The sequence below is a fragment of the Neophocaena asiaeorientalis genome, unplaced genomic scaffold (assembly GCF_003031525.2).
Source record: "Neophocaena asiaeorientalis asiaeorientalis breed wild unplaced genomic scaffold, Neophocaena_asiaeorientalis_V1.1 scaffold129, whole genome shotgun sequence".
Lineage (NCBI taxonomy): Eukaryota > Metazoa > Chordata > Mammalia > Artiodactyla > Phocoenidae > Neophocaena > Neophocaena asiaeorientalis.
In genome coordinates, this window is record NW_020172446.1 from 3,170,149 (window position 1) to 3,241,932 (window position 71,784).

General features: G+C 46.1%; 1 protein-coding gene and 1 long non-coding RNA gene across 4 annotated transcripts; one reads left to right on the forward strand and one right to left on the reverse strand.

The window, feature by feature from the left end:
- Nucleotides 1-2,136: 2,136 nt before the first annotated feature.
- Nucleotides 2,137-19,926, reverse strand: LYRM9 (LYR motif containing 9). 3 transcript variants are annotated; one of them, XR_003001705.1, is made up of 5 exons: nucleotides 19,883-19,926; nucleotides 9,137-9,279; nucleotides 7,399-7,491; nucleotides 6,430-6,580; nucleotides 2,137-2,650 (listed from the first exon to the last, which is right to left on the reverse strand). XR_003001705.1 is itself a non-coding variant. In XM_024734232.1 (4 exons), the coding sequence occupies exons 2-4, from the start codon at nucleotides 9,260-9,262 to the stop codon at nucleotides 6,563-6,565; spliced, it is 237 nt and encodes a 78-aa protein (XP_024590000.1). In that variant the 5' UTR covers nucleotides 9,263-9,279; nucleotides 19,883-19,926; the 3' UTR covers nucleotides 5,370-6,562. The 3 variants fall into 3 exon arrangements, 2 of the variants coding, with proteins under 2 accessions (XP_024590000.1, XP_024590008.1); XM_024734232.1 differs by lacking the exon at nucleotides 2,137-2,650 and having other exon boundaries at nucleotides 5,370-6,580; XM_024734240.1 differs by lacking the exons at nucleotides 2,137-2,650; nucleotides 19,883-19,926 and adding an exon at nucleotides 12,635-12,732 and having other exon boundaries at nucleotides 5,370-6,580.
- A 46,134-nt stretch (nucleotides 19,927-66,060) lies between these two features.
- Nucleotides 66,061-67,910, forward strand: LOC112394512 (uncharacterized). Its single transcript, XR_003002155.1, has 3 exons — nucleotides 66,061-66,203; nucleotides 67,378-67,608; nucleotides 67,839-67,910. It is a non-coding gene; the product is annotated as an uncharacterized LOC112394512 (long non-coding RNA).
- The last annotated feature ends 3,874 nt before the right edge of the window (nucleotides 67,911-71,784 follow it).

Below are 71,784 nucleotides of genomic sequence, written 5' to 3' on the forward strand. Positions count from 1 at the left end.
TTTAAGGTGTACGACATGTTGATTTGATGCACTTATATGTTGCAAAGTGATTACCACCATAGCATTAGCTAAGACCTCTATCACCTCATAAAATTACCATTTCTTTTTTTGTGTTGAGAACATTTAAGATATATTCTCTTAGCAACTTTCAAGTTTATAATACAGTATTAGTAGCTATAATCACCATGCTGTACATTAGACCCCACAGAACACATTCATCTTACAATTGGAAGTCTGTCCAGCATACCTCCTTTTACCCCACACTCCAGCCCCTGGTAACCACCACTCTACTCTCTGTCTATGAATTCAGTGTTTTAGATTCCTCAGATAAGTGGTATCATATAGTATTTGTCCTTCTCTGTCTGACTTAACTTCACTTAGCATAATGCCCTCAAGGTCCACCCATGCTGTTGCAAATGGCAGGACTTCCTTCTTTCTCGTGACTGAATAATATTCCATTGTATATTTACATATATCACATCTTCTTTATCCATTCATCCATTGACAGATACTTAGGTCATTTCCATATCTTGGCTATTGGGAATAATGCTGCAGTGAACATGGGAGTACAGGTATGTCTTCTAGATCCTGATTTCAATTCCTTTGGCCATACACCCAGAAGTGGGATTGCTGGATCATATGATAACTCTATTTTTAGACCCCATGCAATTAACAAGCATAGGAGCTACATTTATTTAGTGCTAGCTGTGTACCAGGCTCCAGCTAAGTATGTTAGGTGCGGCATCTCACTGAATCCTCAGAACTACACTGGGAGACAGCTATTATTTATATCTCCATTGTACAAATGAGAAAAGTGAGGCTTAGTAAGATTAAGTAGCTTTCCCTAAGTCACATAGCTATTAGCCCATCTTTTAACAAGATCAGATGTCTTTTTCTGGGTTGTGGTAGCCATATACACATCAGAGAGACACCTCAGTTCAGTGCTTTCAGCCACAGAAAATGCCAAGGAGAAGACCCCAGAGCTTTCCAACCCTTTTCATTCCCTGACACACATAAAAAGTGACAATGTAAGTAGGGCACACTGGGATAATGGGTTAAGGTTGCTTCAGGTAGAGGTGACAAGCCTAGGGCACTCCAGTTGGGAAACTCAAAATTTTTGTAATCCAAAGTCACTTCATTTCCCCAAGTCCTTTGTACCTCTTAGACTTCTAAGAGGGGATGAGGATAAAAAACTTTCTTTAAATATAACTTAAAGTAGATAGGTTATCATCTCAGAGCCTTTGGAAGAGCAGCCTTCAACCTCTAGAAAGGGCCCAACCTGGGAGATGTGTGTTTTCTTTTTTTTTTTTTTTTAATAAATTTATTTTGGGCTGCATTGGGTCTTCGTTGCTGCACACGGGCTTTCTCTAGTTGCGGCAAGCAGGGCTACTCTTTGTTGCTGTGCGCGGGCTTCTCACTGTGGTGGCTTCTCTTGTTGCGGAGCATGGGCTCTAGATGCACGGGCTTCAGCAGTTGCAGCACACAGGCTCAGTAGTTGTGGCTTGCGGGCTCTAGAGCACAGGCTCAGTAGCTGTGGCACACAGGTTTAGTTGCTCCGCGGCATGTGGGATCTGCCCAGACCAGGGATCAAACCCGTGTCCCCTGCACTGGCAGGCAGATTCTCAACCACCGTGCCACCAGGGAAGCCCAAGATGTGTGTTCTTGAGATGTGACCTTGGACAAATGTCTTAGCCTCTCTCGGCTTGTTTCTCTCTGAAGAAAAGTGAGAACTGCCCCAAAGGATTACAAAGTGAGCACAGTGGGTAAAGAAGGCATGAGGATTGGCCCTCATTCCCAGTAGAAAAATTCAGCCTTGGACACCACTGGAGAGAGAAGACAATTGTTCCCTTCAAAAGAAACTAATCAAGAAGGAGAGAATTTTCTAGAAATTAATGATAGTATGGGTATTACCTTCCAGATGCTTTCAGATTTATTCAGTTTTCTCCTGGCATTTTGTTTTATTTTTAGGAGTTTTATTGATGTAACTCACATACCACACAATTCACCCATTTAAAGTATACAATTCAGTGGTTTTTAACATATTCACAGAGATGTACAACCTTCACCATAATCTAATTTTAAAATATTTTCATCACTCCATAAGGAAACCCCACTCTTCCCAACACCTACCCCTCCCAGCCCCTAGGCTAATCTACTTTATGTCTCCATAGATCTGCCTATTATGGATATTTCACATAAATGGAATCATACAATATATCTTTGTATTTTACGACTGGCTTCTTTCACTTAACATAGTGTTTGCAAGGTTCATCCGCGTTGCAGGGTGTATCGGTACTTCATTCCTTTTTATTACTGAATTACATACTATTGTATAACTACGCTGCATCTATTTATCTATTCATCAGTTGATGGATATTTGGGTTATCTGGGTTTTTTTTTTTTTGCTATTATGAATAAAGCCATGAACGTTTGTGTACAAGTGTTCTGTGTGGATGTGTGTCATTTCCCTTGGGTATATACATAGGAGTAGAATCGCTGAGTCATATGGTAACTCCATGTTTAACATTTTGGGAAACTTCCAAAATGTTTTCCAAAGCGGCTGCCCCACTTTACACTCCCACCAGCAGCGTGTGAGGGTTCCAAGCTCCTCAAGCAGCAGTTTCTGACACAGCCAATTATGCACAGGGGCCTAGACCAGAGAGAACATGAAATCGACACTGCAGCTAAGATGAGAAAGAGAATGTTCATTTACCTACATGCCTAGAGGCCGGAGGTTGAGGCTAGACTGACAGGTTGGAGGCTTGGGCAATTCTCCTTATCACTCCAATTCAAGAATTTTAAAGATTTACGGTAATAGTAAGGTGAAAATGTCAGAAAAAACATGTTTTCAAAGTCATTCACCATTTCTCAGCCAGACTTGTCAGCAGCAAATGTTATGTGTGTGTGTGTGTGTGTAAATGTGGGCTAATGTCTATAAATAGAAAGCTTTCAGGAAAAAAAAATATTTTTTTTAGTTTGACTAAAAAACTAGATTCCTATGGATAATCATGGGTGCCCAAAATGAAATCTCTCCGTACATCTCCAGAAACCACACAGATCAATCAGCAGAGCAATTAAACCACCCATAACACAACCTTAATGAAACTACAGATGGAATTTTTGATACACAAGAGGTGCTCAATGTTCACTGAATTAATGAATCAACGGCAAAACAGCAGAGGAAATGAAGACATGAAGTGTGATTAACATGCTAGATCCACATTCTACTAATTCTGACACGCTGGCCTTATGAGCCAAAATCAATAGGAAAATGTAATTGGGATCCAGGTTAAGGCCTTAAATTTAGGTACCCTACCAACACCTGGCATGGTGCCTTGCACACAGTAGGAGCTTCACATACATTTGCTGAATGGGTTGAAGTCATGATCCTTGCCACTGGAACTCACTATCTTGTGGAACAGAGAGACCTTTAATTCCATAAATACCATCCTGTCTGAGAAGTACAGGGGTCTATATGGGTAGCAGTGGGTCCCAAAGGAGGGGCATGCCCTTGAGTGGGCACTTGGATAGCTTCATTCAGGATCAGGTTTCTCCAAACCATCAGAATATCTCTATCTCTACCTCCTGTTAATCAGCTGCTGTCAATACCATGGAGACACAGCATCTCTGAAGAGAATGAATCCCTTTCCATTGACATCTGGGGAGGCAGCCGTTCCCTTTCAGCTTTGAGTAATGAATGCACAAGAGGAGCTTCATTAGAACTCTGAAACTGACTAGGGCTCATAACCTTGAGGTTGGCTGAGCCCAAGAGCCCCTATGCCTGTTAATTTCAGCCACTGGCCCAAAGCAGGCCTCTCTAATGGCCAATCTCACCTACTCCTATTCCCAACCTGATGTGGGTTTTCCTACCCCCACTGCTGACCTCTCTCTTGCCGTGTCCATGATGTTCTCTGGCACCCTTGTACCTTACAAATAAATTCCTCACTCTCCCAGCACCCCAAGCTGTTCATGCCATACATATTTGCCCATGCTTCTCCTCCCATCTGGAATGCGCTACTTGCCTTACTTATTCACCTGAAAAAACATTCTTTTCTCTATGAAGACTGAGCTTAAGCATTACTTCTATGAAGGTGTTCTTTGCTTCCCCTAGCATCGTGTCTTCTAAGATTTTTTTCACGTTAACTGCCGAATACAAACCAATCAGATGACACTGGTTCTTTAAAAAATGAATACAATCTTAGGCCAAATTAACAAAGGCATGGCATCAAGAAGGGAGGTAAAAATCTACTTTGTATTCTGCTTTACTCAGTGTACATATAGAGACAGTGATTTTCAAGTATGGTCCATGGACTCCTGGGAATCCCCGAAATCCTTTCAGGGGATTCTCAAAGTCAAAACTACTTTCATAATAATAGTAAGACTTTATTTGAGCATCAGTGATAAGAACACACACACACACACACACACACACACACACACACACACACCAGTGCTTGGCCAAGAAATAATCACCACCTCACAGCCTCCCCCATTATTAAAAAGCAATAAACACTCTAACAAAAGAGAGACATCAGGTTGCCTGGTATTATCATTCTCCCATTCAACAAATGCTTACAGCTCACCACCTGGGCAGCAGGCACACAGAGCTGGCCCAGAAGATTTTGCACTTACCAGCACATGGTCCCTGCCCTCCAGGGGTTCACTCTCAGGTGGGAGACAATTACATAAAGAGATGACTGTAGAACTGTCTCTTCCGTCCACAGGGTCTCAACCACACTGAACAGCGTGGGAGTTCCGGAGCAAGTGGTGCTATTTGGAGCCTTTGCTTAAACTGTCCCTCTGCCTGGCATGCCCCTCCACTCCCGCCCCACCCCCAAGTTAGCAACAGCCGCCCACCCGTGCCCCCTTCTCTGACAGCGGGTTTCCCACTGCAGCAGATCCCAACTGGAAGAGGGGAGATACCACCACCTTAATTCAAGTTCTGAAATTTTATTTTTACCTAGGATTGGACATTTCAATTAATGAATTAGGACTCTGAAGAACGATCCCTCCCAGGCAGCTTTCTGTTCGCCTATCTCTAATCCTCAGCATCTAGTATGACAGCACACAGTAGGGAACAACATACACCAGAGCTTTCACAAATTGATGTATTTACTTCCTCATCTGCTGATCAGCTGAGTGCACGTGAGGGTATCTCAGTCACTTTAAGTCACATGACTGCAAGGACACAGATGTGCGCTAGCTCATCCTTGGGTTGAGAGTCCTTGGGGGACACTCGCATCCTGGTGTGGCTTCTCTCTGCATCTTCTGGCTGCTCTGCCCACTCCGGCCAGTTACCCCGACATTCCCTGCTGCTCTCCCTCCCTCCTCCCTCCCTCCCTCTCACCCTTCCTTCCCTCTTTCCCAGCTGCTCTCCTTTCCCTCCTAAATCTATAGTGTTTGGTACATTCACAGACCTGGCTTAGCAGTTTTGTGACCTTGAAAAGGGGCTCAACCTCTCTGAGCTCCCTTCTCCCTCGCTCCCCAGGCCGGGTTCTGGGTGAAGCACTTGGTGTACGTTAGGGCTCGTGACTCCTCACCGTGGCCCCCTGTGGTAGGTATGGTCATTACTCCGCTGGACAGGCGGGGAAACAGAAGCTGGAGGAGAGGAGGTAAGTGACCCAAGAGTAACTTGTGTGGAGTTGGGATGTGGCCCAGGTCTGCACTCTCCACCGATTTCAGGCTCACGATAACCTCATGACTGCTGGCTTGCTCCCGCCTGCTTTCCTGCTAAGGTGGAGTAAAGCAGGCAAGGGCCGCTCAAAACAGATCCCAGGTTCACACAGCCTGAGCGCGCCGCCATCTGCTGCAGCTGCTCTGGCGCTCTTTGTTTCGCCACTCTGGCAAGGACCAGGGTTTCTGCCTCTCTGGGTTGGTGTCAGGAAGAGCAGCTGCTGGGCGGACCGCTGGGCACAGTGCAACTGCAGGGGATCAGAGGCCTGGGGTGATAGGCAGGGACGGGACCAGCCCACAAGGAACTAAGACCTGATGTGGAGAGAGCTAGAGAGATGTGTGAGCACTGCGGGAGCAGCAGAGGACGGCTTCCTCACAGGGATGTTTAGTGGCCCCACCGCATACCATGTCCTACGTCAGGCTCTTTGATTTCATCTTATCTAATCCTAATGAAGGAGGAAACTGGACTTGAAGCCAAAACCCTTGAAAAAACGCTGAGCTGAGATTCAAATCCAGATCTGTCTGGTTTTTAAACCCATGCCCTGCCCTCTGTACAGGAAGCTATATGAGGGCACGCCAGCTCTGGGTCTCAAAGAATGATGCCCAGAGTAAATGAATCACTTTCAGTGCAAAGTGAGAAAACACATTCTCCCCAAATCTCACATCATAACCAGCTGGAAAAGCAAACGTAAGGGAGACACTGGAGACACAAACATGGCAAGAAGATCTGTCTGAGCAAGTATCCGCTTCTCCTACCCCTGACTTCCTGCTCCCAGCCAACGAGGCTAGTGGATGTTCCAAAACTGCCGCTGCTGCTTAGGGCCAGGCGAAGCGAGGGCTCTCAATATCAGTGTCTCCAAGGCAGCTGCACTCACTACATCCTGGAGTCTCAGTTTTCTTTCTTATACTGTAAGACAGAGAGATCATTACGAGCGGGTGAGGGAAGCCAGCGGGGGGAGGGAGGACCCGGGAAGTCCTGAGAACTGTGGTCACTAGGCCTCAGCCGCCTCCTGCAAGGGCCTCTTGGAGGCAGTGGAACCCGGTCAGCAGGCATCAGACAGTCATGTCTCTAGCTGGTTCCAACAGAAAAAGAAGTTGATGGGGTTGGGGACAGAGGATGAGAAAGACACTGGGAACATTGGAATTGAAAATTGTGGTGTGTCCAGTCTTCCCATCAAGCTGAGTCTCGTTCAGAAGAAACAAAAAAATCTCCGGTTATAGAAGACAACATTCAGAAAGCTGGGGTGTGCTCCAGCTCTCAAGGCTGTTCTAATACCAAGTGTAAGGACCAGCAAGCCTGTCTGTATTCCTGACTCCCTTCCTGCCTCTACCAAAACAGACACTCGAATGTTTCCTCAGCAACCCTGCCTCACCCAGCTTTCCTCTCTGAGCCGTCGCAAGGCTGCTGCCAGCTCTGGCACTATTGCTACCAGCAAGACTGTTCTCTTCCTTCTTCCTGTGGCCCCATCTCGGCTTATTCAGTACTGTGAGGCAGAAGTTTGCCTTTAGGGATTAAGGATGCGCACCCCCTTGCAGAAAACGCAACCAGAAGGGCATCTGCCATCACCTTTGGGCTTCTGGGGAGGGGAGCGGCTGGTAAGGGGAGGGGGGGGCCTCCACAGCGCTGATCGGTCTCAACTGTGGGGCAGGGGCGACCCCTGGTGGTCACGGAGATTACAGCCCTCAACCCCAACTCGCAGGTGGAAGTCGGAGCCGAGCACTTACCTTGTTCAGGATCCAGTCAGCATCTTCAATGGCTCTTTTAATAATCTGCTGGATCCTCTCAGGGCTGTCTTCATCCGAATGAACTCGGAAACTCTGGAGGTTTAAGCATATGGAAAGATGACTAGGCAAAAATCACAGGACTGGCAGCTTCAGAGCAGCAGTTGTGGGCCAGGCACACTGTGGGCACTATACACTCAGCATCACTCTTACCCCTCCACAGACAGTTATGATGATCACACCCTGAGATGAGGAAACAGGCTCAGAAACTCTACCTTGCCGTTAAGCAATGGCACCAGCATTTGAATCCTGGACTATCCAACTACACAGCCTGTACTCCTACCAGCAGGGCAGCCGTGAAAAGGAAGACTGGCCCCAAGCTAAAAGGTTATCGGGTAGCAGAGGCCTAAGGGAAACTTCCATCTCTCTGCTTCGTTTGCTCTTCCCAGGAAGCTGCTTTCACCAGGCTGAGCTCTCTGCATGGCTTCACCACAGAGAAGAGCAGAGTTTCTCCAGACCCATGCTGGAAAGCCATGCAGGGAAGGGAGGGGCAGTGGAGAGGGTGGCTTTGGAAAATCCAGCCAGGCCCAAAGCAGAGCAATGCAGGGCTGCTGTTTGCTTTGACCAGATGTTCGCCTTTGAAAAGCAACATGAGATTCAGGTTCACTGGTGTGGCTCTCATGGCCCTTCAAAAGAACTGGTTACTTCCTCTGATATGTCACTCTCAACCCCATACGTCCTCCTACTTATCTTTAGGAGCACCTCAAATGCTCACCTCCAGGAAGTCCTCTCAGACTCCCTCAGACAGCTAACTACTCCTTCTCTATGTTTCCACAACCCTCTGTTACTACCTCTATTTTTTTACTTTCCATACTGTATTTATATAAATTTCAGCTTTTAACTTTTTATTTGGAAATAATTTTTAATCAACAGAAAAGCTGCAAGAATATTACGAAAGAATTCCCTACCAGAATCACCAACTGTTACTATTTTGCCACATTTACTTTATCATTCTCTATATGGGTTTGTATAAAAATTTTTGGAAGCATTTAAAGTTTCAGGTATCATGACCTTAACCCCTGAATACTTTGGGTATGTAAGCAAGGGCATTATCTTACATAACCACAGTAATCAACTTCAGAAAATTGAACACTGATATAATACTGTTATCTAATCTACAGTCCATATTCCAGCTTCATGAATTTCCCCAATAATGTCCTTTACAATCATTGCTTTTTCTGGTCCAGGATCCAATCTGGGATCACTCCTTACACTTAGTTGTCACATCTCTTTAGTCCCCTTTAAACCAGAGCAGTCGTCTGCCTTTGTGTTTCAGGACGTTGACACATTTGATGAGCACAGGCTGGTTATGGGTAGACGGTTGCTCAGTTTGGGTTTACCTGATGTTTTCTCATGATTAAATTCAGGTTGTGCATTATTGGCAGGTATGCCTGTCAAAATGATGTTATGTCTCACACTCTATTTTAATTATCTGTTTAGCTGCCTTATTCAAGCCCTGGCACAGAGCTGCTGTGCTGGGTGCATCCTGTTTCCGGAACAGAAACCAGAGAGAGGAGCTGGGCTGACCAGCACTGCTTTCCGGTGGCTCTTATGGAACTGCCACCCCCAACCCCACCACCGGAAAAACCATCCCTGCCCACTGCCCCTGGCCCCCAACCCTGTGATAGGCCCCCTATTACAGGAAGCCCCCCACCCCAAGCCCAGTGGACCCTACTCCCACCTGCCTGACAGCATGCTTATAATGCTCCTGGATGCCCTTGGTTGGCAGCTGCCGGCAACAGCGCAGCAGGTATCGGTAGAGCTGCAGCGGCCTCTGGACCAGCTCTGCCCCCGGTAGCGGGGCCATCTGCAAGGCCTCTGTCCCTGGAAAACACAGAGCATTACTTCTAGGCATCAAGCCAATACTCAGCCCTGGCCCCCAGCTTCCAGCGCTCTGGGAAGCAGACGTATTTGATACAGTACGGAGCCAGGTCCCCAGGGAACCCAGACCCCAAGCTCAGGCTGGGCATTCGGTCCTGCAGAAGTCTCAGCTCAGAGCAGGCCTGCAAGGACCAAAGGTGAGAGGCACAGCCTCATCCTGTCATCTTCCTTCTGGAGACCAGCTTCAGGTGGTGGATGAGGAGGTGTCATGCCAGGAGGAATAAGGGAGATGAGCAGGAAGATCCTGCGTCACAGTCACTGAGAAACCAGCTGACTTCAGGCAACAGACGGAAGAATGCCCAGAGGTCTGAGCCTCGCTACTCGAAGTGTGGTCCTGGACCAGTAGCATCGACATCACCCATGAGCTAATTAGAAACGCAATGTCACCCCAGACCTACTGGACAGAACCTGCAATTTAACAAGATGCTCCAGAGGATCCTGCCTGAACCTCTACTACAGCACCTTGCCTGGTGCCCCTGCCTGAAGCCTGTCACTCCCCCAGTCGCCCCCACAGTGACGCCAGAATGAGTTTGGGAACCAGTTTCTCGGCTCACCCCAGAGTCAGACACAAGGAACTTCTCCCAGACCCTTTCAGCCGGCAAGTAGGTCACCTCTTGTGACTTTGCACACACAGCCCCCTCAGCGTGGAGCTCCCTTCCCCGTCTCCTCCATGTGAGGAACTTGTGTTCATCCTTCCAGGGCCAGGTCAGTGTCTCTTCCTCTGGGAAGCCCTTCGTGACTGTCCCTCCCTGGGGAGGTGCAGTGCCACGTTCCTGGAACTGTAACAGCGCTTCCCACACTGCTGGGGATTCATCAGCTGCCAGACCTACTGAGCCTGGCCCGGGCCCCAATGCTTCGTGCCCTGTTTGTTGAACTGGACTGAATGGAATCTGTTATCTCCTCTGCACAGATTTCCCCTCTCCGAGAGAGAGAAGCTCACTGTGTTCCAAATGGAGAAGCTAACAGACCAAGATTAAGTGAGGGGCCTTAGTTTTAAAGTAACATAAAAAGAAGACAATCCCCACCCACTCAAAAAAAAAAAGAACCCGAATACTAAATCTAAATACTAATCTATCTCAAATTAGGAAAGGACACTTGCTAAGGAGCTAGTTTCAGAGGCTCCTTCATTCCATTTCCAGCATATGATCCTCCTGGCAACAATAAATGTCTGTCTCCACAGTTTAAATTTGCCCATTGCTCCTGGTACTATGGCCTTTCACTCTGACACTGGGGTGGGCAGGTGGCCGCCTGCCCCTCCCCAATCCTCCCACCTGGTAACATCCTGGGATGAGCCACTGGGAATCCACCCCTTCAGGTCTCAGCCCACAAGGTCTGGGTGGGGCTCCACTCCAGGCCTGACCAATCAGAGCCTTTTATCCACATGGTCACAAGGACTGGTTCACAGATGGGCACATGACAAACTGGTCCAATCAGAGCAAATCTCAACACCTCTGCAGGAGTGAGTGGAAAGGCTTCATTCTTTCCCTCTAGACTTGATGCTGAGAGGACTTCACCCTCAGGGAAGCCATCTTGCCTCCTCTTGAAACCTGAGATTGAAGCCACACAGCAGACGGCAGAGCTGAGACCCTGATTGAAAGCAAGTCTAAAGAAGTCACCTGAGTCCCAAAACTGTGCACCTGAAGGCAGTCCCAGATTTGCCTAGGGTCCCAACAAACCGCAGGTTTGGGTTTGTTGTTTTGTCACTTGCAACCAAGAGTCCTAACTGATGGACAGATCTAGCCCTCCCAAATTCTGCTTCACCAGTGAGCTCTGATGGTTCCAGCTCTAAGGAAGAGTGCAAACCGGGCAGGGCTCTTCAAGGTTCTCTTGCCACGTATATCAACCTGCCAGTCCGATTAGTCACACTTCAGCACAACAAACAGAGGGGAGCCACATATCATGGGGACAGAGACCTTCAAGGGCTACCACAGAGGACATACCACCGAAGACTAATGGGCAGACTCCACTGGCAGGCTTTCCCAAACTATATAAAGTGCTAATCAAATATTGTAAAATGCTAGTCGTGTAACAGATGGTTACCATCTGCAGTCTTTAAAATTAACACTTGGAAAGAACACAACTTTGTTACACTACTTAAAAACCCAAGCAATACTTAGAAACCAACCCAGCAAGTATGGGCGGGAGATTATTTTCAGCTCAATTATAATACTTAGTCATTCTCAGTAATAACTAGAAGAGAATGCCTGTGTGGGTCCACTCAGACGAGTTAAACTAAAAATGTTTTAATTTAATTTAAAGCATGGGTTTGCTATTAAGGCACAATGAACCTCAAAGCATCATTGCTAAATCTGTAGTCAAACCCTGTAGCCCTGGGAACCCTTGGTTCGCATATCCTGCTCTTTGGATTTGACCTTAGCCTCCCCACCTGAGCTCCCTGCCTCTGTAAAGACACCTCTGTCTACCCAGGCAACCAAACCAAAGCCATCACAGAGACAATCTGCCTTCTCCTCAATCCCCACGTCACTGGTCTCTAAGTCCTATCAAATTCTACCTCTGGACGCCCCTCAAATCTGTCCCCTCCTCTCTACTTCCACTGCACATCCTCGGTTCAGACTCTTATCACAATTCAGGTAGACACCTGCAAGAGTTCCCAGCAATCTATTGTCTGACAATCTATTCTTCACTCAACAGCCAGAGTGAATCTTTCCAAAACATAAATCTCAGCATGTCATGTTCCTGCCTAAAACCCCTGATGTCCATCCCATCCCTATCACTCATGACAACTTTTCCCAAAATATGGGACAAAGATGAAAATATTTTAAGCAGTATATGGAACATCCTTTTATTGTCATGCTTTTATATTTATTTTCATGTGTAATGAGAAAAAAAATTCCATAATCTCATAGGTATTATGGCTTACAACAGTTTAAAAAATGAACGGGCAGAAAGGTGATTTTTAAAAATGTATCAAGCAAGTAAGAATGCAGTTGAAATCTGGATATGCCAAGAATCATGAAAGTAGTACTGAACTTTGGAAAAGCACTGGTCTACAGTATAAAATCCATACTGCTTTCTATGGCCTCCAAGACCCCCTCTTGCTCTGGCCCCTGCCCAACACCCCGCATCACATCACCCAACACTGGCTACTGAGTCCAGGCAAACTGAACTCTGATGGCACACGACAGCCTGTGTCATGTTTGCCTGCTATAGTCTCAGCACCGTGACAGAATGCTTGGCATATAACAGATGTATTAAGGTTCTCCAGAGAGGTAGAACCAATCAGGTACATATACAGAGAGAGAGAGAGAAAGAAAGAAATTATAAGACATTGGCTCACATGACTATTGAGGCTGGAAAGTTCAAAATCCACAGAGCTGATATATCCCAGTTTGAGTCAGAAGGCCGGAAGCTGCTGCAGAACCAGGAAGAGCCAGTGTCCCAGCACGAAGGCTGCGTCAGGCAGGAGAATTCTCTCTCAGTAGGGAAAGGTCTATTGAGGCTTTCCAGTGCTTAGATGAGGTCCACGCACGTGAGGGAGGGCAATTTACTTTATTCAGTCCCCTGATTTAAATGTTAATCTTACCCAAAAACACCTTCACAGACACACCCAGAATAATGTTGGGCCAAATATCTGGGCACCCCATGACCCAGTCAAGCTGACCCATAAACTTAACCATCACACATGGCTTTCCATCACCTAGTGAATAAAGTCTTAAGCTCTTTAGGCTGATGCCAATTCCGAAAGCATCCTTATCTGCCCAGATTCATCCCTCCTCACTCTTCTACCTGCCAGGCACGTTGACAAAAACCACCTATAGTTCTTTGAATGATAGTAACCATCACCATCGTCGTCGTCATCGTTTACAGTTATTATTACAACTGCCTTGCTGAATACTTACCACGTGCTAGGCACTATTCTAAAAATGCACAAGAATTAACCAATTTTAATCTTCTCAGTAACTCTACAAGAGGTACCATTATGCTCTCCTTTTACATATAAAGAAATGGAGGCAAAAAGAAGGGAGGAAATTTGTCCAAGGTCACACAGCTGTGAGAGCAAAAGCCAGGCTTTCCATATGGGAAGTCTGGCTCCAGAGCCCGCGATGAGTGCTGCCTGGAACACTAGCCCCTGCCCCAAAAGGACTTTTATTCACCCTGTAATACATTTCTGTGGTTCTTCCTAACAGCTTCCTTCACCCCCAATTTTCTTTTTAAGGGATGACTCCTTCCCAATGAGTGTGGCCTGCTGAGACTGCCGCCAGTGGCTGCATCTCTCCCGGCCACAAGGAGAGCATCAGACCCAAACTAGGCCACTTGAGTATATGCCACCTCTGGAAATAGGGTCCTGAACATGGTTACAAAGAGCCGGCAAATGAGTTCATGTACCCCTGAGAAGTGTGTCCTGATCAGCTCCTTCCTGCTCTGAACTGTCCTTGAAGGTCCTGCTGCCTGGCCTTCCAGAAATGTCTAGATTCCTGCACAGTTCTCTAGGCTTCTCCCTTGATTCTGTGAGCTCCTAACACTCTTCCAATGATTTCTTTTTGGTTAGTTCCTCCTATCCCTCTTACCCCCACACAGAACTAGACTCTCTTCTTTATTTGCGTGTCCACAGGCTGTTGTACGTGCAGGAATCACCCTGTGTTCGCCTGTCCATCTCTCCCACCAGCCCACGAGGGCAAGGACTGTGTCAGATCCCCCACCTCAGTGCCTCAATGCCTAGCACAGTCCAGAGCACACAGTGGACTCCTCCATCAATGCTTGCTGACTGAATAACCTCAAAATCCAGCCAATCCCCAAGCTTGAGCAAACAATAGCTCAGCCTTCTCCCTGCCTTCAGGCCCTGGAGGTCCAAATGTGGCCGAGACAGCCTGTGCTCCTATAACGTGAGGACTGCTGCTCTCTGCAGGGTCCTCCATGCCTCGGTACTCCTGGCCATCACCTCTGGCAGAAACACCCTCCCTTTCCCACCCAAATACTCCAGGCCTCTTCCAGTCTCCTCAGCCTCCCTCCAGCTCACCAGCAGGAACTCCCACAGGCCACTGACGCCTCCTACCTCACTCGGTCTGGAGAGGCCATCAGACGAGAATATCCTTGGCTCCCCACCACCATGAAATTCAGCCTCGCCTGAGAGCCGACTGATGTGTTAGGCATGGTGCAGTTTTACAACTACCCTCTGACAAAAAGCATTGTAATCCCCACTTTGCAGATGTGGAAACTGAGGCTGAAAAGTGGGCTGACATGCCCACGGATACACAACCAGGGAGTGGTGGAGCTGGGATGTGGTCTCTGGCTCCAGCTCCAGTGCTCCAACCTCCCTCAATTCTTGAAGGAAAGGGGGCCCCTCCTTTTCCAAGGACCAGTTGGGCTCTCAGAGACTCTCTCCAGGATTAATCCAACACCCTTCTGAAACGCCGACTCTTCAATCCCTCCCTATGCTCAGCCAGAATGAGCCTCTAAAAACAAAAATCTCATCTGTGAGCCCCTTGCTTGATATCCTTTAATGGCACCCACAGAACAAACGCTAGGGTCATTAGTATGTGTGCATGGTGATGGAGGGGTAGGGTGTTGAAGACTTTCCCCAATCAACCACCAACCTCTATCCCATCTGTAACCAAATCCCCACGTACTCTACCTTCTTCCCCACTCAGTCTCCTCTGTCACTTTGTCACTCCCACAGTGCCTGGCACACAGTGGCCACTAAACAGGGGTGTCAGACTGAATCCTCCCTCTCCCCAACAACTTTCAGGCCACTTTTCTGTCCCTGAGTACTGACTGAGTGGAAGAGTGAAGCATGTGGGCCCCAAACCATGGCAAGGCTGATGTGAGGATTAAATAAGAGACATAGATGCCTGGTTCTTGGCAGCAGCTCACTGAATATGAGGTTCCTCTCCCAGGCCCTTCTCTGCCCCTGGAAGAGCAGCAAAAGGGAAAACAATACATTATGATGCCCTTTTAATGCTTCTACCCAAAATAGGAATGGTCTGCTAAAGAAAGCCTCTGGTGCAGACTGAGGTCAGAAGAGGTTTGTGCATTTCATCGACTCAGTTAGCTCTCTATACATCAGAGAGAAAAAGAAATACATCTTTTTTTTTACATTTAAATCAAACTACAGATCACGTGAAACTTTTTTAGCTTTTTCCCAAATCAGAACTGAGTTCTGGTTACTCATCCTGCGGCCACCGAAGTAGCAGGCTCTCAGGAAAAGGTGTTAACTTGAATGAATAGAAACAGGGCAAAGTAGGCCACCTTTCAAAAGCAGGATGCCAAAGAGCTGAAAGTGACCGTCTCCCACTTGGTGTCAAAGAATCTCTTCTCATGGCAGGGAGTCACCCACCTTTTCTCCCTCAAGGCAGGGCGCTGAAACTCCTTTCGCTTCTGAGCTAAGATCTGCCCTGTAAAATTCTACTCGCCGTTCTGAGCTCTGCCCTTTGGGGCTAAAGTCTCCCTAACCTACCACCAAGTCCAGTCTGTCATTATTCAAAGTCAATCACCCCAGCCCCCGAGTCATATCTTTTCCGAGATAAGCATCCTGAAGGTGCCGTAACCCCCAATGCTTCTCCATCTCACCGCCCTCCTCTTTCTGGACACACACACATCCCTTCATTATCCATCTCACTCTTCAACATATTGTCCAGAGAGAAAAACCATGGTTTGCTTGTGTTCTGACTGGCTCCGTGGGCACTGGCGCTCACATGGCAATGCCACCTCCTTTACTTGGGAATCCAAGGAATGCGGCCCAGACTGCATTCTCTGCTCTGGCCCTCACATGGCCCTGGCATTCGGCTCAAAGGAACCTTTTCTCCACGAACTATCCTTAGGTCTGTTTCCCCATCCTGTATTTTATTAGTTCAGTCCAGAGTCACAATCTGCCACAATCTCTGGGACACGTGATCCTGTCTGTTATCCAACTCAATTCAGCACAACAAAAGCACAGAAACAATCACATACGAGGTACAAAGCGGGTACAAAGAGAGACAGTAAGCCCAGCAAGCTGTGTCAGTCACCCATGCAAGGCCATTCTGAGCATCTATCCCACGTGTGACTCTGGACTCAGCCCTAGGACCACAGAGATGAACGGCCTGACGTGTTACATGGCTCTCCTACCCCTGGCCTCTGCAGAGCTGACGGCATGTCTTACTACCTACCATTCAGGGAGGGATTAGCATATGTCAGGGAGGTGTTGACAGCTTTGCATGTGTTATCTCAAGTATCCTCACAACAGTCTTATGGAGTGGGTATCATTAGCCCCATTTTACAGATGAGGAAACTGAAACTCTTGAGAGGTTAAGTAACTTGCCAGAGGCCACACAGCTAGTACATGGTCAGGTAAGGAATCAAACCTAGGCCTATTTTATTCCAAAGCCCATGCCCTCACCTGCTTCTCACACTACCTATGTCTATATCTGAGCCACTCGCAAATGCTGCCCAGATCAGGGCTAAGGACCCCACTGAGAACTCTCCCCAGGGCTCCTTCAGGACCAGGTCCAAGCATTCATGAAAGCACCTGACTATACTATATCCAGTTCTTGGTTTTCAACCTTCTCCATAAACCCTTGTTCCATGCTTTTCAGAAACCCAAGGACCTCATCTATGGCTTCCCCCTGCATACAGATGAAAAAACAAGTCCCAAGACTAATGTCAATGACACAAAGAAAAGGGGCAGCTAGAGAAATACTAAAAAAAAAAAAGCTCTTAGGAAACCCAAGGAGAATGTGACAGAATAAAGGAAAAGAGTGAAAATAAAGTCACAAAGGGGATTTCCTGGGAGCCAAATGGTATCACCATTACAGATGCTGAGAAACAGGCCTTCAGCCCCATTTAATCCCACTGTCTTTCCCTAACCTGTGCCCTGACATAGGGCACATAAAAATAAATGGGGAAAAAAAGTCATACATTAAAAAAGAAAGAAAAGACTGGAACTACAGAAAATAACCAGAAATGATGCCTCACTGAGCACTGATAAAGCTAATTTAAGCCTGCACAGGACATTGTTTAAATATGCAATTATTCTTCTGGATGGGTAAAGTCGCAATATAGGAACAGAACGGTTCTGCTCCCCGTAACTCCGGGGCTCCAGCTTGAACACATGTTCTCCCAAGCTAGAAACGGGGAACAATCCTCGCTCCTCCAGTCTCTCTCCCACATGGTCAAGGCTCTCAAGATCCAGCCCCATGGACACTATCTCGGTTCCCAGCTTTGTAACAATGCCTCCTTATCCAGCCTCTCTCCTTCCAGTCCAGCCCTCACAGTGCCACCCAAGGACACTTCCTACAAAACACACCCTCCTCCAAAAGCTCTGTGGAATGTTCTTTATCCAAGGCCCTCTGAAGTCTGGTTCCAACTTCTCTCATTAAATTCACCTTCTCTGGCCTTTGGCTTCCTCCTCTGTAAACTGGACAACAGAATATGTACCTCATGGGGGGTTTGCAAAGATCACTCAGAGAGACTATGTTAGTCACCCCTCCATAGTCAACAGTGCCCGGTACATAACAGAAGCTCAAAATATGTGTGCTGATGGATTCCCACTTACCAAAGAGGAACTAAAGCCAGGAAGAAGGGGACTGTCCTGAAGTCACAAAGCCAGCAGGTGGCAGAGGCAGGTCTCAAACTCAGATCCTTTGGCTCTGAATCCTCAGCTCTTTCTACCACAGCTGCTGTCTCAAAGGATCCTGAACCTCACATTTGTCAGCTCAAACCACCCTGGGCCTTTACAGTTTGAAGTGAACCTGGTGAGCTTTTCCAGCCAAAGCAAACCAGAAACATCATCCAAAAGCAAACATGCTCGTTGCAGAGCAGAGCAACCAGCAACCTCAACTGAATCTGGTGATATGAGACTGCTTTGCGCCAATGGCCTTGCCCACACAGGCCACAACACACTCTACTCGAGGGCCAAAGACGGGAACTGATGTATTATACAGCTACCAGGTGTCAGATACTGGGCTGGGTACTTCAAAGGGCCTACTGAAGCTCCAATCCTGTTACTCCCACTTTACAGAGGAAGAAAACTGAGGCTCAAGGTCACACAGAAGAACCAGCTAAGAGCCACAGCTGGGCTTCTCCCTTCCTAACTCAAGCTCTTTCTACACACACCCAGGGCTTGTCTCCAAGGACCCTTGAGCTGAGAGCGCCTGGTTTACCCTTTTTCTCTCGTGCTCCTCCTCCCTCTGGCCTCCTTGCTTGTCCTCACATACCCAACCACTCTTCCAGGCACCCACGTGGCTCAGACGCCCATGTATCCAAGTCTCATTTAAGAGACCTTCTCTGGGGCTTCCCTGGTGGCGCAGTGGTTGAGAGTCCGCCTGCCGATGCAGGTGGACGCGGGTTCGTGCCCCGGTCCGGGAAGATCCCACATGCCGTGGAGCGGCTGGGCCCGTGAGCCGTGGCCGCTGAGCCTGCGCGTCCGGAGCCTGTGCTCCGCAACGGGAGAGGCCACAACAGTGAGAGGCCCGCGTACCGCAAAAAAAAAAAAAAAAGAGAGAGACCTTCTCTGACCACACTATAGTCCTTTCTTCTTTCCTTCACAGCATTTCTTTTTTCTTCACGGCATTTTTCACCACGATATATATTTACTTATTTGTTTGTATTCATTCCCCCACTGGAACGTAAGCTCCACGAGAGCAGGAAGTTTATTTTGTTCATGGTTGTATCCCTAGTACAGTACAGAGTCTGACACACAGAAGGCACGTGTGTGCCGAAATAGGCATTGGGCACCAATAAGGTGCTAGCTGCTGGAGTTACGGAAACAATCAAGGCAAGTTCTGACCCCACAGAACTTACACAGTAACAGAGGATAATAAAAACCAAGTATTCAATTATAACTAAATACTACAAAGTGGAATTCAGGTCCCTGAGAGACTGGCTCATGGGGTCCCTCACCCAGTCAAGGGTCAGAGAAGGTTTCTTGAGAAAGGAACATTAAATCTGAGGTCTGAAGGACGAGTAGAGTGTGGCTGGGTGGACGTGGACGCAGAGAGCGCAGCCTGCGTTCTGCGACCAAACTAAAAGACACTGAATTGTGCACTGGAAGTGGGTGAACTGTGTGGTGTGTAAAAACAAACAAAAGGAAAGATTAGTCCTAAGGGCTCAGGGGTTTCGGCCACGGAGTGACTTGATCAGTTAGGCAGAAGCGTAAATCAAAAGGTGAAGGTGACTCGAGGTAAGCGCCCTCACGGGGTGCTGCGGCAGTCGGCCCGTGCAGGGGCCACGACTGCTTTTGAAAATGGGCAAACTGAGGCCGACGGCGGAGACGTGTGCCCGTCAGGAACATTCCACAAGCGGGCCCGGCGCCCGCAGACCCCTGGGCTCCCCGTGGCGCACCCAACCCCCCGGCGTGCTGGGCCTCCTCCGCCCGAGCCGCCCCCGCGAGGCCTGAGGCGCATCCAGGAACCGCGCTCCGGGGCACACGGCTCTCCGGAGGCAAGACGGTCGGGGAAGGAAAGGCAGCGGCACTGAGTCTTCCACTAGCCGCGCCAGGGCGAGGACGCCCCAGACCTCACATCCCCAGCCAGTCCCCGCCACCACGGGTGGCTCAGGCCCCCGTGCGCCCACCCGCGCTCCCACCCTCCGCCGGCGCCTAGCGGCTCACCGGCCTCCACAGGAAAACGTCAGCTTCGGACGCGGCGGACGCGGCGGACGCGGCTACCACCAACCATTTTGCGCCCCCGGATCGCCGAAGCACCGCCCCCGGATCGCCGAAGCACCGCCCCTGCAGGGCGACTTGAGCCGAGCGCCCTCTATCGGCCGCGCGCGGGACTTGGGGTCTGTTAATGAGGAAACCCTACTGGGTGCCCTTTCCCTGATCCGAGTACACCCGGTTGAAAAAGAAAGCTGTCCCACTCACAACCTTCCTTACCTTAAACACCCACCCTTCCTTTTGGCTTTTGTTACCTCGGATATAAGCCCTGAAGACAGGCTCTCCCCATTTTCCTGAGTATGGATTGCTGCTAAAATATGAGGGGCGTTCAAGACCTGTGAAAAGGCTTGCAGAAGGACTTTTCCTAAACCACTCTTGTTGATGACGGGAATTATATTTGGATGGGAATCTGCGTTTTGAGTCATTTCATCAAATTACAGTCCCATAACACCTGTCAAAAGAATAAATATGAGAGTAATAGGCATGCTTCCTTTCAGACCCATCTATAATTATAATTGAGGAAAAGAATACAGAATTTAAACTCACAGCGACTGCCAGTATCATTCTTTGAAAATGAAATAATGCTGTTTTATTAAATAGGCTCTCCCCGCTTTCTAATGTTTAGAGCTAAAGTGCTTCTCTGAATTGATTTAAATACAAGTTTTATATCCTGAAAGAGATAAAGATGAGTCTTTATCTTAAGACAAACCCCCTGTTCAATGATGCCGCTGATCTTCTCTCAGCTGATGCCTAAAAGGGAGTTAGGTTGTTAGTGGATAATATTGCTTCTGTTCACGTCTCTCTTCTCTAGGGCTTTTAAAACCTATTTGTAATGAAAAGGCCGATTTCCTTACACAGACAGACTCCATGTGTAGCTGATTTAACAAGATAACTTTTTATTTTTCCCTTTTTTTTTCTTTTTCTTTCTTCTTCTTCTTCTTCTTTTTTTTTTTTTTTTTAAGGAAAACATTGCTCCCTGGTGGCACCTGGGGATCTCTTTTCCTCCTTTAAGGTAAGAAAAGCAGGAGATATTTCTTAACAGAAGTGTTTTTTAAAGTTTTTCTCTTTTTTTCCTAACCTCCTTTAGAGTCTCCTTCCCCACTTCCTCCCTCCCTTCCTTCCTTCCTTCCTTCCTTCTTCCTTCCCTCCCTCCCTCCTTCCTTCCTTTCTTTTCTTTCCTTCTTTTTTATCCTTCTTCACCTAACATACTTGCCTTCCTCCAAATCATTTGGGGGTTCCTCCCCTGAAATATTCAGATAATGACCTCAATCCTTCAATTTAGTTTCAATATGTAGACTTGGACCAAATATATCTGAAGCATACGATTGTACCCTCATAAATCAGCCCCCTTATTTACACATGCATAGTCAGAGGTGCATCGTTAGTGTTGATCCAATCGATAAATCATTAAGCTTTTAGAGCCCTTTTAAGGAACAATCTGTAGTCACCATCCATTCCTGTTTTCAGCCTTAGGATCACTTAATATTTTGAAGAAATATTACAGTCTGTTCTTTGGCCCTATCTCTCTTTTGTGCCTTGATCGCTATGTTCCCCCATCAGAAACATTGTTCTGATACCTAGATCTTATAAAATATTCAAGATGCAAGCTGTTCACGTTACCTCAGAAAGACTCCACCTTCAGGACCATGGGTGCCTGTTCTGTCTTTACAAACACACGAGATTTTACCTTTCACAAACATTCCTTATAAGCGTCCAAGAAAAAAATAATAATAACCCAAAGTAGAGTAGGCTTGGATACCAATTTCCAATTGTTTTCCAAATCATAATGGAAGCCTAGATTGTGAACTAATTGGATTGTAATACTTTTAACGTGACAGCAACCTTAGGTTCTTACAGCTTGAGTAGCAAAACTGAAGAATTCTTACCAGTCCGAACCTTCACAAAAATGACACCAGCCCCACAATCTAATGAAAACCAACCATTCTTACCATGTCATTTTCCTTTTTCCACTGACATTTTAGCAGATGAGCACCCTCACGTCAGACTGTGCACGATATTTCGAGATGAACAGAATTGAAAGACTTTTTACTTGAGAACTTTGTCAACCAAGAGTTGGCTGTCCAGGGGACATTTTCTCCCAGGGGCGTTTTTCGACTTCCTAAGAAATACATCATTCTGTTCTCTTGATTTCTGACAATATGTCATTTAACCTGACAACTGCAGGTTTGTAACCATATCTGTGGGGAAAGTTACAAGTCCTGAAGTTTCTTCTAGTTTAAACCTGTTTTTAGATTTCAAAGAGACAAGATACATTTGCATCCTCTGATTAAATCAGGTTATTGTCTCAAAGGCTGACCATGTAAATAATTCAAATTCATTCATCACTGTACAATAGATTTAATAAGCATAATAAACACTTTGAAGAAAACACTTAGGACGCTTGGTCTGCCCTTGTTCTCATTCCCCATTATCTCAGATTTCCTTGTGAACAGATTGAGCGGTACTACGGGGTTCTCTTCTATTCAAAATATGCAAAGTTGCTATCGACCAGTTTGCAATTTGCATGTCTCAAATCCTGCCAGAACACAGGGTGAGGGGCATGAGGTGACTGGTGAATGTGCCAAAAGGGGACATCAGGGTGAAAATGGAAACCCCAGTGAACAGATCTTCTCCACCCTGGGGTATTGCAAAACATAACCCTCGCTGACTACTGAAGGTTTCTTTTTTTAAGACAACGAAGATATTGGGTATGAAAGGTTACGTGAAATCTCAGACAACTGGTGTCTTTTTTCTTTAATTGCTGGGTTGAAGAACGGGATGAGCAAGGATTTAAAGATATTTATAAAAAGAGTAAAGAGGGAGAAGGGTACAAATGAGACTGTTCACAACACACACTTGGAGAGTAATTTACCGCCTGGGTTTTAGCCTTCCTGGACCTCTCTCTGTCTTGTGTTACTTTCTGCAGCTCCATAAATCTAAACTTGCTGACTGGTATATATCATTCTATATTCTTAGTGTGTTCTGTGGTCACATATTTACAGTGGCCACACGTGAGACCACACTGATAATCAGATGTATGTTATCTCTGAATACTGAGTCTCTACTTTTTCATCTCTTGAAAATATGCTCAATGTCTCCTGATTTCAGATTATAAATAACATGCACACGGACGTGAAATTTTTTGTATACATCAGCTTTGGAATGGAATTTTCCCATAAAAAGTATATGTGCCTGCTGGGTGTGTATATGGAGATATTAACAAAGGAGTGAATGTGCTTGGGAATATTTTTCTGTTTTGCATTTTGATGGCGTTTGACTAAAGATCCACTTTAAAATTACCGTGTTCACGAAGTGTAATTCTGTTTCCACTGACTACATCTGCAGAGCCTTAAGATGGCCACGGACAAGAATTAAATGCCACAGTTCATAGAAATGGAGACTGTTTGAAATGATCAACTTTATTAAATAGGATTATTTGGAGGAAGATGAGAGACAAAGCATAGAGGGCGAGGTGGGAGAGAGAAGAGCAGGACAAAAAAAGGGAGGAGTGGAGAATGAGAAAAAGTAAAAGGAAGTTATCTTTTTGATCCTTCCCCAAAGAGAAAGGCCTGATAAAGTTAAGTGAAGCAGCCCTGAACAAAAGAGCATTATTAATTAAGAGAAACCATTATACATTTTGGCCAGGAAGTAAGGTGTTTTGGTCAATCAAATAGGTAGTTAATAGTTACCTTCCACTTCAGCGAACATTTGTTGAGACTCCTCCACGTGCAAAACTCGGTGCAAAGCCCGGAGTCTTAGCAGAAGGCTCTGGGCTCCATCTCTCCCAGTCCGGCTCTCCTGTCCTTCTCCACTTTTTGTGAGAAGCACATCTGATCTTGACACTGTCCTCCTTTAGCCCCTGTAATGGCTTCTCAATGTTCTCTGAATAGATATTCCAGACTCCTTGCCACATCCAGCAAGACCCTGCAGGGTCTGCTCTCTTAGGCTTCACTTGGCGTTCCCAGTCCCCTGCTGGGGCCACAGTGGGCTTTCAGACCCTCAAATACCCCATGTTCCTTCCATCCTGCTCCTCCTTTAGATCAACTTCCCTGATGTCCCTACTCCCACTAGACACTGGGGCAGATAACCCTCTCCTCCCAAACAGTAGCCTGTACTTCTCTCTGAGGCATACATCACAGTTTATAATTATATAACCTTAGTTTGGGTTCCCCCAGAAGAAGATGACTTTGAAGTGAGGGTTCGAGAGCAAGTAATTTATTTGGAAGGTGAGCCTAGAAAATATCCATTAAGGGCAGTGAGACAGGGAAGGGAAGGCAGCCCATAAAGAGAATCTTGACCAGCAAGTTACCACCAAGGGCAACAAGCTTCATCCTGCTGGGGAACCAACGTGGAACACACACCTCAGTTATCCCACCGGAGGGTCGTGGGACCCCGGGTACTTATACATCAGTCCCTGTTAGTTACTGGTTGAATGACGCTCTCAGCGGCACTGACCCCCTGATACTTCTGGCTTGCAATGCTCTCAGGCAGAGGCGCAGATGCTGGCAGCTGCAAGTCAGCCAGGTAATGCACAATGTAAGTCTCAAGGAATTATGGGTGAGGCACTGACATTTCTGCTAGTTACATACACACGTGCATTCACATTTAATACATACGGATATACGTATGTTGTCTTCCCCACTAGAGCCCCATGAGAGCAAAGACTGAGTAGCAGTGTTGCAGTGTCCCCGTACCTGTGCCCCACTTCCTGTGGTCCACCATTAAAATCACGCCCCCTTACCAAACCCCTCAATTCCCTGGTTCCTCTTGCCCTCTGTCACACATGCTCTGGATGACCCTGTCATCCTCCTTCTCCAACCTGCACCCAAGTGGATTAATGTTGGCACATAGAGCTGATAAGTTTCACTTTATTTTTTTTTAATATTTATTTATTCATTTATTTATTTTGGCTGCGCCGGGTCTTAGTTGCGGCATGCGGACTTCTTAGTTGTGGCATGAGGACTCTTAGTTGCGGCCTGCGGACTCTTAGTTGAGGCACGCACGCGGGATCTAGTTCCCCGACCAGGGATGGAATCCAGGCCCCCTGCATTAGGAGCGCAGAGTCTTACGCACTGGACCACCAGGGAAGTCCCATGTTTCACTTTAAATTTATGATCCAAACTCAAAGGCATACTGGATGCTGCTTGGAAAGAAAATGACAATTTCTCAGAACTCCCACAGCCCACCTCCACCCTCCCTCTCTGCTCATTGAAAAGTTAGACACCCTCAGTCAAGAACTTCCTCCCCTTCGCACCCCTTCTCCTTTTCTCCTGTTACAAGGAGGAAAGTGTCCTTTTGCCTTTGAAAAAACCAAACCCCCTGCTGGTCCTCTGGATTCTGTCCCCTCTGCCTTCCCGCAGTTTACCCCTCTCTCCCACATCATTAACCTCCTCTTGTCCACCTGTTCATTTTAAGCAACGTACCACCGTGGTCCATAGGCCTTGCTACTCAAAATGGGATTCACGGACCAGCAGCATGGGCCTCACTTGGGAGCTTGTTAGAAATGTAGAATCTCCCACCCCACACCTACACAATTAGAATCTGCATTTTAACAAGATCCCCAGGCACGTTAACGTTTGAGAAGCGCTGGGCTATTTATGTAGTCTATTTCTCCACCCCCCGCCACAGCCAAATTTTATCCATTCATTCGACATATGTTTAATACCTACAGGTACCAAGCAATCTTCTAGGTTCTGGGGATACAGAGAAATAAAACATGACAAGATCACTGTGCATGTGTGGCGTCCTGGTGGCAGAGAACAGCAAAGAAAGAAAGGATACACGATCAGATCATAAATAAGTGTTTTGCAGAGAAATAGCATATAGTCATGCGATAGTCACCAGAGGGCTACTTCAGATCACTCCAAAGAAGTGACGTTTAAATAGAGATCTAGGGACTTCCCAGGTGACACAGTGGATATGCATCCGCCTGCCAATACAGGAGACACAGTTCGATCCCTGGCCCGGGAAGATCCCACGTGTCGTGGAGTGACTCAGGCTGTGCGCCACAACTACTGAAGCCCACACACCTAGAGCCCGTGCTCTGAACAAGAGAAACCACCACAATGAGAAGCCCGCGCACTGCAACGAAGACCCAAGGCAGCCAACAATAAATTAAATTTAAAAAATAAAAAAATAAACTGATATCTAAGTGAAGGAGTCATCATGAGCTGTCTACACACGCTGCCTCATTTCTTCACTCATTCACCTGTTCACACTTTGGGGGATACAGTAGGCTTCCACCTTCATGCCACTGAAGCTGCTCTTTTCCGGACGCGCAGGCTCAGCGGCCATGGCTCACGGGCCCAGCTGCTTCACGGCATGTGGGATCTTCCCGGACCGGGGCAGGAACCCGTGTCCCCTGCATCGGCAGGCGGACTCTCAACCACTGCGCCACCAGGGAAGCTCAACTGAAGCTGCTCTTAACAAGGTTTTCAGTGGCTTCCACGTTGTCATAAGCCATGGCTCATTCTCTGTCCTTAGCTTTCTCTACTTTCCAGCAGCCTTTGCATCAGCTGAAAACACCGTCCTTCTTGAAACATCGTCACATTAGGTTAGTTATGTAATTAACATTTTCTTCACCATATAGTGTTCAACATTAGCTCTTGCTAGAAAAAAAAGACTTTTGTGAGTAAGAGAAGAGAGGGCAGAGAAGATAAAGGGGAAGGAGATAAATGAGATATATTTTATTCAAGCATAAACATGTAATTCCAAATCAGACAAAAAAATACATTTTATGTGTTTAAAAAATCCTATGTCATGTCCAGTGTATCTGGAAGTGAGAGACATAACTGCTTTGATCCAGGTCACAAAGGAAAATGTTGATTCAGTGTTCCTTCCAGACCAGCCTCTCTGAGCCCTACATTAGTTCTCAGGGGACCTGGACAGGAAGGAGAGCTGGAGGGGGCTAGGAGGCTTCCTGCAGGACCACGAGTCTAAATCCCCCTCCCAGTCCTGGAGGGCGGGTTGGTGAGAGACAGGGAGACTTCAGAGGGGGAAGATTATTTGCTGGAAACTACAGAATCTTACCCAGGAGATGGATGGAAGGTATTATTAGCCTGCTGATGTATGGAAAGACCTAATTCAGCACCGGGAAGTTGGTTTAGGGATGTCAGTGTGTAGTGTACCAAAATGCGGGTTCATAAAAGTAGAGGACAGTCTGTGTATCACATTTACCACACATGGATTGTTAAGGTATTTCTTTTTAATTACCAAATACTGTTAAGCCCATCGGGAGCGCTGCCCTAGTACTTGCATGCTGAAGCTTGGTCCCGGTCCACCGGGCGATAGACCCACAGCCACGGATGCATGCATACGCCATCATGGTTGCTTGACACCCTGACTTTGTGGTTCTCTGCCGCCCTGGATCCAAGCTCATCAGCACTTGGCTCTCTGTGGTTATGGGGATATGTTCAAAAGTAAAATAAAAACTCAGAGGTTAGGAGATGGTTACAGTTTCATGCCCCTGCCTACCACAACAGCAGAGGACAGTAGTAAGATCAAAAGAAGAATATATTGTGACATGTGAAAATTATATGAAATTCCCATTTCGGTGTCCATAAGTAAAGTTTTATTGGAACACAGTGATGCCCGTTCATGTACATGTTGTCTCTGACTGCTTTTGTGCTCTGATGGCAGAGCTGAGCAGTTGTGACAGAGACCACGGGTCCCTCGAAGCCCAAAATACTCTCTGGACCTTTAGAAAAAAAAAATTGGCCAGTCCAATTTGCAGAGTGGTCTGCAAAAAGCGGTGCAGGTGTTTCAGCCTTGGATGCTAGGTTCTGTGCGACGGAGCCCTGACCTACCTTTGCAGCATTCCCTCTAGTGCTTTCCTTCATGTCCCTCCTGTAAAGGCCATGGTAAACATCTTGCTCCTCATTTAGATTTCATGCTGTTCCACCTCTGTGCTTTCTTCTTGCTGTTCCCCTCTTCTAGAAACCACACCCTACACTCTCAGTTTGCTTTTATGCCAATTTACTCCAACCTTCAAGCAGGCCTTCCTAACTCCCTCAACTATAATTTATTCCTCCACCCTCTTTTTTAGCCATAATTCTTTCTGTACTGTCTCACGACACACCAGTTCTCTACTTTGCATTATAATTATTTATGCACATGTTTTATTTCCCCGCTAGACTATAAACTCCTTGAAGAATGCATTGGCTCATTACAAAATTAGCATTCTGAGAACCCTGATTTGCATCACACATAAGATCTCTTGTCTTCAGCAAAAAGGAGTATACTTATGACACATATAATTGGCACTTATCACACAAATCAATGATAATGGGGAACAAGGGCAAGATGGTTAATTAAAACCCCCAGCAAATTCCTCCAAAATTCATTTGCCTTCCCTACCATTTTACCAATATGATATGCACTGGTTTGTATTAAACCCCCTTTCTGCACACTTTGTAGATGTGTAACTGCACTGCTCACTATAAAGTGAGTAGCAGCAAAAAGACCAGAAGTGAATAATCCACCAGCTGAAATCATCAAGCCTCCAGTAATGGGAAGCTTTGGGGGCATTCTTTCCAGCGAGGGTTATGAGCCTCTGAACTTTCCACCCCCGGGGCTGCATAAAGATTTGAATTTGTTTGTATGTCATTTGGAACTTAGATATGGAATAATAATCTTTTGGTACGGCCCTGATACTCAAAAGAATAGGCAAATTTAAAGTTAAAAAGTAAATCAAACAATCAAGTTCCCTGCACATATGTTTGATAACGAAGGCCAAATATTCTACTGCAAACATTAATTCAACAAGAGATGATAAAGAAATAAAATAAAGATGAAGAGGAACCCTGCTTGCCAAAGTACCATATGCGTCTGAGATGATTCTCGGCACCCATGACTAGTGTACACAAATATTGTGTTAAACCTCTCCTCCTAATAGCCTCATTTCTCACATGCTCTTCAGAGGGAAAAATGTGATGCTAATTTAAGATGACTTATCCTGCTAAGCACATAAATAAAAAATAGTTCAGAATCCAGAACATGACAGAACTCCCCTTTCACATCTAATTAAGTACTTTTAATTGGCAATTCAATTGGCAGACTGTATATTTCAGGCTGGAGAGAGGAATGCAGAACAGACCCCTAGTAAGATCCAAAGGAGGAGTTGTGGGGCATAGACAATTGCTTTATCGTATGAGATGCCGAAATGGGATGTCAGGCGACTATCTGTACATCTGGGAAGGAATTAGCAGTGAACAGGGCAAAAGCTAGAGGGTCTGATCATGATTATAAAATGTCATTTAGAAAGATATTTACATTGTTAATTAAGCAATGAAGCTGATAACTGCTAGGCTGTAAATTGTGCTAATTACCCCGGTGCCTTGGAAGGTTTTCTAATCAGCCAGATCAATAGGCTCCTGGTTTATGCTAATAATGCAGTGTCATCCTCTCAAGTGCTTTGCTTACAGCACTCTGAACCCAGTACAGCTCCCGCCCACTGTCCTGTGCTACAGGCAGCCAGCATTCAGCTGTCTGCCCACATCACAGCGGTGAGGCTGATGCCCGCTCACCCCCATGGCCCACAGCGAGGAAACAAGAATCCCACCATGCACCGCGCCTCCACCGATTGTTCAGGAGAGAGGGCTGAGCCTTTGTGCTCTGTGAGATTTTTATGTGGCCACAGCCCTGTCTTCTTCCGACCATTAGAAATATCACATGGTCCTGAGAGATAAGGGCCACAAAGGAAGACCTAGATGCAAGTCTCTGCTCTGCCATTGTCTTCGATGAGATGACCTTCTTTGATGAGATGGTCAAAGAGGGTCAAAGAGGAGACCTTTTTCCAGTCTCCTTTGTAGCCATCTCCAGCCATGTGACTAGGTCCTGAAAATGGGATGTGAAGAGATGGGAGACGTGCTGCTTCCACCTTTAAAAAGGTCATCTCATCAAAGAAGCAGGACACACCAGTTGTTTCCACGAGGCTGAGTGTAGACCAGGTGAGCGGGTCAATTCAGTTCAACTACTGGGTGGACTTCTAGGGGTTTTTGTTTGTTTAATCACTGAATTAAGTGATTGTTAGTATGAACAGACTGGTCTTTTGAGCCAGAAGAACCAAACCGCTTCCAACACAGCATCAGTCTCTCTGGAGCCCCGGCATGACAATAAGGGATCTGAAATATGTGACAAATGACAGAAACAGTCCAATGCCACGTGCTCTCATGTGTTCACCTGGCTCTTATTCATCCACAGGAAGGCGGAGAATGTGCATGAAGGAGACCCAGAAATAATTCCTTTACCTCATCACAATCTATAGTTTTTATCTTTTTCCCCCATTAAAACGCAAACCAAAAGTCAGCAGCTGGTAGCCAAGTGGCCTGGTTTGAAGATGAATTTTCTGTTTCTCTCTCCTTCCTTGGTAGGTGTCCTAGTGAACAGTCAAGATCCCACGTGGAGGGTAAACAGGGCAAAAACGAGAATTAGCAAAGGGCTTGGGTAACTCACGGGTTGATAATCTGTCTCCCAATTACCGAGAGTCAACTACACATGAATTTTAAGCCACAGCCCAGGGAGAGCTCGGAGGGGGAAAGCCAGGGTGAGAGAGATGCAGAGGCACGACAAGGGTGGGAAACAGCTGGTATCCATCTCTCCTCTTGAGAAACAGAGCTCCTTCTGGGTGCCTCCGCATGGGGCTCCCCAGCTTTCATTGCCAGCTCCGGGGCCCCCATGGGCAGAGCCTCCGAGTTCAAGGCCAGCTCCTGTGCTGGGCTTTGGGATGGGGCCCAATTTGTTGAGTTGTTTCAGTGCTTTGATGTGTAAACTAATCATCCGTCATTGTGCTCTAATTAAACTTAAGTGGTGCAATGGATTTGCTGTCATAGAGGCCAGGGCCCTTCCTGGACTGGGGGAGGGAGGGGCGGTGTCTGTTGGCCGAAAGCAGCCCTGCCCCAGGAGTGCAGAGAGCGAGGAAATGTCAGACAGGAATCTGGAAGGAGCTGGAAATGCTGTTTTGGGTCCGGGAGGCTGGAGGAAAATGTGACAAATCAGAAACTAGGGCAGGTCTATGAGTCTCTGATTTCCTGGGTGATGTCGCCCTCAGCATGAGTGTCTAGACATAACAAGCTCAGGTCAAGTGGGTAATCACAAGGTGACCTTACTGTTTGCCATGGTAACAGACCTCTCAGGGGCCAGCTGGCCCTGGTATCACCAAAATGTAACCCAGTTGCATAAGGTGGATGAGCTATTTCCACCTCCATGAGCCAAACCCGCTGATCAAAATGTACAGGGAAGGTAGTATCAGGACTCTTTAGAAACTGTAGATCCTCATGACTATTTACTCACCCCTGCCTCCCTTGGTATTTAAAACACTTCTTATAAAAGAAGTGTTTCTAGAATTACGAAGGGGAGAGTGGGTCCTCCTTCTGAAGGAGAGCCAGAGGAAAGTGGGAGAAGATGGTGGTGGTACAGTTGACATCGTGACATGTGTCCTGGGAGTAAAGTCACTGGTCCTAGTTCTGACTCTTCCCTGGCTCAAGTGATCACCAAAGGGCAGGGAAGAGGATGTTTATGGCCCTTACTGCTTCCACATTTTGTGAGAACTCCACATGGATAATACTGGTTTATTTGTACTGTTGACTCAATGTAACTGATAAATCCCATTCCATAGAGACAAGGTAATGGCATAATGACAAAACTCTTCTCTTTTTCACCCATGTATTCATTCAGCAACTATTGATTGAGTATCTAGGTACAAGGCACGCTATACGATCAAGGCTGTGCAAGATACAGATGAAAGAATTCATGCTCTCAGAGGACAGACAAGATGACCATACATGATTCAACAGTTGCAAGTAATTCAATAGAAAATGTAACTTGGCAAGAAAAAAATAGGTCAAGCATATCATATGGAACTATCTGGACATCTACAATAAGACAGTATAAGAAAAGAGAGTATAACCAACAAGGTCCTACTCTATAGCACAGGGAACTATATTCAATATCCTGTAATAAACCACAATGGAAAAGAATATGAAAAACAATATGTATATACAGGTATAACTGAATCACTTTGCTGTACACAAGAAACAAACACGACATTGTAAATCGACTTTACTTCAACAAAATAAATGTGTAAAAAAAGAAAAGGAAGTGTGGCAGACACTGTTACTTCTGCCCTCCCCACACCCCCATATCTGTTCTTTCCTTCTCTGGCAATAGAATTTTAATCTTAGATGTTTGACCAGATGAAAACTACCTTTTTCCAGTCTCCTTTGTAGCCATCTCGAGCCATGTGACTAGGTTCTGAAAATGGGATGTGAAGAAATGGGAGATGTGCTGCTTCCACCTTTAAAAAGAATGTGGCCTGTCTTCCCTCTTTGCCTCTTCCTGCTGCCTAGAAGGCAGATGTGGCAGTGAGCCGCCTTCACCCGTGCAAATAAATGGCGAGTACTACAGGTGACAGAGCTACTGGCCAGCAGGATCCTAGGTATCCCACACCATGAAGGCACCTTATCACTGTAAACTGCTTCTACTCTTACTCGTACATGGAAGCAATACACTATCTTGTTTAAATCACTGATGTATCCCAACCAATACGGAGTGGAGCAAACCAATTAACAGAATGGTGCAGAGGAGAGGAAACTCATCATGAAAAATATTCAATTCTTCCCAAAATTGTTTTTCTTATCAAGAGCTTATTATGTGCCAGGCATTGTTTTGTCTCTGGGGATTCAAAAATATATGAAGTCCCTGACCTCAAGAAGGGAGCACAAAACATAATCTTTTTCTTTTTAATTTTTAAAAAAATTTTATTGGAGTATAGCTGATTTACAATGTTGTGTTAGTTTCAGGTGTACAGCAAAGTAAATCAGTAAAAGTTATACGTATAAATATATCCACTCTTTTGTAGATTCTTTGCTCACAGAGGCCATTACAGAGTACTGAGTTCCCTGTTCTATACAGTAGGTCCTTATTAGTTATCTCTTTTATATATAGTAGAAAACACAATCATTTAATATGGAAATAGCAGCGACAGAAATAATCACAGGGTGTCATGAGTGAATGGGAAATGGACAGCTATTTCGGCCTAAAGGCATCAGGCATTCAACCTGGGCCCAGAAAATCCAGGATGGATGTTAGTGGGGAAGAGGGGAGTGGAGGAAAGCCTGTTAGCAGAGGCTGCCATCTTGCCCGACTTGCATTAGTCCCATGACCTGGCATTGCTGCATGGGAGGGTCTCCTCTCTCTCCAGGTCCTCGCCAAACTCACAAACATGGTGTAAGTTGCCACCTTCTCTGGAACATTCTGCTGAGCCTCCCTCGCCCTGACTCTGAAGTAATTTCTCCAATGACACTGGTGTTGGGCTGCACCCTGCAGGATTGCAAGCCCTGTACTTGCCCAGCCTCAAGACCAAAGAAAGAGCCCGGAGTCAGCGAGAGAGACATCAATGGTTTCATGGATGGAGGGGCTTACATGTCTAAAGCAAGGTCCTGGAGCGACACCCCACCTTGCAAGGCAGACGGCGGGCAGGACGTGGCAGCAGTCTTGCTACCAGGGGAAGAGGGAGGTTACCAGTTAGAGGGGGAACTGAAGTCAGGTCGGCTCATCGGTTGCCAGGGAAACCAGCAGAGGGGGCGCCTCTCGCCGCCCCTTTGATAAAATATCCTAGTGGAGATAGTTCTGACCTAAAGATTAGAACAATCACTAGCTGGGTCGGGGAGCAAGTACACGGGCATTTGATTAGTCTCTATGATTAAGAGGGAAGGTCAGTCAGGTGAGCAGGGTGTAGGTGAAGCAGGCCTTGGTTGAGGAGGGGGACGTACAGAGAGCAAGAGAACAGCCATCCGGGGTGGACTGATCATACAATTGGCATTTAACTAGCAATGCAAGGCCATATGTCAAATAGGTCTGCAAGACTGTTTTCCCTCTCCTTTTGGGTTAAGCTCCTCAAGGACTGGAAAGATGTTTTCTGAAGTTCTGTGCATCCTGCCTCACACATGGCACAGAGCCAGAAACTGGGGAGCCCAGAGTAGTATAAAAAGGACTTGCACTTTGAACCAAGGCTGATAGAGGTTCAGCTCCCAACCCTTCCATTCGTTGGCTGTATGGGACTTTGAACAAGGTACACATCCCTCTGAGCCTCACATTCCTCACCTGTGAAAAGAGGAATAACAGAACCTACCTGGAAAAACTGTTGTAGCAACCGAAGAAGATGGTGTTTGTAAAAGTACCTAGCAGAGTGCCTGGCACAGAAGATCATTTCTTCTCCTTTTTTAAAGAAATATTTGTCCAGAAAGAATCCTTAACTCTGCACGTTATATCATTGATTAGAAACTGCAATGCACACGCACTCCGCTCACTCAAACTGACTGCATGATGAAGAGTCTGGAAGATCCCAGTAGATAGAGCCTAAGTTCAGCTGATCTGTCATGATCATCACTGATACTAAGCAGGGGAAGTGCGTGTTGATTGTGTGAAAGGCAGATAGGAGGAGTTTGCTGGTCATTTCTGCATCCCATTTACAAAGTTGGCTGTTAAGACTTGCCAGATTGGACCTACAAAGCAAAAATTGTTGTTAGCAACCCAAGCCGGGAAAATAGATCACCCATATCCTGGATGCCTCCTAGTAACATTTTTCATAGAAAGGAGATAAGACATGGTATTTGCAGTTGCCTGACCTTGAGTTTTTGATCCCTCCCACACACAGTCCCATTCCCCCAGCCCTCCCCCCCAAGAAAAGCCCGTTCCTGCCCTCGTCGTCCCTACATCAATAAATGGCACCACCATCACCCAGTTACCAAAGCCAGAAACCCAAGCTTGGGTTTCCTTGATTCCCTTTCCCTTTCATCCACATCTGTCCTTCAGTATCGATCCTCTCCCAACCTATCTCTTGAATATCTCCTCTTCTATATCTATCTCACCACCAACCTAGTCTAAGCCACCATTATCCGTTGCAGAGAACCTTGCCACTCAAAGAATGGTTTGGGGACCAGCAGTACTGGCATCACTCTGGAGCTTGTTAGAGATGCAGAGTCTCAGGCCCCCACCTAGACCTGGAAAATCAGAATCTGCATTTTAATAAGATCCCCAGGTGATCCATTTGCACATTAAAGACCAAGAGCCCTGCAAAGTAATACGGGAGCCTCCTAACCTGCTCTCCCTGTCCTTGTCCTACCTAATTCCAACCCGTTGGTCTGGGCCCAATTTGCTAATTCCCACACCACTCAGATAGTGTAATTTTTTTTAATCTACACTGACACATGGCACAGGTTGGCAGTTCTAATTTTTGACAGATTATTTCTCCCACCAGACCGAGACAAGATTTCTTGTTTCCTCCCTGAGCTGGTGAGGGAAGGTATTTTAAGCCATTTCATTGGGGGATTGGGAGACCCCTTTCAGGGTCCTGCGTTTATGAACGGATTTCAGTTCTAAGTCCCCTTTTCAAGCGGGCGCAGCACAGACATGAATACTCCAGCCCCCATCCATTAGGGTTTGTATTCTGGAACTTTCTCCTGGCCTCACTCCCTTCCCCACTCCCCCAGCAGCCAGAGTCCACTCAGGGTCTTCCTGCTCTGTGTTTAACTTTCCCCTTAGTCTCTGATCCAAGATTCTTTGCCTTTCTTTCTATCAAACTCAGATACATAGCTCAGTTTCATTCTGTTTAGTTTTGTTTTTTCAAGTGAAAGGCATTCCTATGTGTTTGGGGGTGGAGAGGAGAAAAAAGGATCCTTATTGGCCCAACTTATCCTGTTACTAGGCAGAGCCATCTTTTTAAAACTGAGATCAGACCCCACCACTCCACTGTTTAAAACGGGTCAGTGGTTTCTCCTCTTGTTTAGAACGAAATCCCAAACCCTAAGTAGGCACTCTGGTCCCTGACTACTCAACTCTTCGGCCATTTGTGCCCAAACACACAGCCATCCTTTCTGCATCTCCCACACCAAGGACTTTGCAGCCTCAGGGTCTTTGCACCACCACCGGCCTCCCCTGGAAGGCTCTCTGGCTTCACATGCTGATTTCTTCTGTCCTTAGGTTCTAGCTTGGATGGCCCTTCCCGAGAGAAGGCTCCCCATCCCCTCACCCCCACCTATCACACTCAAATGCCCTCCCAACTCACTCTGAGGTAGCTGCTCATCACAACCAACAATTACTTTGTTTATTTGTATGTTTACTTCTTTACTACATCATCCTCTCTAAAATGTAAATTCCATGAGGTCTCAGACCAGATAGGCACCTCGCAGGTGCTCATATTTGAGAAATGATGTGGTTGAAAAAATGACGCTCTAGGACTGTCTCTCTGATGCAGTAGCCACTAGCCACATAGGGATTCCGAGCGCTTGAAATGTGGCTGGTCCAAACTGAGCTGTGGGGACTTCCCTGATGGTCCAATGGTTAAGACTCCGTGCTCCAAATGCAGGGGGCCCGGGTTTGATCCCTGGTCAGGGGATTAGATCCCACGTGCTGCAACTAAAAGACCCTGCACGCGGCAACGAAGACCCCGCATGCCGCAACTAAGACCCAGCACAGCCAAATAAATAAATAAGTATTAAAACAACAACTGAGCTGTGTGCTCAGTGCAAAATACACATTGGATTTCAGGATTTAATATGAAAAGAATGTGAAATGCCTCATTAATAAAATTTTCTATCGATGACATGTTGAAATGATCATACTTTGAATTTTTGTGTTAAATAAAATATATTTTAAAATTTTATTCCGCATTAAAAATATGGCTACTAAAGAATTTCAAATGTGTGGCCCACATTATATATATATAATATATATATATTTTTAACATCTTTATTGGACCATAACTGCTTTACAATGGTGTGCTAGTTTCTGCTGTATAACAAAGTGAATCAGCTATACGTATACATATATCCCCATATCCCCTCCCTCTTGTGCCTCCCTCCCACCCTCCCTATCCCACCCCTCTAGGTGGACACAAAGCACCGAGCTGATCCCCTTATGCTATGCAGCCGCTTCCCACTAGCTATCGATTTTACATTTGGTAGTGTATATATGTCCATGCCACTCTCTCACTTCGTCCCAGCTTCCCCTTCCCCCCCACCGTGTCCTCAAGTCCATTCTTTACCTCTGCGTCTTTATTCCTGTCCTGTCCCTAGGTTCTTCATAACCATTTCTTTTTTAGATTCCATATATATGTTAGCATATGGTATTTGTTTTTCTCTTTCTGACTTACTTCACTCTGTATGACAGTTTCAAGGTCCATCCACCTCACTACAAATAACTCAATTTCATTTCTTTTTATGGTTGAGTAATATTCCATTGTATATATGTGCCACATCTTCTTTATCCATTCATCTGTCGATGGACACTTAGGTTGCTTCCTTGTCCTGGCTATTGTAAATAGAGCTGCAGTGAACATTGTGGTACATGACTCTTTTGAGTTATGGTTTGCTCAGGGTATATGCCCAGTAGTGGGATTGCTGAGTCATATGGTAGTTCTATTTTTAGTTTTTTAAGGAACCTCCATACTGTTCTCCATAGTGGCTGTATCAATTTACATTCCCACCAACAGTGCAAGAGGGTTCCCTTTTCTCCACACCCTCTCCAGCATTTATTGTTTGTAGATTTTTTGATGATGGCCATTCTGACAGGGGTGAGGCGATACCTCATTGTAGTTTGGATTTGCATTTCTCTAATGATCAGTGATGTTAAGCAACCTTTCATGTGTGTGTTGGCAATCTGTATATGTTCTTTGGAGAAATGTCTATTTAGGTCTTCTGCCCATTTTTGGATTGGGTTGTTTGCGTTTTTGATATTGAGCTGCATGGGCTACTTGTATATTTTGGAGATTAATCCTTTGTCAATTTCTTCGTTTGCAAATATTTTCTTCCATTCTGAGGGTTGCCTTTTTGTCTTTTTTATGGTTTCCTTTGCTGTGCGAAAGCTTTTAAGTTTCATTAGATCCCATTTGTTTATTTTTGTTTTTTTTTCCATTTCTCTAGGAGGTGGATCAAAAAAGATCTCCCTGTGCTTTATGTCATAGAGTGTTCTGCCTGTGTTTTCCTCTAAGAGTTTTACAGAGTCTGGCCTTGCATTTAGGCCTTTAATCCCTTTTGAGTTTATTTTTGTTTACGGTGCTAGGGAGCCACATTATATTCTTATTGGATATCGCTGGTCTAAGAGTGAAGTCCCAGGAACCGGAAGTGGTGACCAGCATGATTTGAACTCACATCTGGTTTAGGTCTGATCTGGTCTTACTGGGTGCCTCGGGAAGGTCAGCGATTTGGGAAGCCATTCATTCGGGCACCGAGAGCTCCTGACTGTGCTGAGGGATGAGCCCTCTCACAGGGGAAAAACAAACAGCCGCATCAGGCTTTGTTCTTAATGCGCCTCCTAAGTGCTGATGACACCCCTGCTGGGTCCAGCCTCAGGGGAAACAGCGGGGAACTGATTGACAGCCATTAAGAAAATGGAATTGAACGGCTCAGATCAGACATCAAGGCAGAGACTTTATCAAGCAAGCATCAGACCCTGTCAGCTCTCCAGCTAGGAGGAAGGCTTGCCTGGAGAACCTTAGTTGCTTGTGATTATCTGACAATCTCCTATGCAGCTTAATATTTTAGGATTAGAATTGTAAAGAGACACTAGCATGTACTGCTTGCCATTCATCAGCCGTGTGGGCAAGTCAGTTAACCTCCACCTCCCTCGGTTTTCTCACATGTAACGTGGTGATAATAATTGTACCTACCTCAGTGTTGTTATGAAAACAAGATGCGCATCAAACAACGCACTTAGAACACTGCCCAGCACACAGTTAGTGTTCGGTGGAGACTACTTGGTATTCTTATTATTGCTATTTATGTTTAATATGAAAACTTTTGTACAAAGAGCCTTTTTCTAGAGCCAAAAATCAAGCTAAAGCCTAGAGGTGTGCTCCTTATTACCCCACAAACAGGACAGCTGGGCCTGTTTGTTTGTTTTTTCGATCTTGTTAGTTTATTGAATAAATCAATCCTGGGGAAAGAAAAAACAGAACTAGCTTTGGGGACAGAGGTCGGGGAAGTGAGAGAATCCCCCGGCCCCTGTGGTGAGGGTAGAGGGGTCGCTTGTAAAACTCATGTTCCGGGCTTCCCTGGTGGTGCAGTGATTGGGAGTCCACCTGCCGATGCAGGGGACGCGGGATGCATGGCCGCTGAGCCATGGCCGCTGAGCCTGCGCGTCCGGAGCCTGTGCTCCGCAATGGGAGAGGCCACAACAGTGAGAGGCCCACGTACCGCAAAAAAAAAAAACAACTCATGCTCCTGTTCGTCCTTCTTGGTGACTGTCTTGTCTACCGGCAATGGACCCATCCTGAAATATTTTTAATCTAAGATTCTTTTGCTGCTCTAGTGGTCATTTATCATTTTGGCTGTCAAGTTTGCATCTCCCTTTTTCCCAGTACCCTGATTTTCTTTTGGGAAATAAAGCTTCCCTCATTTTCTGTGGGTGGCAATTCCTAGCATCCCTCCCAGTATAAGCCCAGGTCCTGCCTCTGGGTCTGGGTACAGACTGGGGCAAGCATGACCTAAGCTGCTCAGCTGGACAGATGTCCTCTTGAGCACCTCACTCATGGGAGAAGGAGCAGGTTCCAGGTTAGTCTCTGCAGCCACAGTGGGCTCACCAGCCTGTCCGTGCAGTGAGTCCGTTGCTAGGGCCCTCACGGTCCCGCCTGCACAGCACTTTTTCCTGTGAGCTGTCCCTCAACAATATTCTTCAAATCCTTTCCTTTTTCTGCAACTTGGGGAAAGTCAGTTTCTGTTGCTTGCAAGCAAAAACCCCAGTGATGAAATCCTTATCCCTCCCTTTACTTTCTCCCCTGCTCCCGGCTCCAGTCTTTGTTCCAAGTGTCACCAGAATATAGAGCAGACCAGATGGTCAGAGGAATTGGGCTTCTATAGGTTCTTTCTTCAGAGTTCGAGGGTAGGAGAACATTCCACTTTCCATTAAACAGCCTGAAATCAAACGTCCTCTAACCCGCAATGTTATGACTGGAGAGAGACAGCATCCTATAGTGGAAAGTAAACTTTGTAGTGTGAGGGACCTGGATTCAAATCCTACCGCTTCCTGGCTACGTGACCTTGTGCAATTACTTAATTTCTCTGATTATCAGTTTTCTCATATGTACACACACACACACACACACACACACACACACACACACTCTCTCTCTCTCTCTCTCACACAATTGTAGGGCCTGGTAAGTCTAAAATCTGTAGGGCAGCCTAGAAAGTCAGGCAGGAGATGATTCCTCAGTCTTTTTTTTTTTTTGGCTGTGTTGGGTCTTCATTGCTGCGCGCGGGCTTCTCATTGCGGTGGCTTCTCTTGTTATGGAGCACGGGCTCTAGGTGCGTGGGCTTCAGTAGTTGTGGCACGTGGGATCAGTAACTGTGGCCACGGGCTTAGTTGTTCCGTGGAATGTGGGATCCTCCCAGACCAGGGCTTGAACCCATGTCCCCTGCATTGGCAGGCGGATTCTTAACTACTGCGCCACCAGGGAAGTCCCAATTCTGCAGTCTTGAGGCAGAATTTCTTCACCAGGAAACCTCAGGTTTTGCTCTTTGGGCCTTCAACTGATTGGGTGAGGTCCACCCACATTACTGAGGGTCATCTCCTTTATTAAAGACAGCTGATTGTAGATGTTAACTATATGTACAAAATAATTTCACAACAATGCCTAGATGAGTGTTTGAGTAAATAACTAGGTACTATACGCTACCAAGTTGACATGTGAAATTATCACAGAGATCATAATACTACTCTGTATCCTTGAGGATTAAACAAGGTAAGTGCCTATATAGTTCTTAGCACAGTGCCTGACATTTGCTAGGTAGACTTAATAGATGGTAGACTTAATAGATGGTAGACTCTATTCTCAGAGGCAGAAAGGATAATATCATTCATGCAAGTCCTATGCACTGGACTCTATTCTAAGTACTTCACAAATATTAACTCATTTAATTTTATCCCCCACCAATCCTAGGAATTTGGTAGTGTTGTTTAAATGAGAAACTGGAGGTCCAGAGAGGTTAGGTAAGTTGCCCAAGGTCACACAGCTAGCATGCAGTAAGCCAGGATACACGTGACTGCCCCTCTGAATCAGGCTGCCCCTGAGTGGTCTCTCCAGCATGTGTAACTCAATTTCAGTTAAAATTCTGAGATGATGCGTGCCCTGCCTTGTCACTTTAAGTAAAACTCCACCCAGTCCCACCAACCTGGCCAGATTTAGCTGCCAACATGTTTTAGAAAAATATTTTCGGGTAAAATCTCACACCCACACCACACACCCACTGCACTATCACCTGCCACCCATGATGATTAAAAAGCCAACACCTTTCCTTTAAGGAAACTTGGCAGAGGTCTTCCCACACATAAAGAGTGGCTCCTTCTACCCACTCCACTAGGAACATCACACACAAATGAATTTTCCAAACAAAGAAATTTCGAGTCAGAAATAAAATCACTCATTGTGGGTTTTCTGGAATGGATGACTATATAATATCCTAATCAAAAAGTTGGAATCACATTAGCATTTAGATAAAGCTTATTAGAAAAGAGATGAGGATAAAACAAGGCTCTGAGACTATGGGTGCTTCCCCAAGGCCAGTCATTACCGACAAGGGCAGGCAGCCAGCAAGTCTCAAAGTTGCCAGATTTTGGTCAAGTCCAAGAGGGACTCCAGGGATGCCCCTTCATGTCCAAAAGGTCTCTCAGGGCCCCCCCCAAATTCTGCATCCACTATGCCCGTTAAGGGCATTCAAGCAGCTCCTCTACCGATTTGAAGTTAGCTGGAATCCTCTCTTATAGCAGGTGTTTTTTTGTTTCTCAAGAATGTGCTGGAAATGTAATATTCAGAGTGCCAAAATAAAGATGTTAAGATCAAGGGCCGAAGAGTTCTTAACTGTGACTGCTTGTTTGGGACAGAAGACAACTCCATATGGCAGGGGTGGAATAGTAAATACACAGGAAGACATTCCCTGGTGCTACTGTCCTTTTGGAATAAGAAAGATCCCACACAGACCATGGGCCACGCTTGGGCAAACCCGTGAAATACAGACATCTTATCTCTGTAGAGCTTCGCATTTTCTGTCTTCTTGTTCCTCCCTGACACCAAGATTTTTTTCTCTCCTCTCCAGAAACTGGACTCTGGGAGCCCCCAGTCTAGAGACTGGGGCTGTCTGGTTGGGCAAATGGCTCCTCCACATGTCAATTCCAGAAGCCTCTTTCCACTTCCATTCCAAGAGGTGGAGATTCATACGCCAGGCCGGCGTGATCCTGGATTCCAAGGATGAATTTGGTGGTGCTTGAATGATACGGGTTAAGCCCTGGCGTTTGGCTTCTCCCTTGTCTTTTTCTGTCAATGTCAGTGTCAAATTAGGGAGAGAAATGAAATAGGACAAGCCAAGGGCAGCCTTTCTGGGAGTTATGCCAGGTTGGCAAGATGAGGCAATGTGCCGGCAGGAGGTCGCGACCAGGTCAGATGACAGAGAGAGAGGTGTGTGCAGGGACAGAGGGGGCGCTTTGAGTCCAGAGGACCAAGCTGAGGTCAGAGGTTGGGGAGGTAAATGGGAGGCAGCGTTCAGAAATGCAGACTGGGCAGGAAAGTCATGGTCTGAGCTTGAGATCCAGGCCAGTCACAGAAAAACAGACTCAAACGGCAACCTCCTTTCCTGGGCCTGGGGCTAGAGAAGAAATGAGGTTCATGAATCGTAAAGGAGCACATTTCACTGGTCCTCTTCCCTGTCAACAACTTCAGAGCCAAAAGCCCCCTGAAAGACATTCTTTTGTTTTGTTTTGTTTTGTTTTTTTTAACATCTTTATTGGAGTATAATTGCTTTACAATGGTGTGCTAGTTTCTGCTTTATAACAAAGTGAATTAGTTATACATATACATATGTCCCCATATCTCTTCCCTCTTGCGTCTCCCTCCCTCCCACCCTCCCTATCCCACCCCTCTAGGTGGTCACAAAGCACCAAGCTGATGTCCCTGTGCTATGCGGCTGCTTCCCACCAGCTATCTATTTTACATTTGGTAGTGTATATATGTCCACGCCACTCTCTCACTTCGTCCCAGCTTACCCTTCCCCCTCCCCGTGTCCTCAAGTCCATTCTCTACGTGCAAGACATTCTTATTGCACCTTCCAGTCATTTCCAGGAGTCCAGAGGGATTCTCAAGTGGTGGCCCTCAAATAAGTGGCAACCATGAGGCCCTAGTTTTCCCTTTCTAGGCTCCTTTCTGCAAGGTTCCCTGTGGGAACCTCCACTGCCCTGACAGAGCAAGCTCATGCGTCCATACCACCTGCCTCCCGCGTGCCCGGATCACTGAAGTACCCTCCGAGGTGCTCATCATCTCTCCTGGGCCTCCCCACTGCAGCCACATCTGCATCTCCTTGCCTGAGGGTTTTCTGGGGTGGTGGGGTCCCGCTCCCCACACAGAAGCACAGGTTAGAGAAATAACACCTCTGCCAGCCACAACAGCAGCTTCCCTCAACCAGTGACTGAGGGAGTTGGTATAGTTGGATGTTTTACACTGGCCCGCAGAGCTCCTCGGGAATGTTAAGGTCTGGTTCTCCACAGTGGTAACTCACTTAACGCACCTTTCATCGATCCTTTCCCTTCCCTGTCCCACTTCCCTGCATCTCCACTGTCATTTTCTGGGATCCTCTCCCAAGTAAATTCCTCACACTTAATGTTTGACCCTGTGCTTCTGGGTGAACCTGATCTAAGACACCTCCCTGTCCTCCCTGTGCTCCTACTGTTGACTCTTCCCGTGGCAACCTGAGTGGCCTTTGACAATCAGAGCAGATCACTGCCCTGCTCAAAACTTTCCAATGGCCTCCCATTACGTCTAGAATAAAAATGCAAGACTTTTATTATGAACTGTATGTTAGTCCATCCGGGCTGCTATAATAAAATACCATTCATTGGGCAACTCATAAACAACAAACATTTATATCTCATGGTTCTGGAAACTGGGAAGTCGAAGATCATTGTACCATGGGATTCAGTGTCTGGTAAGGCCCACTTTCTGGTTCACAGATGGTGCCTTCTAGCTGCAACGTTACATGATGTATGGGGCAAGGGAGCTTTCCCAGACCTCTTTTATAAGGGCACTAACCGCATTTGTGAGGGCTCCTCCCTTATAACCTAATCACCTCCCAAAGACCCCACCTCAAAATACCATTACCTTGGGCAATAGCTTTTCAACATATGAATTTGGGGGTAACACAAACATTCAATCTACAGCAGACTGCAAGGCCCTGTAGGATCTGACCCCTGCTTTACCTCTCTGTTCAGTCACTCTGCCCCAGACCCAATGGCAATCTTGCTGTCCCTCAAACACTGAGTTTTTTCCTGTCTTCTGTCTCAAGCATCTGCTTTCCCCTTGCCTGGAGAACTCTGCACCCAGATCTCCATGTGGCTCACTCCTCGTCAGTGTTATTCAGCTCAAAAATCACCTCCTCCAAGAAGTCTTCTTTGACTACCCACTTTCATGTAGCCCTATGCACACACCCAACACCTCAGTCACTCTTTATAATACTGATAACTACCTAAAGCTCTCTCGGGTACGTATTTTTTTACTTGTTAATCTTGTGCCTCCTGCTCTGACCTCAGTGCTTGGAACAGTGCCCAACACTTAGTAGGCACCTGATAAATATTTGTGGAATGAGGAATGATCCAGACAAAAGAAGAGGAGTTGAATCAAGACAATGAAAGTAGCAATGGAGAGTAGGAGGCCTTCGGAAAAGTATTTGAGAGGAGGAATCAATGGTATTAGACGACCAATTAGATGTGGAAGGTGAGGAAAAGGAAGGAGAAGTCCAAGGTGACCCCAAGCTTGGGAGCCTGCAGGAATGGTGGTGCCATTCATCATGACCATGAGTACAGGAAAGGGGAGGGCCTGGTAGGAAAGATGATAAGTTCATGAGGACATATTGAGTGTGAGGAGCCTGTGGGATGTCCAAATGGAGACATCTAGCAAAGGACTAAAAACGTGGGTCTGGAGCATCAGAGAGGGGCGGAACTCAAGATTTGGAGCATGTGGAATTGAAACTATGGAGGAACATGACATCACTCAAGGAAAGAGTTAGAGGAGGAGCTGTAAATTCAAATGCTTTCAGAGGCCAGGAAAATAATTTAGATGCGTGAACTAGCTTAGATAAAAACCATAAAGAGTGGTGGTTACTGCAGTGGGAATTAAAGATGGTATGTCCTATATCTAAAGACATTCGTAGCAAATATTATTAAAACATTGTGGGGACCAATCAAAACACCTTGGGTGGGCCACTAATTTGAGACCCCTAATGTAGAATGAGAAGATGGGTTTTCCTGTGTCACTAGACCCTAGGAACACCAACATTTAAGGGGAAGGCATAGAACTAAGAGAGAGCAAACCCAGGAGAAAGCCACTGTGCAGAAGTCAAAGAAAAAGTAGTCAACATTATCAAGTGCTGCAGATAGGTCAGACGGAAGAGAAGCCAAAAGGGACATTGGATTTAGCCAGTGGGAGTTCACTGATGGCCTGATCAGGAGTAACTTCAATAGGAAGGAGGGCAGTGGGCAGAAGCCAGGCACAGTTCAATGAGAAATAAATGGAAAATGAGGATACAGAACAGCAAGAGGACAGACCAACCTTTTGAGAAGTTCATCAGTGAAGGACAGAAGATAAAGAGGACCCAGCAATTTCATTCCTGGATAGGTAACAGAAAAGAGTGTTTATGTGCATTTAAAAATATAGAAATGTTTATAGTAGTTTTATTAATCATAGCTAGAAACCAGAAAATGCCCAAATGTCCAAAAATACTAGAACAAATAACTTATGATATGTTCACACAGTGGAATATTACACAGCAATGAAAAAGACCAAATGACTGCTACATGCCCCACATGATGAATCCCACAGATACAATGTTGAGTGAAAGGAGCCAGACACAAAAGAATACATACTGAATTATTCTGTTATATGAAGTTCAAGAATAAACAAAACACATCTACAGTGGTAGAGGTTAAAATGGTGGCTACCACTTACAGATGTAGAGAACAAATTAGCTGTTACCAGTGGGGAGAGGGAAGGGGGGAGGGTCAATATAGGGGTAAGGGGAAAAAAAGGGTTATTATGAGATTATATGAAATCATCTGTGTGAAACTTTCAAAAATTGTAAAGCACTATAGAATTTAAAGAATCTTTCATTCAGTAAAAAATAAAATAAAATAATAAATTGGTGGCTGCCTTTATGGAAAGTGAATTAACTAATAAGGGACACAAAGAACTCAGCTAGGGAGTTGGCGATGTTCTGTATCTTGGTCTGGGCGGTGGCTGTATCGGCATAAACGTGTAAAAATGCATCAAGTTGTATGTTTAAGATTATATACACATAAGATATACATAAGTTATACCTCAATTAAACAGTAAGAAAAAAAGGAGAGAAAGAGGACAATAGACTGAGAAGGAGACTGGGATTTCCTTCTAGAATGAGCTCTGTTCCCAATTTACACCTAATATCAGGGCTGCTGTAGACATTTTGGCAAAGAAGAAAAAGCTGAAACTAAGAAAGGCTATTTTTGTTATTATTTATTAATTACAAAGGGAAAATGGGGGCTGTCTAGTAAAGAAAAACTAAATGACCAAAGTTCACATCACCAGTATTGGAACAAACCAGCAACATGTACCCACTGATATGATGTACCAAAAAGAACACGATATTACTTCAGTGATATGTCTGCTGCACATGTATATAATCTGAATCTAATCGTGAGAAAACACCAGACAAGCACAAATTTAGGTACATTTTGCCACATTACTGGCCTTTAATCTTCAAAAGCGTCAAGGTGAAAAACACAAAGAAGGACTGAGGAACTGTCCCAGATTAAAGAGATCTGATTATTTAACACACTGTGCAATCCTGAAATGGATTATAGACCTGGAAAGATATCTATAAAGGGCATTATTTTGATAATTCCAAGAAATTTGAGTATGAATTATTGATTAGATAATACTCTTGTATCAATATAAAATTTCTTGATTTTGGTAACTACTGTGGTTACGTGGTTGTTCTTAGGAAACAACATACACTGAAGTATTTAGGAGTAAAAGGGACATGATGTCTCCAACTTATTTCTTAATGGTTTAGGAAAAAACGCAGAGAGAGAAAACAAATGGGACAAAATGTGAATAACTGGTGAATCTAAGTGAAGGTTATATGGGAATTCCTTGTACTATTCTTACAACACTGAAATGACATCAAACCAAAAAGTTATTCCAAAAATATAAAGCCAAGCATGACAATTTAATAAACAAAACAATTCCCCCTCTGTATAAACCTTTTTAAAACATAAGAGGAATGTGATGTATCTGTCCCTTTCCTTGTACCTTTGCCATGGAAGCAGAGAGCCAAGGCGAGTTTTGAGAAAAATTAAGGAAAGGGAATATCCTTTATACCCAGGGTAACATGCCTTTCCTGACTTGAATTAGGAAATGAAAGAGGCACTCTTGTGGGCAAACAAGCAGATGGCTAAAAGACTGCAATCCCAGCTATGGGGATTTTCTGGTTAAATTAATAAGACATTACAGAATTTTCTTCAGTTATATAGTTCAAAAACAAACAAACAAAACCCAAGACAAAAAACCCTACAGCAAGGAACTCTCCTGAGACTAAGTTGTGTTCATCCTAGAGTGACAATACATCAGAGCAGGTAAGGTCACAAGCCTTGGAGTTTATTTGTTCTGGGTTCAAATCCTGGCTCCACCACCTACCTGATGGATGGCCTTCAGAAAGACCACGTGATCTCTAAGGGCCTCAATTTACTCAGCCTTAACCAAGACTTTCAATAGTACCTATCTCCAAGGGCTGTCGTGAGAAATACACAAGACAATGGATAATCGTACTGGGCCTGGCACATGGAAAAGGCTGAAAAAATGGAAACACAAATGTAAAAAATAATAAAATGATCCTAGGAGTTAGATGTGTTCAGAAAACTGGTTAGGGGCTGGTTTTCTAAGAATAACTTATCATAATGCTGTGGAATATTTACTCCATGCCTAGCCCATGGAATACTTGATCTCGTCTAATTTTCACAGCCACCCAATGAGATAAGTATTTTTCCCATTTTACAGCTGAGACTGTAAGACCTCGAATGGTTAATCTACTTACTGAAAGTCACCCAGCTAACAGGATTTGAATCTACTTTAGAGAGTTAAGGCAACCCAGTTTGGTTCAAAGACAAAGAGGTAGAGGGGTGATGTGAGAAGTCAGGTGACTGTCTTCAAGGTTGTCTGTCCTTCATCTGGTTACCTGGAAGGGTCAGCCCCTTTGGATGGGGATCAAATCAAGCAAGTTCCAGGGACCTGTAATGACTTTTGAAGGAAGTCAACAAAAGCTATTGCCTAAGATACTCCAGCCTTCTCAAGGCTTAGATGACAACCAGCGATGACTCAGAAATGGGTCTGGCTGCAGCAGGAAACAGTACCCTAGTCACAGATATAACAGCTCTCAACACTGGGCATGGCCTCAGCATAGATGCTGGCGGACATCAGCAGCCATGCATCTTCTGTTGGTATCAGCAGGAAACACCCGTGACAAGCTGGAGCCTTAGAGCAGGAATATGGAGTTGAGGTGGGGGGAATTGGACAAGAGAACCAGACCCAGGGACACATATTAACACCGCTGCCAGGGGCGACCAGCCAGAGGTTGGACCTACCCGGGGGAAGTAGAAGCAGAAAAAGAATATTACTGCTTGGTAAGAGGACTGTATTTTTTATGCCCAGGCTGGAGGATTGATTATAGCTTACATTTCATGAAGAATTCTGATGCTCGTAAGATGCTAGCCAAACGGTAGACAGCACCTAGATGATTTATCTTCTTATCTTACATTAGTGAAAGTTTTGGGGTTTGTTTGTCTAATACCGCCTTCATTTAGATCTTTGCGAGCAGCTTAGAATGAGAAATGTCCTTACCTGTCTGAGAACACACAGGACTCAGAAGTGACTTTCTAAGAATAAGACTCATCCATCAAACTTCAAAGGCACTGACTCCTGTCATTTCCTCGGAAATAGCCTTCACAGAAAATCAGCCTGCACAGACGGCATCACGTGTTTTCTTTTTTTTGGCCTCACTGCGGCAGCACGTGGGTTCCCTGACCAGGGATCCAACCCGCGTCCCCTGCGTTGGAAGTGCGGAGTCTTAACCACTGGACCGCCAGGGAAGTCCCTCCTGTATGTATTCTGCTGGTTGGTTGGTTTTGGAGACAGCGATATAATGAAGACTATTAGTCAGGAATGAGGTATAGGTCCCAAGTGGGCCCTAGGACACTGGGCTATTAAGTTTTCTGGGCTTTAATTTACTTATCTGTAAAATTAAAAGGACCTGAATATAAGACCGAGAAGGCCCAATCCAGCTCTGAAATTCTTGATCTATTGTCTCCACATCAGTCCTCTCTAGAGATCTAAGATTTTATTTAACGTCACGTAGATTCTTGGGTTTCTGCCATTCATGTCCACTTTTTAAATTCTCCTATAAACTATATACAAGTCCTTGTAGAATCAATTAAAGATTTGACAAAATAACGGTATCAATTATAAAAGCTCAAGCAACAGGAAAGAAAATGATGCTTTATAATCTAAGAAATCTGTCCAAATGTTAGAATTTTTTCTTTGAAGCACATCACAGGATGAACAGTCTCTTCTCTCTTGGCCGGAAAGTCAGTGTTTCTTTTATTCCTACCCGATTCACCCCATTTCTAAGTGTCACTTGGCAAACTTCTGAGCAGGTGAGATAGACTCACCACTTGACTTGTGGTTATTTCTATATACTTGGTGGAAGAAACATTCCAGAACAGTTCTTCCAGCAGCTCTGCCAGACCAGCTGGCCTCACCCTCCCACCTTTCACTTTCATAGGGTGACTGATGCCTCCTTGTTTTTGTTGATCACATTTCTGTCTTTCCAAGTATAAGTGGTCAGTTTAATTGCATGCTCATCGTCCTATCTTCTGAGTATAAGGCAGAACCTCAGCTGAACAGACAGGTGCCCTATTCAGGCTTTTCCCATAACAGAGCAGTTTCTGGTGCCTAAAATTACACCCTTTGGACCCCCTATCAGTTCGTGTTCTTAGTGCATAAGATGCCAACTGTGAGTGATTGAAGCAGAAAATTAATTTATTAAAGGATATTTGTAGTTCGTGGTATCTCTGGGGAGGCTAGGAAGCCAGGTTTGAAGGCTATACAGAGAGTGTCCAGATCACACTTGGAACTGACCTGAGATGACCAGGGAGCTGGTATTTTTAGCTTCCAGGGTTAGGTAATGGGCTCTACTTCTTCCAAAACTCATTAGGTGGAAATCGGCAGAAGCTGGAAGGCCAAAGAGAATAATAAATGTTCACTATAGTTTCACCCTCTGGTTTTTGTACTATCCCTGAAACATCTTTTTTTCTCCAGGAGTCTCAAAGTTGCAATGCAGTGCACAGTCAGGTAGAAGGAAACTGGCATTTATCTAACACCAACCTTGTGCTCAGAAGGTTTACTTACAATATCTCAATACAGCTCTGCAACGTGGGTCTCGCAGTCAGCATCCTTATTATGTAGTGTATTATTATCCTCCAGGGATAGTTTAAGTAATTATTACAGGTTGAATTATGTACCCCTCAAAATTATATGTTAAAGTCCTAATCCCCAGGATGCGAACTTATTTGGAGATAGGGTCTTTACAGAGGTAATCAAGTTAAAATTATTTATTTATTTATTAGCGTAGACCTTAACCCAAAATGACTGGCGTCTTTATAAAAAAGGGGAAACTTGGAGAACTATTCAGCTAAGGGGAATGCCATGTGAAGATGAAGTTAGAGATTGGGTGATGCTTCTACAAGCTAAGGAATACCAAAGGTTGCCAGCAAACCACCAGAAACTAAGGGACAGGCATAAGACAGATTCTCCCTCAAAACCCTCAAAAGAACCAATCCTGATGACACCTTGATCCAGGACTTCTGGCCTTCAGAAATGTCAGACAATACATTTCCGTTGTTTAAGCCTCCCAGTCTGTGGTACTTTGTTACGGCAGCCCTACTGAAAGAATACGGTAATTCACCCAAACTCTTGTAGCGTAGCCAGTGAGAAGGTTTGAACCCAAGTCTGACCAATTCCAACACCGCAGTTTTCTTCACTATGACTATGTCATAATTCCTCTCTACAGAAAACCCTGGGATGATCTGTAACCTAGGCTTAATGGTGATCACATATTTTAAGTTGAAGGACCTAAGCTGGGTGGGAAAGATGTCAGCTTGGGTTCGAGGTGCCTGAGGATATCCAGGTGTCCAGTGAACAGCTGGTTATATGAATCTGAAGTTCAGGGAGATAGCCAGGCTCAAGAGAGATGGTTGAAGTCATTAATATATAAGTGAAAACTGAAATCCTGAGTGTGAATGAGATGAATGTGGAAGAACACACTGGGTAAGAACCAGGGGGCTGGGGATGGAACCTTGGTGCAGTAGAGACTTCTATTTGCTTGCCCTCACCAATAGCCATTCTTTCTATCTCCCATAGCAATAGAAACTTTAGCTGAGCACATGACTTACCCAAATAAAGACTGCATTTCCCAGGCTCCTTTTCCTCTAGGAGTGGCCGTATTCTGGCTAAGGGGATGTCAGATGTCAGCTTCCTGAACACATTCCTAAGAGAGAGTTCATGCCCTTTTGACTCTTTTTCTACATCTTTCCCCATCCTGCTCCCTGGAATTGAATGCTGCCTTGAATCACAAGGTTGAGGGAATTGTAGGCAGTAATTGAAAGAGGACTTCCTGAAATAGAGATGCCATACCAGCTCTGGACTGCATATATCTGGACATTTTTATGAGGGTTAGTTAAATTGCTATCTTGTTCAAGTCAATGTTGCTTTTCCTGTTTATACACTGCTATACCGAATCCCAACTAACATACCTGGTGAACACTGGCGTTTAGAGGGTAGATATAGGAAGATGAGGAGATCGAAAAGCAATCTAATGGACATCTAGTGCTCTACCTGCTCATAGGAGCATTGTTCTGGAAATACGTCTTCTAACCAGGTGGCTCCATTGGGAACTGCCATCTATTTATAGGTCCTGCCTTCCTGACTACAGTGATTAATCTATTGCAGTGATTGGTCCAGGGATGGGCATTTGACTCAAGGTAAGTTAAACAGAGGCCCTCCTTGAGATTTTTTACCTTGAGGTCAGAGAAAGCAGTTCTCAGACTCTCTGAGATGTTTGAGGCCAGGAGCCATGTCTCTTATCGCATAGAGAGACCTGGTCTGAGAGAATGAAGAAATCAGGGAGGAAGGAGAAGCAATGAAGGGCCTGGAGAGTCCTACCACCATGGTCCCTGATTCAGTCACTCCTGAGTTTCATCCATACGTCTGTTTTTATCAGAAACCCAACTTGAAATAAGCCAGTCCATGTTGGGTTTCTGTCACCTGTTACCAAAAGAATCCTGAGCAATACAGTCAGGGAGGTAGGAGGGGAACCAAGAAAGATTACTGTCACAGAAGAAGATGTTAAAGAGGAATCAACAGTGTCAAGGGCAATCAATTATAGACCAAAAACTGTCTGATGGATTTGTCAATTAAGGTGGTCACCATCACGAGAGCAATTTAGTCGAGTTGGGACTGGGACTCCAGTGAGTTTCAATGAGTTCAAGAGTGAACAGAGGGCTTCCCTGGTGGCGCAGTGGTTGAGAGTCTGCCTGCCGATGCAGGGGACACGGGTTCGTGCCCCGGTCCGGGAAGATCCCACATGCCGCGGAGCGGCTGGGCCCGTGAGCCGTGGCCGCTGAGCCTGCGCGTCCGGAGCCTGTGCTCCGCAACGGGAGAGGCCACAGCAGTGAGAGGCCCGCATACAGCAAAAAAAAAAGAGTGAACAGAAAGTTAAGAAGAAGCAGGGAGGGGGAGGGGTGGGGATAAATTGGGAGACTGGGATTGACGTATACACACTACTGTATATAAAATAGATAACTAATAGGAACCTACTGTATAGCACAGGGAGCTCTTCTCAGTACTCTGTAATGACCTATATGGAAAAGAATCTTAAAAAGAGTGAATACAGAGAGTACAGAGACCTTTTCTGAGGAACCAGAAGGGAAAAGAAAGGGAGGAAGTTTGAAGGGTGGTTACAGGGGACCTGGGGTTATGGGGAGTTTTGTCAAAAAGCAAAAAGTCTTTTTTTTTCAAATATACTTTCATTAAGTTAATTAAAGATGTTTCTTCCACATATTATACACATGAATGGTTTCTGAAGGCAGGGGAAATAAGTCAGGAAAGGAAAGAAAGAGAAAAGAGTCTTTCAGAGAAATTTTAACTATACAATAGGCATTTAAAGTATAACTGCAACATGTCTAAAATAGAACCTATGCTGTCTTGTCCTAATAGCTTTCAGAATTATTAGAAATTCCAAATAATTCCATGAAATACTAGAATACTTAGTTATCTATGTGATTAATAAAAACTGTGAATCACCGTAGTTACTGTTTTTACTGCACAGTCATTAAAAAGCAAAAATCTTGAGCATATTTATAGGCTGAGCAGAAGCGGTTGGAGATATGGGAAGCAGAAGGGTCATAAAAGTTGATGAGGCAAGGCCCAGATTGGAATGGGAGGGGATGGAACTGAGGACAAACGGTAGGTGTTGAACTGGAGGAAAGATACCTCATCTTCTGAAGGAAAGGAGGTAAGGATCGGGGTGCAGTGGGCAAAGTTGGAGTCTCTTACCTTTGATGGCCTCAATTTTCTTCTTTTTTTTTTGTTTCCACTTTTTCTTTTTTGAAGTATAGTTGATTTACAATATTGTGTCAATCTCTGCTGTACAGCAAAGTGACTCAGTTTTATACATATAGACACTCTTTTTTAAATGTTCTTTTCCATTATGGTTTATCCCAGAGATTGGTTGTAGTTCCCTGTGCTATACAGACGGACCTTGTTGTTTATCCATTCTAAATGTAAGAGTTTGCGTCTACCAACCCCAAATTCCCAGCCCATCCCTCTCCCTCCTCCCCTCCCCCTTGGCAACCACAAGTCTGTTCTCTATGTCTGTGAGTCTCTTTCGTAGATATGTTCATTTGTGTCAATACTTTAGATTCCATATATGTGATATCATATGGTATTTGTCTTTCTCTTTCTGACTTACTTCACTTAGTATAATAATCTCTAGTTGCGTCCATGTTGCTGAAAATGGCATTATTTTGTTCTTTTTTATGGCTGAGTAGTAGTCTCAGTTTTCTTATGAAGAAAGGCAGACTCCCCAGGTAAGATGGAAGAGGGCAAGAGTGAGAAGGAATCTCGAGGCAAGTAGAGAAACTTTCTTCTTTGATTGACAAGGGGAATTGGAGAGGAGGCTGCTCTGGGACAGCAGGGCTGGGCCGAGGGCCCAAGAACGGCACTTCTGAGCCATTCTGCAATTTTCTCCAACAGTGGTCCTCTATCTTGGTCAAGCAATGAGGGAAGCAACAGTTGCACTATAGTAGGATGGAGTTTGCCAGGCAGATGAGGGCAAGGTTTGGAGAACAGAGGTGATGGGGAGAGAGTGTTCTGATGCTATAATACAGGGCCTGTGCCGGGTAAAGGAGAGAAGGAGAGGCTGAATGCCTGGCATTGGGAGAAGGGCACAGATGCAAGGGAGATGGAGGGCATGGAGACTTACGGTGCATGGCCCAGAAAACATAGAGGCATCTCTGTATGAGGAAAAAGAATCCACAGACTCTAAATTTTAAAATAGGATTTTGCTGTTTTTAAGACCTGCCTTACAGAGAGGGAGAAATGGAGTGCTTGCCAGCCAGGCCCTGGGCACCATCATACCAGCTTCTTAACACACTTACTTACATAGAGGCTCTCTGATGCACCTGGGTATACCCAAGACCCAGTCTCATGCACACAAGCTTCCAGGAATTGCTATGTGGTCCACAGGAGAGAGAGGTCACATGCTGGCAAAAAAACCCCACCAAACTCCAAAAGAGAAAACCAATAACTTGTGTTTGCAAATAGGTCAAATATGCATTTGAAAACAAGGGGAGTCAGAGTAGTCCAAAAAAGCCAGGGGTGTATGAGGCTGAAGTTCTGTAAAATGGTCATGACGGTAGATCAGTAGAATAAAACATTAAGGATCATTTCTGTTGATTTAGTTTTTAACTGAATATGTGACATGAGCTTCTGATTTTTTTTTTTTTTTTTTTTTTTTTTTTTTTTTTTACGCGGCATGTGGGATCTTCCCGGACCGGGGCACGAACCCGTGTCCCCTGCATCGGCAGGCAGACTCTCAACCACTGCGCCACCAGGGAAGCCCAGCTTCTGATTTTGAAGAGGTTAGCTTCCTCATCACCTTCCGTGATTCTGCACAACCAAGAGTCTGTTTTCAGAATGACTCCTGGAAGAGATAGGGGTGTAAAATGCGGTCTCCCCTCCCCCAATGGCTACAATGCAGATGAAGGCAAACACAGAGCCATTCAGTTAGGGGCAGAGTGATGCAGACGGTGCAGCCCCAGCTCCAGGGATGCAAAGATAAGAACAGTTTCCACAGACAGGGACTGATAGCAGCCCAGTTCTATCAGTCTGAGCGTTGAGCAAGTAAAGAACTAAATGCCTGGTTTTAATAATAAAGATCTAGTGGGTAGAGTCACTCTGGGCCCGAGCTCAGGGCAAACCAGCAGGAACCCAGGGAGAGGATCCTGGCTGACCAGGAACTCCTCGTGCAGCCATATCGGGCCACGGGGATCACCCTTCCTTAGGGAGTGGGGAACAGACTGCAGGAACCGCTGTGAGGCTTAATCTTTTATAGCCTATAAATGTGGATCACACTTTACATCTAGGTCTCATTTCAGAGTGTGGACTCACTTACCCTTAACAAATCCTATTGTCACTTTCAAAAAGTCCCTGCTTAGAGAAACCTATAAAGTGGCACCCAGACCCAAGACAGAAACCCAATTTAAACTGCCTTAACGGAGAATTCCCTGGTGGTCCAGTGGTTAGGACTCCATGCTTCCACTGTAGGGGGCCCGGGTCCGATCCCTGGTCGGGGAACTAAGATCTCGCACGACATGCGGTACAGCCAATAAATAAATAAATAAATAAATAAATAAATAAATAAACAAACTGGCTTAACAAATAAAGGGATTTTACTAGTTCATGTATCCAACAAATATTTATTGACAACCTACTATGTATGGGTCAGGCAACTAAAAGTTGGGAGGCAGCTTTAGCTTCAGGCAAAGCCTGATCCAGCAGCTTAAATGTTTTCAACAAGGACTTGATTTGTCTCTTTGTCTCTCTGCTCTTCCTTCCACACGCTCACTCTTAAGTTCCACGTGGTTGTTCCGTTCTCACTACCCCTCATCCAGCAGCTCATCCTCCTTACATTGCACTGTCACATAGAAGAGACGGACTCCCCAGATAGCTCCCTCAGAGTCCCCATGACTCTCCCTCTGTGGCCATGTGCCTGTCCCTTACCAATCAGGGTGGCTGGGGATGGGATATGCTGATTGGCCCAAACAAATGAAGACCCACCCTCTGGAACTGGGGATGGGGCCACACCCACCCCAACCACCTTGGGGAGAGGTGGGTCCACAGAGAGACTAGAGAGCTGTTGGCAGAGGAAGGGTGAATGAATCCTAGAGAAACAAGCACCAAATAGTCTTTACCGCATCTTATCGTTGCTCCAGCTACTTGGAAACTACACATAGTGGTTAGAGCACAGATTGCAGTTATCCTACCTGAGTTAGAATCCAAGGACCACGCTTCCGAACTGTGTGATCCTGGGCAAATTACTTAACCTCGCTGTGCCTCAGTTTCCTGTAAAGTGAGGATAATGATAGTACCTGCCTCGGGATTGTGATGAGGATTAACTGAGTTAGCATTTGTCAAGCAGATAGAACAAAGATTAGCACTTAACAAGCACTTACGAGCATCTGTTAAATAAACGTGTTCAGAACTAGCGGGGGATTGCGCACGTAGCAGAGAAGCCAGTGAATGCTTGCAGACTAAATGGAGTGAGTGACAAAGCTGGGAGCAAGTCCCGGTACTGTCTAGACTTTCCTCCCCAGCCCCTCCATTTCTCAGGGCCGGTCCTCCTGCCCTGGGGTTCGTTGTTTGGAAGCTGTTTTCCGAGGAAGCTGGCAGCTGGGTGGAGATAAGAGCACCCACCCCCCCCCACACACCCAACACACACACAATGATTAAGATGGCACTGCCCTAGAAGGCATCATTTGAACAACATCCTTTCCTATGAACTGACAAGAAATCCATAGGATGGATCCTGCGGGCCCATCAAGGCGCTTCTGGAATAAATGATCTACATGTGTGCCGATCATCTGTATGATGATTTAGGGCTGGTTTATCCCCAGCCTGTGACTTTTCACGCTTCTCAAGCTGTATAAAAATGAACTGTAATCAAGCTGATCTATAGATAGACAGTTCCTGTTTCTGAGTATGCTGAATGCGATGGGTGTGTTTATACATTTGCATAAAGCTGATGGATGTAGAGGGCTATGGTGTTTGGTTTTGTTAAAGATGGGGATGGGGTCTCCTCCCAGAATCTGAGCCAGAGGAGAAAAGGTGAAAATAAGAAAATAAGGAAGAATCTTACCTTTTCCAAATTAAAAGGAAGGAGGGATTAAACACAAGGTAAAGTTTCTCAATACTCTGTCTGCAAGGAAAGAATGAGCTGGTTTAAAAAAGAAACTCACCATCAGGTGAATGTGAAGGACAGGGGAAGGGGTGTGTGATCTGACTTTCCTGTCTGCCCCCTCCCTGCCCTTTTCCTGTATACACATTAGGGGAAGATGTAATCGTCTCTGTTTTCTATGTACAGGGATATTTAGATATGCAAATGAGCACAGCTTGTTAAAGAGCCAAGGGTGATTACACAGCAGGGAGCTGCCAGCCCCAGCTGAACAATAGGTGAAGGGACGCCAGGTGTCTGCGGAGGGATGGGGTGGGGGAGGATGGATTATTCTAAGCCCCCCTCCCCGCCCCGGCCTCAGTTCCTCGGACCTGACTGCAAAATGAAAATTTGGGGCCAGGTTCTTCCTTCTGTTTCTTCTAGGTCCCAGATTCTAAATCTAATGAGTTAAGATGAGAAGTGGGAGACCAGGTAAGACCTGGGTCTCATCAGGGAAATTCCGCAGAGGCAACCGAACTTAGCTGGGGTCAGGAAGGGTGGATGGGTAGCCAGTGAAACGTGGGCTTCTTCAGTTAGGAAGGACCACCTAACACGTACAGTGGAATTGGGGTCGGGGGCGGGGAGAAGTGGGACCCTGAGGAGTGGGCAGGTCACTCTGTGCCTCTTCGGCCAGCATTTGTTTGAAAAATGGCGATTAGGAAATCTGCATGCTTTTCAGAACTCAGGACAAAGTTTTGCAGTGGGAAACAGGAAATGAAAGAGACTGTGCTTTGGATTTCTAGCAAGAGATGCTCAGTATTATTAAAAAGGGTGGACTTTGTACAGACCTGGGTTTCTTGAGCCAGATTCACCAGACCTGTTTTATCCATGAACCCTGGCTAAGTAGGTGCACAGCTAACCTTCCCCTGCTGATAAGATACAGGACTTGGCCTGTCATATATCAATATTATAGCCCTGACAACCACTTGAGGGTTACCTAGCCTAGGAGGAAATTACAGAAGAATCTTATGTTGCCCACACAGGTGCCCAAGGAGGAGTGTCAGGAGGAGTGGTCCAACCCCGGCCAGCTTGAACAGGATCTATAATGTACTTTTTGTTTTGTTTTTTTTATGGTGGGGTTTTTTGGGGCCGCGCTGCACAGCATGTAGGATCTTAGTTCCCTGACCAGGGATGGAACCCGCACCCCCTGCCGTGGAAGCACAGAGTCTTAACCACTGGACCGCCAGGGAAGTCCTGTAATGCACTCTTTGAACTGCTGTTCTGTGAGCAATAAAATAGGACACTATCATTTCCTGTCAGTCCCCAGTCTCGGTGACACCCAAATAAAGAAGCATGGGCTTTTCTCCCAAAGTGCTTGAACTTTTATAGATTCCCACGGAAGGCTTGAAGCTCTCTCAAAACAGCCTAGGACTTTGTTAAGTCCCCTCAAATCCCTTACATCTGCTGGGTGCCTGGATTGCTCCCAGATGAGGACGTGTCCCTAACCTTCTATGAAGGGCATTTGACTTTGCACCATGTCACTTACAGCATCACTCAACCCTGTCTATTAATATGGATGCTATGCTAACAAGACTCATTGCTAATTTAATGACAGTGAAGTACAGGCTTGTGTGCCGCACACATACACAGCAAATGGTATTGAAAAACGGGAAAAATAATTAGAGTTTAATGAATGATAATTTGTTCCTTGCTGCTGAGTGTGTCGGGGGTTGGAGGAGGATAACATAGAGTGGGGCCTTCCAGAAAGTGAAATGGAGATAGCGGGTCTGCCATGACAACTTTATTTTGACTCTAATATTGCCAAGGATTGAAGTTAATTCTCATTTACCTGCAGATCCTCTTCCCTGAAAATACTCCCTGTGGAACATGAATGGAGGAAACAATTAGATCAGAAATATTTATCCCTGAGACCAAATTTTAACTAGAGTCACGGAATGTAGAGGCCAGGGCTCCAGAGACAAAGTGGAGCTGAGAATTAAAACAGTTATCTGAATCATTCAAGAGAAATAAAATCATCGTTTTTGCTTGAATGAGTGTCTGAATTATCTGAATCATTGTTTCCACCCTCTTTTTGGTTTGGTAGTGAAGACTTGGCCGATAGATCCAGTAGTAAAGAATGCAAGTTGTATGTGGAGAGAAAGGACAGGAAGGCTGGTTAAGCCTGAATCCCCCTCAACCCACCAGAGACTGGCTCAGTCAGGAGCTGGGGATTCTTTGGAGCTGGTGGCCAGAAAGCAGGCAAAGCTTGAAAAGCACAAGGTCCAAAAAACCAGTAATGCAACCTGAAGGGAACTGGGAAAGATATGTGTGTGAAGCCAGGAAGCTGGAAGATCACGCAAAACAGAATCAAGAGGTGTATGTGTGTGTACACGTTTAGGGAGGGTAAAATAATTGCCTGCACCAGGGGTTCCTAAACCTGGCTGCACCTGACATTTACCGGCTGAGAGCTTCTAAATGCAGATTCTTGGGCCCCACCAGTAGACCAAGAGAAGTGGGATTTCCCGGGGCAGTGGTGGCCTGCTGGGGTGCACATGGAAGGTACGATGTTATTCTCTGGGCCCTGGAAGTCTCTCCTTTAGAAAGCCAGGGACTTGACTTAAGTGCCTGAATGATCGATCCATCACTAGAGATTCATTCATTGCCCACTTGTGTGTTCATTTGTCAAACATGGATTTCCCTTGGAAGGCAACACAATAGTTTTCAAGTTTGCTATAGAAATTAATAATAGCTAATTGTGGTGGATTTGAAATTCTACAAATTATTTGATACTCTTGCCTTCCAGAGGTGGAACTTAACTCCCCTCTCCTTGAGTATGGGCTGGACTTAGTGACTCACTTCTAACAAATACGATACAGCAGAAGTGATGGTGTGTGACTTAAGACTAGGTCATAAAGGGCATTGCAGCGTCCACCTTGTCCTCCCTTTTGGATTGTTCACTTTGGGGGAAGCCAGCTGCCCTGTCACGAGGACACTCAAGCTGCCTGTGAAGATGTCCAAGGGGAGGAACTCAGGCCTCCTGGTGAGGGAGCCTTGGTGAGGGAGTCTTCTTGGAAGCACTGACATTTGACTCCTGCCTCACAAGAGACCAAACCGGAGCCATCCAGTTTAGCCACTCCTGATTCCTAACCCTCAGAAACCGAGTTATTTAATCTTTGTTGTTTAAGCCGCAAAACTGGGGGCTAATTTGTTACTCGGCAATAAAAAAAAAAAAAATACACTAATCATGGCTAAGATTTACTGAATATGTATATGTGGCAGTCTTCACATATATTAACCTATTTAATCCTCATAGATTTAATCCTCATGATAAGATCATCCTGGATTTAGGGTGGGCCCTAAAGCCAATGACTGGTGTCCTAATAAGAGAAAGGAGGGAGAGATTTGAGACAAAAGACACAGGGGGAAAGCCATGTGAAGACAGAGGCAAACATTGGAGAGATGCTTCTAAAAACCAAGGAACCGCCAGGACTGTCAGAGTCACAGAAGCTAGGAGAGAGACACGGAACTTGTTCTCCCTCAGAACATCCAAAAGGTACCAGCCCTGGGGACACCTTGATTTTGGACCTCTGGCCTCTAGAACTATGAGAGAATAAGCCTCTGTTGTTTTAAGCCCCCCACTTTGTGGTGGTTTGTTATGGCAGCCACAGGAAACAAACACACCTCCCTTCAGAGGCTCCTGGTTCATCTCAGCCCTGAACCTCAGCAGCAGAGGGAGGATGGAGAATTATAAGAGCCACAAAACTTTGTATAATTTACTAAGCACATCTTTATCTCACTTGGGTCTAGCCACAACCTTGAGATGTGGTGTTGTTTCGTAGCTAAGGTGGTGTTACAATCTCTCCCCCTCCAACATTTTTTTAACAGCTGAGGAAAAGGGTCCAGTAAGTTTGAGTGATTTGTCCAAGATCCCACAATGGGATAGCCTAGAGCTCGGACTCTGGGTGTCTGTATTCCAAATCTGACCTCTTTAGTCCACAGGAGGAGACTGGTAGGAACCCAGGGACACTAGCAAGTCTCCCTGTTCGCTGTGGACAACCCCTCACTTTGAAATGTAGAAACTTGGGGTATGGGGGGGAGGGTCGAGGGAGCAGAAAGGTGGCATCAAGCTTACCCTTCTGCCTTTTGCTCAGAATTACAATAGACCTTTGATAGCAAATACTGTCTCCCATAAACTGTGGCAGCAAAGTCTAACTTAAATATTTCAGTGACCCCTTCAGATCCTTAATGATGCTATAAATGCAATCCTGGTGTGATTTACAAAACTCTTAAAAATACATGCTTCCACTAAAATAAACATTGCTACCTCTCAGCGTAAGTTTACTTGCATAATATAAGCACAAACTTACCTGAATCAACGATGAAAAAGGGCGGGGATGAGTGCCATACACGAATGAACTGGGAGTGTGCATGCCTTGAGGACCTCTAAGGAGAGGTGGTCTTTTGGCCCTGAAGCCCCCTCCCTGATCCTCTTTTGGAGAAACGCCTCCACGGCCCGATGCCCAGCTTTGCTACTCTGTCCATGAATTGCACGTTATGTACAGAACAGCGCTTCTCAAAATGCTCTCCCAGACCTTTCCCCGGGGTTCAGCTCACACGGAGAGCCCCGCTTGGGTCTTTACCATTTCTCATGTCACAGAAATGTCTGCAGGGCCCTGGATCACAGGAGGTTTTGGAGCAGGGGAAGGGCATGATCAGATCTGTTAATCACATCTCTGAAGTATAAGCTTTGGGGGCGAGATGGAAGGAGGCATGAACCCAGGGCCTGAATTTAATTCATCTTCAACGACACAGCTCTTTGATCTGCTACATTTGTTCAAGATGTGAGAGAGAACATTTGAGAAGACACTGAACAGATCTGAGACCCAGGGGTCATAGGACTCAATGAAAGAGCGACGGGAAAGAGTTTGCACCTGTCCACCTTATTCACTGTGACATCCTTAGTGTCTACCTTGGGTTCCTGGCACACAGAGTGTGTTAGAAATAAGTGTAGAAGGAAAGGAGACAGAGAGGAAAGAAGGAAGAAGAGAAGAGGAAGAGAAGAGGAATTCTAAATAATCTAGGCCACAGGGGAACCCACTTTAAGTCCTCATTCCACTACATACTAGCTGTGTGATTTTGGAAAATTTTCTTAATTTCTCTGAATCTCCATTTCCTTATTTTGAACTGAGGATAATAATGTCTTCCCATTATGAGTCTTACAACATATAACTCAAATAAAGATATCTAAAGTGTGTGGTACAGATTAGGTGCTCCGTTCCATAAATGTTGGAAGGAAGAAAGGGAGGAAGGTGGGAGGCAGGGAGGGAGGAAGGGGGGAAGGAGAGAGGAAAGAAGGCGGGAGAAAGAGAAGGAGGGAGGGAGGAAGGAAGGAAAGAAAGGGAGAAAGTCTGATTGTTCCCCTGGGGATGAATGACCCTGGAGCTGGGCACAGTGAGTATGGCGCATGGGGACAAGGTGTGTCAGTGGGACGCTGCCTGCATCCTTATTTATGTGCCAGATTTTCATCATTTACCATTCACACTTATGGGATTAATTCTCTGAGAAGTGCAGCCAGTAACACACCAGCTAGTCAGACAACACAGGCTACAGCAGCTAAGGTTGTAGTTCCTCCCCCACTGACAGCCCCTCAAAGAAAAGAGGAAGAATGGAGCAACTGAAAGCTTCCATTCAGAGTCGGTAACAATAAGTTACAAGTGACTGAGGGTGTGCTGGGCAAGAGAGAAGTGGGCAGAAGGGAGGCAGGGAGCAAGCCCCCGCTCTTCATGCCAGCCGTGGAACACAGGATCCAGTCGAGGTGTGCGCCATGAACTCGATTAAATTTTAGGTGAAGATTTAGGTTTTCCAATTTAGAAAACAAAAGCTTAAGAGCTTACTTTGTTCTTTTTTTTTTTTTGCAGTACGTGGACCTCTCACTGTTGTGGTCTCTCCCATTGCGGAGCACAGGCTCCGGATGCACAGGCTCAGCGGCCATGGCTCACGGGCCCAGCCACTCCGCGGCATGTGGGATCTTCCCGGACCGGGGCACGAACCCACGTCCCCTGCATCGACAGGCGGACTCCCAACCACTGCGCCACCAGGGAAGCCCTTACTTTGTTCTTTTGCACCCAATACTTTTGAAATCTTTATAATTGTATTACTTGGAATGTAGAATATTTCTGTGCCTATGGAAAACAGTTTGCTTCCTCAGAAGTTAAACACAGAATTACCATATGACTCAGCAATTCCACTCCTGGGTATATACTCAGAAGAATTGAAAACAGGCAGCATCCCACTGACACGCCTTGTCCCCATGCGCCATACTCACTGTGCCCAGCTCCAGGGCCATTCATCCCCAGGGAACAACCTCTCCCTTTCTTTCCTCTTTCTTTCCTTCCTCCCCCACTCCCTCCCTCTTTCTTGGGACTTCCCTGATGGCTCAGTGGTTAGGAATCCGCCTGCCAAGGCGGGGGACACGGGTTCAATCCCTGCTCCAGGAATATCCCACATGCTGCGGAGCAACTAAGCCCGTGCACCACAACTACTGGGCCTGCGTTCTAGGGCCTGCGAGCCACGACTACTGAGCCCGTGTGCTGCAACTACTGAAGCCCGCACACCTAGAGGCTGTGCTCCACAACAAGAGAAGCCACTGCAGTGAGAAGCCCGTGAACCGCGACGAAGAGTAGCCCCGGCTCACCACAACTAGAGAAAGCCCGCGAGCAGCAATGAGGACCCAATACAGTCAAAAATAAATAAATGTATTTTTTTTTAAAAAAACCCTACATTAAAAAAAAAAAGATACGCAAACAAATACATGCAGATGCATGTTCATATCAGCATTATTCACAATAGCCAAAAGGTGGAAACCACGCTCCAGATGAATGGATAAACAAATTGTGGTATATCCATACAGTGGAGTATTATTCAACAATGAAAAGGAAAGTGATGCATGCTACGACGTGGGTGAACCTCAGAACTATTATACGAAGTGAAAGAAGCCAGACAAAAAAGGTGGCATCGTGGATGATTCCAGTTGTGTGAAATCATATAAAATGAAATGAAATATCCAGAATAGGTGCATCTATAGAGACAGAACAAAGATTGGTTGTTGCCTGGGGTTGGGCGGAGGAGGTAGTGGAGAGAAGCTTTTTAATGGGTAAGGGGGCTTATTTGACATAACGGAAATGTTTTAGACAGAGTCACTTGTTGAGCAACACTGAAAATGTACTAAATGCCATTGAATTGTTCACTTTAAAATGGTTAATTTTATGTTATGTGAATTTTACCTCAATACGTTTTTAAAAATTGTATTCATTAATGTAATTATTTTAATGCATGCACAGGATAAAGAAAATTCCCATCCCACAGATGGGTATAAATGAAACGTCTCCCTTCCACACCTGACCTTCAGTTCTCCCCACAGGCAATTCCTATAGGTTTTTGTGGATCCTTTCAGAGACATTTTAAACCTATGCAAATATATATGAAGTAGTAGCACACCATACGTACTGTTCTGCAGTGGAGGGTGTTTTAAAAATACAGTTTTAAGGGCCTCAACCCTCATCCACCCAATCAGAATTTTCAAGGTTGGGCCCAGGAATCTGTTTTGACCAAGCTCGCCAGGGACTGTGAACATGCAGGGGCTTGGTAGGGATGGGGCTGGTCCAGCCTGGGGCTTCCTGGCCACTCCTGAGTACCCAGGCCCCCTGCCTTCAGCTTGGTTGGCCTCCTGGGGTCTTCTCAGAGCTGGGGACTCATAAACTCCTTGGCCCTCAGTTTTCCTCCTCAGACACTCTTCTATGCTCAGACCACTTCCTGCTTCTCCAGGGATCCGGCTCCCAGGGATTCTGACCACTGTGGCCCGCTGGACCCAAACCTCCTCAGGGCCAAGCCTGGCCCTGCCTGTTGGCTTCTCCCCGGGCATTCCCAAGGGTCAGCATCTGGGAGTCTAGCTCTCTAGAACCCAGTGGAATTCTCAGCTTGACTCTGTTGCTACCCGATGACTGAGAGACCAACTCACAAAAGGCTGATTCACAAATCAGAACGTTAATGTGTTTTGAAAATATCTACCCTTCATTGAGTCCCTAGTGTGTGCCAGGTACTGGGTTAGGCATTTCTTACAACATCTCCTCAGGGTAGATCTTATTAAACACCATTGTATTGTATTGTATTTATTTATTTTATTTTATTTTTAAAGCTTTTTTTGTTTTGTTTTGGCTGCACAGCATATGCAGGATCCTAGTTCCCTGACCAGGGATCGAACCCGCACCCCCTGCAGTAGAAGCACGGAGTCTTAACCACTAGACTGCCAGGGAAGTCCCTTAAACCCCATTTTACAGATAAGGAAGGAAACTGAAGCTTAGAGAAGAATTTACAGGCTAATGAGTGCGGGAGACAGTCTGACTCTAAATTCCTTACTCTTTCCTGTATCCCACACTGCTACGCAGTCCAAAACCTGTCAGTCATTACAGGAAGCGGGCCTTGCCAGGAGGAGGATCAAGTATGTTTGCATCCGGGACACCTCTTCCTGTTAGCAAGATCCCTGGGCACTAAACTATAATCTGAAGATGAGCACAGAACGCAGGTCAAGGGGATGGAGATCTGGAGGCACTGCCCACAGAGCTATGACCACACTAACCTTGACCCGGAACAGAACTCTGCTCTCTAGCGACCTAATGTTGACATCTCCACAACACAGTGGACCCTCTCCTTGCAGAATGCCGGTAAGCCCCAGCAGATTTCTGTTTTGTCTCTGCCCCTTCAAGGTCCTGACCTGCGCAATCAGTGGGGAAAACAGGCTCTGGAATCCACAAACCCAGGTTCAGAACCCAGCTCCTCCACTCTTTAGCCACATGACCTCAGGCCTCAGACACATCACTTCTGCTCCATCCTCCCAGGGTCTTCACACGTAGTGAACGCATGTAAAACTCACAGCCCGGAGCCCAGTTCTGGCTTCTCTCCCTCTCCCTCCTGCAAACGCAGCATTTCTCCAGGCGCTTTTCTTCTGTCACATTCCAGTCCTGAGGGCTGTCTCCGGTCATGTTTATAGGACTTGGGTAATTGTTAATCCTCCCTCCCGGCCCTCTCTCCCTTTTGCCCTCAGTCCAAATAGGCATATGATCAGGTCCTGGCCCAGACACAGGGTAGATATATAAAAAGGACATTGTATCTGAAGCCGGGAGCCTGGAGCTCCTTGGGGGTGGATTTCTACCTCCCACGGTTCACTAATCAGGCTCAGGGAGTCACATGGGGACCCGTGACCGCCCCTCCCAGCCCAGATGACCTCCCATCGCACCTCAGCCTGGACCAACTCCTTGGGACAAAGCGGCTCCCCACTGCCTGGATCCCGGTCAGCCTCATGGCAACCTTGCTCTGCTTGAGAGTCATCTTCCTAAAAAGTTCGGGAGTATGGGACTTCCTAACTCAAACCCTCTTGACTTCTGAGATTATCATTGTTTCAAAGGATCCTTACCCTTGCCTTATAGTCACCAGACTCTGTCTCCTTAAACTGTGGGGGCAGAACTAATATCTATTGAGTCTTTACAACATGCTAAGTGGATTCTATGTGAATTATTTCATTTCATCCTCATAACAATCCTGGGAGGTGGGTACTGTTTCTACCCCTGGTCCAAAGACAATAACAATAACGAATATTTATATAGTACCACTTAGCAGGTGGCATTCTCCATGTTTTACGTTTATTAGCTCATTCTATCATCACTGCAGTCCTACAGTGTAGAGACTCCAGTCAGCTCCCTTTACTGAGACTCAGAGAGGTAGAGCAAGTGGCCCGGGTCGCACAGCCAGCAAAGGACGGAGGCTGCCATTCAAGCTGGGGGAATCTGGTTTCCGAGGCTCCTGAGCGCTTTGCTACACTGCTTCCCGTTTTTCTCAAAGCAGGTTCCACGTGTAATTTCAGCAGTCCACAGATACCATTACAAATCGATGGGGTGTGAGCCAGATGAGACCTGGAGCAGCCACACAGCTTCCCGGGGTGCTGAAGGACAGACCACACTGATTGAGTTCTCGGCTGGGTCTTTAAACGTCAGCGTGTGTGTGACCACCTCAGACCCTGGGCTCAGAAATAAAATGCAGAAGGGAAGGGCGTTCTAACGTGTGGGACGAGAGGTAGGCAGAGCAGAAGAAGAGCAACGGCCCAGAGCAACTGCCTGTGGGCTGGGTCGGCTTCCTGGACAGCAGAGAGGGGCCCCTGTAGGCAGTGGGGGCTGGGAGTGGTGTGGAAGATGTGCCCTTGACCTTGAGCTGCTGGGAGGCCATTTATGGCATGACACCAACCCGAGAGAGCTGGGTCTTAACCTGATTTAACTCCTCTGTCTGCATTGATTGGTCACCATTAGGAGCTGTTCGCTCAGACCAGCCTGGCCGCCTGAGCACCGCTCATCATCACAGAGGCGTGGAGAAGAGCGAAGACAGCTCCCCTCCCTCCCACCAAGAAGGTCCTACCTACTCTCATGCAGCCTCAAAGGGGAGACTGTTAGGGCAAGGAAGGAAAGAGAGAGACCCCAGATCAGTTTCAGATGCGTTCTGTGCGGTAAAGAAAATAAAATGGGGTGATGCGAGAGAGACTTGTGGGGAGGGAGAGAAAGAGGGGGAAGATTGCCTGAGAGGGCCTCTTCAAAGAAGTCATGTTTGCTCTGAATTCTGAGTGTTGGGGAAAGGGACTATTCTGAGATCTGAAGAAAGAGCTCTCAAGGCAGCGGGAACAGCAGAGGCAAAGACCCTGCAGAAGGAGCAGACTTGGCCTTTTGGACCACGAGAAGGCTAGTGCTGTAAGCGGCAGAGAGGTGGGTGGGGAGGGGAGAGAGGAGGGTGGGATCAGACGGACCCCCAAGCCCTGGCGCTTTGTGTGGGTGGGATGGCTGCCCTTCATAACGTTCACCACCAGGACATGACATCCCTGGACCTCTTTCTCTCCCTCCCACTCATGTCCCCAAATACGACTTTGGGTTGGCCCCTTGCCTAAACAGACTAATAAAAGATTACAGAGAGGGCTTCCCTGGCGGCGCAGTGGTTGAGAGTCCGCCTGCCGATGCAGGGGACACGGGTTCGTGCCCCGGTCCGGGAAGATCCCACATGCCGCGGAGCGGCTGGGCCCGTGAGCCGTGGCCGCTGAGCCTGTGCGTCCGGAGCCTGTGCTCCGCAACGGGAGAGGCCACAACGGTGAGAGGCCCGCGTACCGCAAAAAAAAAAAAAAGAAAGAAAAAGATTACAGAGAGAAGACTCTGGCCCAACCGTGCCTTAGAAGGAGATCCACTGTGGGAGGCTAAAGAAAGACCCTGGGGCCCAGGAGACCAGAGGAACTTCCTGATCTTCAGGGACTGCCTAAGCCCACCCCCACCTCCTCTAGCCCTAGCTCACATCACATCCCCACTGACCACTCACCATCCAGATCTACCCTGGACTCTGTCTCTGGGCCTCTGTGTTGGTCCAACACTGGCAATGACCTTGCCCACATTCCACTTAGAGAAACCCCTCTCATTTGCCTAGCATAAATGATTCAACTCCGTGTAACCTTTCCAAACTCCCAATCACATTTAATTGCTGGGTTGGATTTTTTTTTTTTGATGTTCCTCTGGTCTCTGTTTGAAGATCTATTTGATCTTCCATGTCCTCTTGTCTTATATTGTAGTTTTCTGAATACCTGTCTCTTTCCTTACATTGCAAAGTCTGTGGAGAGTGGAAATTTAAACGTTGCCTCTGCTGTGTCCTGGTTGTGAGGCTTTTGGCCAGACGTTTAAACCTTCCAGATCTCAGCTTCCTTTGAGTCCCACAGAAGCAGATCCTGAAACCAGGATTCAATATAAGAAGTGTATCAGGAGGTGATGCCAGAATTTTCCAGGAGACAAATAGGGAAGGGAGACAGGGAAAGGAAGGAACCCCAAACAGGGTACATTATTAAGCAAGTTACAACACTGGGCACTGGAGTTCAGCCCTGCTGGGCAACTCTGGGACACATGTAGACTGTAGGTTCACAACTTGGCTGAACACTGCAATCACCTGGAAGCTTTAAAAAATACATATGGGGACTTCCCTGGTGGCACAGTTGTTAAGAATCTACCTGCCAATTCAGGGGATACAGGTTCGAGCCCTGGTCAGGGAAGATCCCACAGGTCATGGAGCAACTAAGCCCATGCGCCACAACTACTGAGCCTGCGCTGTACAGCCACAACTACTGAGCCCGTGTGTCACAACTACTGAAGCCTGCGCGCCTAGAGCCTGTGCTCCGCAACAAGGGACGCCACTGCAATGAGAAGCCCGCGCACCGCAATGAAGAGTACCCTCTGTTCACTGCAACTAGAGAAAGCCCAGGTGCAGCAGCGAAGACCCAACACAGCCAAAAATAAAAACAAATAAATAAATAAATTTATTTTAAAAAAATACATGTGCCTGAGTCCCCTCCCCCAACAGAGACACGGATTTAATTGGCCTGGGATGTGGCCTGGGCATCAAAATTTTTTATATTCCGCAGATGATCTAATGTACAGCAAAGTATAGAATACACCCCAGAGCTGTTCCAGCCAAGAGGTGAAAACACTAGGGTGTTTATCCACTGTCTTCATACATCTTTGCGAGAAGATGTTCCCTTGGCCAGAAAAAAAAAATGCTCAGGTCTCTTAAGCAGAAAAAACAAACAAACAAAAAAATCTCCCCAACATTCCCCAAACCAAACTCACAGATGTTTATAATAAGCAGCCCTGGTTGTATGAAGGTGAAATTGAACACTGTGTTGACAGCATCCATACAGACTTCATCTCTAAAATGGGGATAAAAAATTTGTGAATTTTTGTGAGGATTAGCAAATGTTAAGTGCCTGGCACAGAATACGCACTTAATAAATGTTTTTACTATGATCTTCGCTGTGAGGTACTGGCGTATTCCCTTCAGACCCAGCCAGGGGCTCTGTGCAAAGTGGATGCCCAGTGAGTATCGCTAATTCTCTACACCTCCCCTCTAAGACAGCAACATTGGAAACCTGAATCGATGCGGCTGCTAAGACACATCATTCAATCCTGAGGTCTCTGAGACTCTGAAACAGTGTGTTTCCCTAGACGATCTGATATTTTTAACCTCGGCGGCACACTGGAATTACCTGAGGACTTGACGAGAAAATACACACGCCTGGGTCCCACCCCCAGGGATTTTTTATTTAATTGGTCTGGGGTGAGGCCTGGGCATGCCGGATTTGTAAGAGCTCCCAGGGAGATTTTAACGTTGCAGACTTGGTGATTAACCAAGGGTGGGGGGTCGGGTGGAGGGATAGGGGAAGAGCAGGGACGGGGGAGGATAGTCGCCTCGTTACCCCCTCTGTTCCAGCCCAATCCTTTCCTCTGCTGTGTCCCGAGTGTTTCAGGAGAATTCAGTGTCTAGGAAAGAGGCAGCCTCGGGGCCTTGGTGGACACGAGCGCTGCTGCTTCCTGCTCATAGGGCGGCTACTCACCGACACAGGTAGCTTCTTGTTCATTCTACCATGTGTCCTCCCCCGATCCAGCTAACACGGCCCTCAAGCCCACACCAGTTCACCCCGCAGGCCCTCCCTGAGTGCCTCTCACCCACCAGGCACTAGGGGAGGTGCGGGCACAGTCCTTATAGTCCTGGCTCTCAAGAGGAGAGTAACCATCAATACCCACATGTCCGAGGGCCAGGATGGAAGTCTGCATCCTTGCAGGGCATCCTGCATCCTTGCAGGGGTGGCAAGGGAAAGATTACTTCCTCCTGGGGTGGGAGGAGAGTGCTTAGGACAGATTTTCTAGAGGAGCCTTACAGACACCCATCCTCTGAGATAGGTAGGAGATCGATTCAAAAATGAAGAATGTAAGTCATCAGGAGAGGGATGCGACAAACAGTTTCAGAGCCTCCATGATGTTCCTTCCGGGCAGGGTGCTGGGTCCTCTACACACATCATCAATAAAAGTAATACTAACTCACATGTATTGTGCACCAGCACCCTTCAAAGTGCTCATTTCATCCTCACAACACTCCTCTGAGCAGATATTACTGTTATCGCCATTTCACAGATGAGGAAACTGAGGCTTAGAGATGAGACATGACTTGCCCAAGGTCACACAGCGGTGGAGTCAGGATTGCAACCCAGGCAGCCTGGCTGCTGAGCCTCCTCCCTTAACCGTCACATCAAAGGCCTCCCATCACCCTGTTTCATTCTCACAAGCCAATGAATGAGGGAGGTATCATTTTCTTGCTCTTAATCAAAGACAATAACGATCAAGGAGGCCACAGTCACGTTGTGGGTAAGGAAGGTGCGGCTGGAGGTCCAGTCCTAACCTG

Bases quoted from the DNA above. Each gene is read 5' to 3' on its own strand.
- LYRM9 (XM_024734232.1), bottom strand. From the start codon at position 9,262: ATGGCCCCGCTACCGGGGGCAGAGCTGGTCCAGAGGCCGCTGCAGCTC. The intron at 7,492-9,136 runs GTGGGAGTAGGG...TTAAACCTCCAG, and splicing joins ATAAGCATGCTGTCAGGCAG to AGTTTCCGAGTTCATTCGGA.